The sequence below is a fragment of the Salmo salar genome, chromosome 06, assembly GCF_965601325.2.
Source record: "Salmo salar chromosome 06, fSalSal1, whole genome shotgun sequence".
Taxonomy (NCBI): domain Eukaryota; kingdom Metazoa; phylum Chordata; class Actinopteri; order Salmoniformes; family Salmonidae; genus Salmo; species Salmo salar.
Window position 1 is genome coordinate 18,083,772 of NC_138296.1, and position 72,089 is coordinate 18,155,860.

Here is a 72,089-nt window from a genome sequence, read left to right on the forward strand (position 1 = left end):
CATTCTGCCTGTCTGACCCCTGTTGAAGCCGAGGTACTACCTCTCCCATTCTGCCTGTCTGACCCCTGCTGAAGCCGAGGTACTACCTCTCCCATTCTGCCTGTCTGACTCCTGCTGAAGCCGAGGTACTACCTTCCATTCTGCCTGTCTGACCCCTGCTGAAGTCGAGGTACTACCTTCCATTCTGCCTGTCTGACCCCTGCTGAAGCCGAGGTACTACCTTCCATTCTGCCTGTCTGACCCCTGCTGAAGCCGAGGTACTACCTCTCCCATTCTGCCTGTCTGACCCCTGCTGAAGCCGAGGTACTACCTTCCATTCTGCCTGTCTGACCCCTGCTGAAGTCGAGGTACTACCTTCCATTCTGCCTGTCTGACCCCTGCTGAAGCCGAGGTACTACCTTCCATTCTGCCTGTCTGACCCCTGCTGAAGTCGAGGTACTACCTTCCATTCTGCCTGTCTGACTCTTGCTGAAGTCGAGGTACTACCTTCCATTCTGCCTGTCTGACCCCTGCTGAAGCTGAGGTACTACCTCTCCCATTCTGCCTGTCTGACCCCTGCTGAAGCCAAGGTACTACCTTCCATTCTGCCTGTCTGACCCCTGCTGAAGCCGAGGTACTACCTTCCATTCTGCCTGTCTGACCCCTGCTGAAGCCGAGGTACTACCTCTCCCATTCTGCCTGTCTGACCCCTGCTGAAGCCGAGGTACTACCTCACCCATTCTGCCTGTCTGACCCCTGCTGAAGCCGAGGTACTACCTCTCCCACTCTACCTGTGCTGCCTGCCTGCAGACACCTGTTCTGGATCTGTCAGCGGTGGAGATTACTGTAAAACATTATGTTTCCTCTGGTCGCTGGTGGACTTTAAAACACAGGGGCCTTTGGGAGGCCACCCACAGCCACAAAAACTCGTACAGACTGTAGCATGAGAGTAAATTAACCTGGAGAACGATCCTCCTCGGACCATGTGTGGCTCGGACTAGGATATAGGGTTCAGACGGGTGGGAAAACATGGCTGTGTCAGGGTTGACTGACGTCTCGTCTGTCTCACGATGGGCTGTTATGGCCTGGAACATACAGATACTATACTATACTGTAGGTATTCTGTTATGGCCTGGAACATACAGATACTATACTATACTGGAGATATTCTGTTATGACCTGGAACATACAGATACTATACTATACTGTAGGTATTCTGTTATGGCCTGGAACATACAGATACTATACTATACTGTAGGTATTATGTTATGACCTGGAACATACAGATACTATACTATACTGTAGATATTCTGTTATGGCCTGGAACATACAGATACTATACTATACTGGAGATATTCTGTTATGGCCTGGAACATACAGATACTATACTATACTGGAGATATTCTGTTATGGCCTGGAACATACAGATACTATACTATACTGTAGGTATTCTGTGATGATACTGTAGTATTTAATATCACTCCCACATGATTCTTCCCAAATGTAGGTGGCAGGTAGCCTTTTGTTTAGAGTGTTGGGCCAGTAACACGGTGAAAAATATGTTGTACAGTACATACCACAGTACAGTACTATGAATTGTACACTTGACCTCATTCGCACTGTTCTCACTGATCCAGTATCAATGATTCTGACCATGAAACTCATGGGCCGTGTTCCGTATATGTATGTTCCACGTCATAACAGAATATCTACAGTAGTATCTATATGTTCCAGGTCATAACATAATATCTACAGAAGTATCTGTATGTTCCACGTCATAACATAATATCTACAGTACTATCTGTATGTTCCAGGTCATAACAGAATGCACATGTGTATTAATACACATGTGAAATAGGACAAGTATAAGCAAAAGCAAGGATAGAGGATAGAGAGGGAGAGAGAGGGAGAAGAGAGAGAAGAGAGAGAGAGAGTGTGAGGAGAGAAGGAGGATAGAGGGAAGATAGAGGGAGAGAGAAGGGGAGAAGAGAGAGGAGAGGGAGGAGAGAGAGGAGAGAGAGGGAGAACAGAGGGAGATAAATAAATAGACTGATAAGGAGAATGAGAGATAATCAACTTCATGGCTGTTTATCTAATTGAGTGTGCACAGCGAGTCGACAGCTGGAGACGGAGAGACAGAGAGAGAGAGAGAAGAAATGAATCTGAGTGAGAGAGCCTGAACTGCCCTGATATCTGAACTAATTCATGGAGCAGCTCTGTTTTTGTTTCTCCAACACCTCCGTAATTAGGTATATGAATTACTCTGCTGATAGCCAGAGGAGGCCTTTATAAACCTCCAGGAAGACTGTCTCTGGCTGCTTGGCTGATATATTTATGAGAGCAAGCAAATGCTAACACTATTGATGTTTCCATAATCACCTTCTATGGGTTGAAGGGCTAGTCATGAGTGACTGCAAGGGAGTGTTAAGGTTGCATCCCAAATGGCACCCTATTCTCTATTTAGTGCACTACTTTGACCAGGGCCTGGCCAACAGTGATGGACTATATGAGAAATAGGGTGCCATTTGGGATGCAGCCTAATGTATCTAACAGATTGTGTAATGGAAGAATGTGGAGAATCTTAGTTGGATAGAGATCAGCCTTTGGCTTAAGTATGACAGTGTTGTAAATTCTCAGACATAAACACATGGACAGAGATGGAGATGTTTTCAACAGGATCTCACTGTTTTACCCAATTGTACTTAAGATTCTGACATTTATCCATTCTCCAAATGTCACATTTTGTGATGTTTTGGACACCCTGTGTTCCTTTTCCTGCGGCCACTCCTCCTTTATGCAAGCTCCTCCTGCATTCATTCTGAATGGTTAAATTAAGGGATAAGGTTTGGGATAGGGTTAAATAAATACATAGTTATATCACTGGGATTGAACACGCAATCCTCGGAGCCGGAGATAAACCCAAGCCAACTTGATTGTAGTCTCGTTCACCGTTGCCCCTAGTGGCTGGTTTTAAAGCCATCTTCCAACATCCTCAGGACACGAATTTCGAAGTGAATCTTGAGCAACCTTGCTGAACGTTTTAGGGGTAAGGTGGATTAATAACTGAGTTACAGTGGTTTTGTATGAGTGACTTCATTACCTAGTTTTACATGAGTGCCAATCAAGGTCAGTTTATTTACCCAGGGAAGGCAAATATACATACTGCTCCAGTAACTACTCAGGCTTTGTGTATTAGGGGTGTGTGTGTATGTGTGTGTGTATGTGTGTTGCAGGTGCCAAGGAGTATTCCCTCTGCAGTACTCCAGAGCAAAGCAAGCCAACATCAACTGTATTGAGAATGACAATCCTGACAGCATTGTAGCCGCATACTCATGAACCTACACACACACAAGCACACACAGAGTCTGTCAGTAAAACCCGCACACGTACACGCACGCACAGTCACACACAACCCTAATCTGCATCCCCAGGATTTGTCTCCTACTAGTCAATAGGCTGTGGTCTCTCTGTTTGTTGTCCGTTGCCAAGCATAGACTTTAAATAAACATGGCTTGATAAGCCAGGGGCCAGACCGTGACCTTTAGCCCCTCGAAGTTCCGATTGGGGTCCTGGGGCATGAGGTTTACCAGGTGATACTGTCTACATCCCAAATGCCCCCCTATTCCCTATACAGTATAGTGCACTAACTTTTGACCAGATTCCCATAGGGCTCCCATCAAAAGTAATGCACTATGTAGGGAATAGGAGGCCATTTGTGAGGAAGCCACAGGGATAGCCCCAAATTAATTAAGAACATTTCTGGGGATGGGGAGGTTGGTAAACATTTGGAGTGGATGAGGGGGTGTTGGAAGGAAATGTACTCTGTCCAGAGTGTCCTGACCTAGAGGTCACTAGGATAAGAGGGACATGGTGACCAAGAGGTGACTAGGTTAAGAGGGACATGGTGACCTAGAGGTGACTAGGTTAAGAGGGGACATGGTGACCGAGAGGTGACTAGGTTAAGAGGGACATGGTGACCGAGAGGTGACTAGGTTAAGAGGGACATGGTGACCTAGAGGTGACTAGGTTAAGAGGGACATGGTGACCTAGAGGTGACTAGGTTAAGAGGGACATGGTGACCTAGAGGTGACTAGGTTAAGAGGGACATGGTGACCGAGAGGTGACTAGGTTAAGAGGGACATGGTGACCTAGAGGTGACTAGGTTAAGAGGGACATGGTGACCGAGAGGTGACTAGGTTAAGAGGGACATGGTGACCTAGAGGTGACTAGGTTAAGAGGGACATGGTGACCGAGAGGTGACTAGGTTAAGAGGGACACGGTGACCTAGAGGTGACTAGGTTAAGAGGGACATGGTAAAGAGAGGATCAGCTCTTCAGATTTTCCCTCCCAGCGATGGATCACCATAGGATCCTTCTTTATGCTTGCATCACTGCATTTGTTTTCTTAATCTCACTTCTCTGCAATCTATGCAATATTTGACATTTAATTTAATATCTTTAAATCTATCAATTTTCTTTTTGTAGTTTGATTTCTTTATAAAGCAATAAATACTGAAGCTGTCATGATTTATTATATTTTTTCCCCATATTGTAACGACTTTAACCCAACAATAGCGACCTCGTCAAGAGGTTCAGACCTGGTGTAAAGGTTAAAGTTTTGGCAGTCACTGGACCTGGGCTTTATGTGCCGGTCTTGGCTACCTACAAAATTGCTACATTGGTGTCAGAAGTGGGATGGCGCCCGTGAGGCCATCAGAGAGGCGTGTACATGTGAGGGACTTGGTATAGAGAAGAATGGGGACAAGGGGGTAATGTAGGAACTTTAACCCAACACCTAGTGACCTTGTCAAGAGGTTTGTACTTCTTGGCATAATTGTTAAGGTGTTGGCTTGACAGTCTCTAGATGCTGCATCGAGTAGGGGTCTTGACTACCCCCTGAAATCTGTATAATATAGTTTGTCATACATTTACATTTTAGTAATTTAGTAGATGCTCTTATCCAGAGCGACTTAACGGCTGTTCTGCATCTATTGCAGCGGCAGCGGCTGGCCGTCACGTTCCTTCAGTTAAAAAACATGTAATACTAAAACACTGCTTGTTAAAAATTACTTCAGGGAAAACAGGAGAATGTCACCTTTAGCGTTACAGTGAAAAAAAGCATACATCAAGTTGTGATTTTGGATGGGAGCAGAATCTCCTAAAACAGCTGATTTCCTCATGAAAATTATCTACAATGTCCCCCTTACAGTATATCTCCTGTTTTTGTCAAGTCAAGGACAACCAAACATTTTGTAATTAAATATCAGTGGTGTATTTAGTCAAACTAGTGTTTTAAATCATTGTTTCAAGCCTTGGTTATTAAATTATCAAGGTAACATTAGCTAGCCAGTCGTTTTAATTGCAATCGTGGGAATATTAGCCATTAAAGACGATCAGCAACTAAACTCCCAGCAAACAGACATGTATAAAACCATGATAACTACAATACCTGTGGTTTTTGATGTTCAGTTTTTTCAGAAACGATTCTTCAGCAAGGAAAATGGCAACCTCAAGTGATCGATAACAATCGCTAACAGTAACTAGCTAGCATGATCTAGCTAGTTAGTTAGACTTGGGAAATGTTTTTATACACATAATATATAGCCTATACAATTATTTACTGAGTGATTGGTTAGTGTCAATATAGGTGTGAGTTGGAGCTCGGAAAATCATAAAGTTCACATCTTAGAAAAAATACTCACATACAAACTGTAAATGTCCGAACTCAGAATCAAATAGGCTTCCAAAAATAATATAGTCTCCGTGGTAGAACATTTATTTCGATTCACGAAGTGACAATGAGCCTGTTACGTTCCCCAGTTTCTGTGTTGTAGTTTGTATATTTGTTAGTGTGTTTCAGGTAATGGCTTCCTGAAGTTCTCCAAGCAGCTGATTGGTCGGCCCCATTGCTGATTGGAGAGCTGACCCCGCCCCCTCGTCAGGACGCAGCTGTCTCAATTAACAACCCCAATATAAGCCAGTGTGCTGTTGCTCAGGGAGAGGGGAGACAGAGATGATTGCTGAGAGACAAGGCTAATGGCTGAGGGTTATAGAATGTTGGTTGTTTCCAAGAATTTTGGTATGTACTGTGTCCGTTGTTGCTGAGGGAGCTGATTGGTTGTGTGTGTCAATAGGATGCAGTGTTTTGATTGACTTACATTTGTGTAATTCTGTTTCATTTGTTCCCAGGGGGGAAGGGGAAGGCACCTAGGGAGTGTTTAGGCAAGAGGCCCGCGGGCATACATATACCCGTAGTAGTTTGCTGTCTATGCACACTAGGAAAGACCTGGGCGGACCATCCCCTGTATTTTGGTTAGTGCACCAGGTGGTGCTAGTTAGGTAAGTAGTGGGTAGGCAGGTAAGGTAGGAGAGGGGGTTTTGATATTTAGTTTCTTTGCTTTGGTTCCGTCCAGCCCCTTTTCCCCAACCTTACCGCGTGAAGGAATAAATTCCCTGTTAACGGTATTCTCTGCCTTTGTGTCATCCTTGCTCACGCCTACACTTCCATACCTCTTTCACAACACGGAGAGTTAAGTTGTAGCAGGGTGTTGCGTTCCCTCTTTCTAGAGGCGTGCGTAACAGAGCCTGTAATCGAACCCACAAATGCTGATGCTCCAGATACTCAGCTAGTCTAAAGAAGGCCAGTTTTATTGCTTCTTTAATCAGGAACACAGTTGTCAGCTGTGCTAACATAATTGACAAAGGGTTTTCTAATGATCTAGAAGGCATTTTAAACTGGGATTTGTTAACACAAAGTTCCATTGGAACACAGGTGTGATGGTTGCTGATAATAAAAAAAATCTGCCATTTCCAGCTAAAATAGTCATTTACAACATTAACAATGTCTGCATTGTATTTCTGATCAATTTGATGTTATTTTAATGGGCAAAGAATGTGCTTTTCTTTCAAAAACAAGGGCATTTCTAAGTGACCCCAAACTTTTGTATGGTAGTGTATGTACATACACTATATATACAAAAGTATTTGGACACCCCTTTCAAATGAGTGGATTCGGTTATTTCAGCCACACCCATTGCTGACTGGTGTATTAAATTGAGCACACAGCCATGCAATCTCCACAGACTAACATTGGCAGTAGAATGGCCTTATTGAAGAGCTATATCAAATTCCCCTGACTGAAACAAATGCAGAGCTAAACAGGTGGAGGCTGAGGTGGTGGTGGGCTAACAAAATTAGACTGGCATAGCATGTAACGCATGCTACGGCAACAGCACATTAGCAAGAAGACCTAGTGCATAGCTTGCGCACGCCAGCCATCAGAGGACATACAGTATGTGGGGAAATGGTCAACTTAAATAGACCGCCATGTAAAGGTAGAGAGATGAATCTAATTGGTGCAATATCAGTTTATGACAACGCCTGACGCCAGATGAACACTCAGGTTTTCTGTCTGAACTGGCCTCGCTGTATTATTTAGAGGGAAGTAAGAAAAAAAAAGGTTGACAGTTTTTTTAAAGTGGCTAATTCAACTAATTCAGGGTGTTTCCCCAAATCCCCACCCCTTCCTTTTCACATGTTGTTTATGTAGTAAATGTGAAATGGCTAGATAGTTTGAGCTGTGCACTAGTACCATTCAATAGGTGACGTCACTCTGAGACCTAGTAGTAGTTGTTTCCTGCACCATGTTATTTGTATGCTTGTCATCAGCAATAACTCGGGGGTTTGTCAGGATCAAAATAAATATGAAAGGAACAAAGCCCAGGTAAGAAGTTGGAGGAAAACCCTCCTCAGTCTTCTGAAAACCTAAGCCTACTAGTTTTTATTTTTCAGTCAGACAATTACACAAATGTTAATGCCAAAGAGGACGACCACTGAGGATTACAGAGAATTAGAGAATTAGTGTAGGCGGAATTTGGCCTTAATTCAATCTGACTCCATTATCATGTGGATGCTAGAGGCCCATAAGCCTATCTGATGGTTCTAGTCAAGGTAGCGAGCCTTGCATCACCACTCTGGATACTATAAGTTGCACGTGTCAATGTTTACCGTTATGCCATTATTAAGAGGCTGAAAGACAAAGAGCTAATGTCTCGCAATCCATGTCCTAGCATTACATGATTGAGTTAACCTTAGCTCAGAGTTGCACAGTTAGAGGCCAAGCATATATGCTATGTGTAGCGTGAATAACATTTACCATTAGACCACACACCAATTAATAATTCAATGGATATTACTCAGAAATATGAGGACTACCATTCCTATCCATTTAAAAGTCTTAACGGCATACACCACTATCATACAAACGTACATCAGGAGATCAGTTTACCTGACTCCATGAGCAAAGTTTCAACACAGCTTCTTCCAGACCGTCAAATCCCAGTATCTCTCATCGTCTAATTAACATCACTTTGCATGGCACAAAACATTAAAGAAAAACCATACAATTTCTGTAATCTAATCACCACACCTCAAAACGTATTTTTCTAATGGTCCCATAGTCCATGTTCAGTCATATCTGTTTAGTAACAACATAGAAAAAGCTGTATTTTTGAACGTACCACTAATGCGGCGGCGTAGCTGGGTATCTATTCTATGATCCCAGGTAGTAGCAGTTGGTATTAGTTTTTTACAATTGCTTACATACCAAAATTGAACTTTTCCCACAATTAGCAAAACCTTACACTCAAGGAGCAAAACACAAGGCTAGATTTGCACAACTGTAAGCACATTGTCAGCTTCACACTATTTGCAAAACATTACACACAGTGATTTGCAAAACACTAAACACACTTGTATACATCAGACACAGAAGTATATCATGATGTCACTTCCTTGCAATTCCAAAGCACTGACTGTCAAATTACCACACCTATGAGCCAATCTGTTAAACACAGTCATCAGGTGCACAAACACATGATTGCTAAATTGTAGACACACCAATCAGGTTTAAGCACTATAAAAATGCAGCAGGTAGGTTCACCTGCCTTCAACCAAAATGGAAGGAGTCAGAAGAAGAGTGAGGGTGAGAGGAGGAGTACACAGAGGAGGAGAAGGAGGTAGAGGAAAAGGCTGAGCCAGAGGTCAAGGAAGACCTGAAGCAGGAGGAGAACGTGCACAAAGAGGAAGAGGACCAAACTTATCAAATGACATTCGTGCAACACTAGTGGACCATGTTGTGAACCACGGATTGACGCTGAGTGAGGCTGGACTGAGAGTTCAGCCAAATCTTAGCAGATATACAGTGGCATCTGTCATAAGGACTTTTCGACAGGAAAACAGGTAAAAGAAGATCTGTCTACAGTTACAGTAATCAGCCGCTTATTGTATGCACCATATCAGCACTTGTGATACCCCTTCCTGTGACATTGTACAGTAAGTTACATGTATTATTCTCTACATAGGATTGAGGGTCGGGAACGACAAGGAGGAAGGGGGCCCATATTCACGCAAGAACAAGAGAATAAACATGGTTTTGGCCAATAATGCTATCAGGCTCAGAGAACTACAAGCCAACATTATCGGTGACCATGCCATTTTCAATAATGTCCATCAGGTCTCTCAGTCAACACTGGCACGCATCCTGAAAAGACATCAGGTTCAAATGAAACAACTTTATCGAGTGCCTTTTGAGCGGAATTCAGAGAGGGTCAAACGGCTGCGGCATGAATATGTGGAGGTTTGTATTGTTCACTTTAGCAATGTGATGTTGCACACATGTTGCACACATGTTGCACACATGTTTTTACATTGACTGTATACTAGACCTATCCTGAACTACACAATCTTGTCTTTCACTGTATTTCAGGGAGTTTTGCAGATGGATGCTGAGGAAATCCTGCATGAATTCATATATATTGATGAGGCAGGGTTCAACCTCACAAAAGAAAGAAGGAGAGGCAGAAATATCATTGGCCACAGGGCTATAATCAATGTCCCAGGGCAATGTGGGAGTAACATCACCCTTTGCGCTGCCATTTCCCAGCATGGGGTTCTCCTCCGTCATGCCAAAATGGGTCCTTACAACACACCTCACATTCTCGCATTTTTGGTCCGATTGCACCACATCGTCACAGCAGGTAATGAAATGCACCAGATGCAATACACTGTCATCTGGGATAATGTGTCATTCCACCGCTCTGCTTTGGTCCAGAACTGGTTTCAACACCATTTTTCTCTGCATGGCGGTGGAAGGTTTACGATCTCCAGCCCCAGGCTCAGGTATCCCTCATTCAGGCCATGGAGGACGCCTGTGACCAAGTCGACGCCGCAGCAGTGCAAGGATGGATTCGACATTCAAGACGGTTTTTCCCGCGTTGTCTTGCTAATGTGGATATTGCTTGTGATGTTGATGAAATTCTCTGGCCAGATCCAGCTAGGCGAAGAGATAATGTATAGTATGTTTACTGTAGTATTTTCTGTACAATATTGTCAGTTTTTTTCAGATAATTTTTTATGTTTGTTGTTATTTACTGTAATTGTAACCTGTACTGGATACAGTATTTTACATTTGTCTGTTGTTTGCTGAGCTAAGAGTGTTATGCACACTACTGTAGTAGCATGAAAACTGGGACATGTTTTGTTGTGATTCTCCATGTTGACATGTTGACTGATGTGGGTATATGGAGAGAAATAAATGATATTTTCCTCAGTCTGCAGCATTGGTCTTGTGTAGTGTTTGTATAGTTGCACTTTCTCTGTGTACTTCATTTACAGTACTCCAATCACTGACAATTAGACTTGCTAAAAGTGTTTTAGGTTAGCAACAGCAGTGTAACTGGTTCAAAAAGATTGAAGTCATATGAAATGTGTGTGTTTCGTATGGTAACAAAATATTGTTTTTATGAAGTCGTGTATAGTTTTGACAAAAGTGTTCCAATTTACAAATTATCTGAAGTGTTGTGCTACTTTGGTGTAGGGTTGTGGTAATTGTGTCTAGTGTTTTGACAAACCGGGCCCTGTTTTCAAAATTGTGCTTAAACAATTGAAAAAAACTGTAAGCTCAGGTGGTCATGGTTAGCTTAGCGTAAACAACTGTTGCTGTTTGCTAGTGTATGCAGTGGATGATGTGTGGTCCAAGCATTGGTTTAAAAAGTGGTAGTTAAAGTTACTACTGTGTGTGTGTGTGTGTGTGTGCGTCATTTCTGCCGTACCCCTTAAGAAACAAGAGAAGTGCTCATGACTCTCTGCCTCTTACCCTACTTTAGCCTTCATTCCATTCTGATGTATTTATTTGTGTATCTCAAGTGTGTAAGTTAAGTATGTTACCGTCAGCCTACTCTAACGTATTCTTCCTCTCTCTCCAATTGGGTTTACACACAGTCTCACATAAAAATAGTTTCCAAGTGAGTGCCAAAGCAAATTCGGGAAAATAAAGTCAAAATATTTCCTTCTTTAAAGAAGAACGAAGGTCCTTGGCTTATTTGTAATGAAACTCGCTGGTTCCAGCCCGGGCTGGCCCTTCGCCCTTTCTGAGGTGTCTTTGTAGGCCGGGAAATGTCAGACGAAACCACAAATTATCATTGCAGCAAGGCAGGCCTCATGCCTCCCCAGGGTGGCCAAGGACGCCTCCCTGAAGGTTGGGATTTACTGCATCTGTCCAAATAAACATGTCAAAGCACTGCAGCAGAGAGAGAGAGAGAGAGAGAGAGAGCGCACACTTCATGTAGAGTAAGAGAGTCAGATCCTACACCTTTGTGTGTGTGTGTGTGTGTGTGTCTGTGGGAGAGAGTAATGCAGGGTTTCTGCTGCTGCCATGCTCTGGGATTAGGGATTCGGGAACATGCCCACACACCAGCAATTAGACTAGCTTTTTCAAATAAAGTATGTCCTGGTTAGAATGAACAGTTATAAATACATGCTTCTGGTCAGAATGAACAGTTATAAATACATGTTGCTGGTTAGAATGAACAGTTATAAATACATGTTGCTGGTTAGAATGAACAGTTATAAATACATGTTGCTGGTTAGAATGAACAGTTATAAATACATGCTGCTGGTTAGAATGAACAGTTATAAATACATGCTGCTGGTTAGAATGAACAGTTATAAATACTTGTTGCTGGTTAGAATGAACAGTTATAAATACATGTTGCTGGTTAGAATGAACCAGGTGAGTCCAATAATCGCTGATGCGCGTGATGGGGGGAAGGCAGGTGTGCGTAATGATGGTGGCAGGAGTGCATAATGCTGGGGAACCTGGCGCCTTCGAGCGCCAGGGAGGGAGCGGGAGCAGGGGTTACAAATACATGCATTTTGTTGCTGTATCTCCCTCTGATATCCCTTTAGCTCTCCCTCTCTCTCTGTATCTTAGATTCTCTCTTTCTTTGGATTGAGGTCCAAAGTCGCTGAATGTTTTCCTTTCTGTCCAGGAGTCATGCATAAGTGCACTTATAGTGGACATATCTCCATCACTTACATTCACCTTTTAGGGAGTGTTTGCTGCAATTTCTACATTGTGGCCTGAACATTATTTTGCAATGTAACTAATCTTCAGTTAGATACATGTAATTGTACCAGTATTCAAGTTTAAGTCAAGTCATGAACACATATAGTGCAAAGGTGCTAAAGCAATGTTTCTGTGGCTTATTATCAACAACAGGAATGATCTTGCCTTCACAATATCATAAGGCGGGGTTACGTGCAAGTCTACACTGTAGACATAAACCTGTGAGATCAATAGAAGAAGTGGAGGATTAGATAGAGATCATTTATTTGAATAAGCTGTGAACCAGTCATTAATTGTTCATATTTGTTTCTCTTTTTCTTGTATTCACATGTGTTGTCCAGTTCCTTGTCAGTGCAGGTCTGGAGTTGACCAAACGGTGGCTGCAGGAGCCTTTGCAAGAGGAATCATCAGGAGTCTGGAAGATTGAGGATTCTCCACTGGACTGTTGGAGAAAAGGTGAAAATCCATGCATGAAGGTGCCTCACACACACACACACACACACACACACACACACACACACACACACACACACACACACACACACACACACACACACACACACACACACACACAAAAGCAGACACATTATGCTTTACTTTATACATTTAAATGTAACACAATTCAAAGGTGTGGTCACTTTTGATAGTCCCTAAATAAGATCTGGTGCAAAGAGGCGACTCCAGGATGCTGGCCTTCTAGGCAGAGTTTTTTTGCAACTCTGCCTAGAAGGCCAGCATCCCATCTCTTCACTGTTGACTTTGAGACTGCAGTTTTGTGGGTACTATTTAACAAAGCCAGTTGAGGACTTGTGAGGCGTCTGTTTCTCAAACTAGACACTCTAATGTACTTGTCCTCTTGCTCAGTTGTGCACCGGGGCCTTCCACTCCTCTTTCTATTCTGGTTAGAGCCAGTTTGCGCTGTTCTGTGAAGGGAGTAGTACACAGAGTTGTACGAGATCTTCAGTTTCTTGGCAATTTCCCGCATGGAATAGCCTTCATTTCTCAGGAACAAGAATAGACTGTTTCAGAAGAAAGGTCTTTGTTTCTAGACATTTTGAGCCTGTAATCAAACCCACAATTGCTGATGCTCCAGATACTCAACTAGCCTAAAGAAGACCAGCTTTATTGCTTCTTTAATCAGAACAACAGTTTTTAGCTGTGCTAACATAATTGCAAAAGGGTTTTCTAATGATCAATTAGCCTTTTAAAATGATAAACTTGGATTAACTAACACAAAGTGCATTGGAACACAGGAGTGATGATTGCTGATAATGGGCCTCTGTACGCCTATGTAGATATTCCATAAAAAATCTGCCATTGTCAGATGGTGGGTGTAGCTGGTGCATGAAGTCAGGCGCAGGAGAGCAGAATGAGTGAGCAATGTACTTTACTCAAAATAAAGGCTCAAGGTAACAATACACTTGACCAACAATAAACGGTAATCAATTACGCACGGGTGAAAACAACACCCGTCGAAAACCAGCCATAACGTACCGAATGAACATAGAAACAATCACGCACAAAAACATGGGTGGAAACAGAAGGTTAAATACATGAACATGTAATTGGGGAAGGAAACCAGGTGTGTAGAAAACAAAGACGAAACAAATGGAAAATGAAAGGTGGATCGGCGATGGCTAGAAGACCGGTGACGTCGACCGCCGAACGTTGCCCGAACAAGGAGAGTGACCGACTTCGGCGGAAGTCGTGACAGTACCCGCCCCCTTGACGCGCGGCTCCAGCAGCGCGCCGACACCGGCCTCGGGGACGACCCAGAAGGCGAGGCGCAGGGTGATCCGGATGGAGACGATGGAACTCCCGCAGCATCGACGGGTCTAACACATCCTCCACCTGCACCCAGCATCTCTCCTCCGGACCGTACCCCTCCCACTCCACGAGGTACTGAAGGCCCCCCGCCCGGCGCCTCGAATCCAGTATGGATCGAACTGCATACGCCAGGGCCCCCTCAATGTCCAGAGGGGGCGGAGGAACCACCCGCACCTCAGACTCCTGGAGTGGACCAGCCACCACCGGCCTGAGGAGAGACACATGGAACGAGGGGTTAATAAGGTAATCGGGGGAGCTGTAACCTGTAACAAACCTTGCTCAGTCTCCTCAGGACTTTGAATGGCCCCACAAACCGTGGGCCCAGCTTCTGGCAGGACAGGCGGAGGGGCAGGTTTTGGGTCGAGAGCCAGACCCGGTCCCCCGGTGTGAACAGCGGGGCCTCACTGCGGTGGCGATCTGCGCTGGTTTTCTGGCGCCTCACGGCCCGCTAAAGGTGCACATGAATGGTGTCCCATGTCTCCTCAGTGCACCTAAACCAGTCGTCCACCGCAGGAGCTTCATTCTGGCTCTGATGCCAAGGCGCCAGAACCGGCTGGTATCCCAGTATGCACTGGAAGGGGGAGAGGTTAGAGGAGGAGTGGCGGAGCGAGTTCTGGGCCATCTCTGCCCAGGGCACGAACGCCGCCCACTCCCCCGGCCGGTCCTGGCAATAAGACCACAGAAACCTACCCACATCCTGGTTCACTCTCTCCACCTGCCCGTTACTCTCGGGGTGAAAAAACGAGGTAAGGCTGACCGAGACCCCCAGACGTTCCATGAACGCCCTCCAGACCCTTGACGTGAAATGGGGTGCCAGAAGACGTGTGTAAACAGGGCCTCCGCAGTCTATAAAGCCGTAGGGAGACCGGGCAAAGGGAGGACTTAGATAACCGATCCACAACGACCAGGATCGTTGTGTTACCCTGTGAGGGAGGAAGATCCGTTAGGAAATCCACCGACAGGTGCGACCAAGGCTGTTGTGGAACGGGTAAGGGTTGTAACTTCCCTCTGGGCAACCGCCTAGGAGCCTTACACTGGGCGCACACTGAGCAGGAGGAAACATAAACCCTCACGTCCTTAGCCAAAGTGGACCACCAGTACTTCCCACTAAGACAGCGCACTATCCGACCGATGCTCGGATGACCAGAGGAGGGTGGCGTGTGGGCCCAATAGATCAAACGGTCGCGGACAGCAGACGGAACATACAGACGCCCAGCTGGACATTGGAGGGAAGTGGGCTCTGTACGTGACGCACGCTCGATGTCCGCGTCCAGCTCCCACACTACCGGTGCCACCAGGCAAGAGGCCGGAAGTATGGGGGTGTGATCCATGGGCCGCTCCTCTGTGTCATACATCCGGGACAGTGCGTCTGCCTTTGCGTTCTGGGAACCTGGTCTGTAGGAAAGGTTGAAAACAAAATGGGTAAAAAACATGGCCCACCTTGCCTGGCGAGGGTTCAGTCTCCTCGCCGCCCGAATGTACTCCAGATTGCGGTCAGTCCAGATGAGAAAGGGTGTTTAGCCCCCTAAAGCCAATGTCTCCACGCCTTCAAGGCCTTGACGACAGCCAACAGCTCCCAGTCCCCCACGTCATAGTTTCGCTCGCCGGGCTGAGCTTCTTCGAAAAGAAGGCACAGGGGCGGAGTTTGGTGGCGTGCCCGAGCGCTGAGAGAGCACGGCTCCTTTTCCAGCCTCGGACACGTCCACCTCCACTATGAACGCCAAAGAGGGATCCAGATGAGCCAGCACGGGAGCCGAGGTAAACAGAGCCCTCAGCTGACCAAATGCCCTGTCCGCCTCAGCCGACCACTGCAAACGCACCGGTCCCCCCTTCAGCAGTGAGGTAATGGGAGCCGCTACCTGACCAAAGCCCCGGATAAACCTCCAGTAGTAGTTGGCAAACCCTAGAAACCGCTGCACTTCCTTTACCGTGGTGGGAGTCGGCCAATTACGCACGGCTGAAATGCGGTCACTCTCTGCCGAAATTATTGCAACCCCTATTACTAGCCTGTTCAACCTCTCTTTCGTGTCGTCTGAGATTCCCATAGATTGGAAAGCAGCTGCTGTCATCCCCCTTTCAAAGGAGGGGACACTCTTGACCCAAATTGCTACAGACCTATATCCATCCTACCCTGCCTTTCTAAGGTCTTCGAAAGCCAAGTCAACAAACAGATTAATGACCATTTCGAATCCCACCGCACCTTCTCCGCTATGCAATCTGGTTTCAGAGCTGGTCATGGGAGCACCTCAGCTACGCGCAAGGTCCTAAATGATATCGTAACTGCCATCGATAAGAAACAATACTGTGCTGCCGTATTCATTGACCTGGCCAAAGCTTTCGACTCTGTCAATCACCACATCCTCATCGGCAGACTCAATAGCCTTGGTTTCTCAAATGATTGCATCGCCTGGTTCACCAACTACTTCTCTGATAGAGTTCAGTGTGTCAAATCGGAGGGCCTGTTGTCCGGTCCTTATGCAGTCTCTATGGGGGTGCCACAGGGTTCAATTCTTGGGCCAACTCTTTTCTCTGTATACATGAATGATGTCGCTCTTGCTGCTGGTAAGTCTTTGATCCACCTCTAAGCAGATGACACCATTCTGTATACTTCTGGCCCTTCTTTGGACACTGTGTTAACCTCCCTGGGCAAGGTGGGATGTTTGCATCCCACCTAGTCAACAGCCAGTGGAATCGCGTGGCGTGAAATACAAATACCTCAAAATGCTGTCCGATTTCAAAAAGGCTTTACAACGAAAGCAAAACATTAGATTATGTCAGCAGAGTACCCAGCCAGAAATAATCAGACACCCATTTTTCAAGCTAGCATATAATGTCACATAAACCCAAACCACAGCTAAATGCAGCACTAACCTTTGATGATCTTCATTAGATGACAACCCTAGGACATTATGTTATACAATACATGCATGTTTTGTTCAATCAAGTTCATATTTATATCAAAAACCAGCTTTTTACATTAGCATGTGACTAGCATGTGACTAGCATTCCCACCGAACACTGCCGGTGAATTTACTAAATTACTCACGATAAACGTTCACAAAAAACATAACAATTATTTTAAGAATGATAGATACAGAACTCCTCTATGCGCTCGATATGTCCGATTTTAAAATAGCTTTTCGGTGAAAGCACATTTTGCAATATTCTCAGTAGATAGCCCGGCATCACAGGGCTAGCTATTTAGACACCCAGCAAGTTTAGCACTCACCAAAGTCAGATTTACTATAAGAAAAATGTTATTACCTTTGCTGTTCTTCGTCAGAATGCACTCCCAGGACTTCTACTTCAATAACAAATGTTGGTTTGGTCCCAAATAGTCCATTGTTATATCCAAATAGCGGCGTTTTGTTCGTGCGTTCAAGACACTATCCGAAAGGGTAAATAAGGGTGACGAGCATGGCGCATTTCGTGACAAAAAATGTCTAAATATTCCATTACCGTACTTCGAAGCATGTCAACCGCTGTTTAAAATCAATTTTTATGCCATTTTTCTCGTAAAAAAGCGATAATATTCCGACCGGGAATCTGCGTTTAGGTAAACAGACAAAAGAAAATAAAGCATTCGGTCGACTCGTGCACGCGCCTAAGCCGATAGTACTCTGATCGGCCACTTGCCAAACGCGATAATATGTTTCAGCCAGAGGCTGCCTCGATATCATTCAGCTTTTTCCCGTGCTCTGAGAGCCTATGGGAGCCGTAGGAAGTGTCACGTTATAGCAAAGATCCTCAGTCTTCAATAAAAAGAGCCAAGATGAACAACAACTTGTCAGACAGGCCACTTCCTGCATGGAATCTTCTCAGGTTTTGGCCTGCCATATGAGTTCTGTTATACTCACAGACACCATTCAAACAGTTTTAGAAACTTTAGGGTGTTTTCTATCCAAAGCCAATAATTATATGCATATTCTAGTTACTGGGCAGGAGTAGTAACCAGATTAAATTGGGTACGTTTTTTATCCAGCCTTGTCAATACTGCCCCCTAGCCCTAACAGGTTATAAACTTATGATATACAAGCATGTCAACTAAAGAGTATAAATGTAGGAGTCTACAGAGGTGATCCCCTAACCTTGAAACAGTCATAGTTACCAGGCTATAGGTAAAAGTCTACAGAGGTGATCCCCTAACCTTGAAACAGTCATAGTTACCAGGCTATAGGTAAGAGTCTACAGAGGTGATCCCCTAACCTTGAAACAGTCATAGTTACCAGGCTATAGGTAAGAGTCTACAGAGGTGATCCCCTAACCTTGAAACAGTCATAGTTACCAGGTTATATGTGGTCAGTGTGAATGACATTGTGGAAACGGACACTACTATGTCAAACACACTCACAGACAGATGACATCAGAGACACACAACCAGTAGCTGAAAAAGGTAAAATTCCAAGTCAGCTACTTGAGGATACAGATCTATCTGTAACAAGGTTGTGTTCAGTCCAGTAGCATCAATGTTGTGTCTTTCTTAACATTAAATCAAATCAAATGTTATTGCTCACATGCGCCAAATACAACAGGTGTAAACCTTGTTTTCGTTCAAAGACGAAAGAATAAAAACATGGGGTCGCCTCGTGCACGCGCCTCCAGTCTCTGTTCTCTGATCGACCACTATCAAAATGCGCTAATGTTTCTCAGCCAGGGCCTGCAAATGCCACCATTCAGCTTTTTGCCGCCTTCTGAGAGGCTATGGGAGCCATAGGAAGTGTCACGTTACAGCAGAGATCCCCTGTTTTGGATAGAGATGATCAAGAAGGCCAAGAAATGGTCAGACAGGGTACTTCCTGTACAGAATCTTCTCAGGTTTTGGCCTGCCAAATGAGTTCTGTTATACTCACAGACACCATTCAAACAGTTTTAGAAACTTTGGAGTGTTTTCTATCCAAAGCTAATAATTATATGCATATTCTAGTTTCTGGGCAGGAGTAATAATCAGATTAAATCGGGTACGTTTTTTATCCAGCCGTGAAAATACTGCCCCCTATCCATAACAGGTTAAGCACCAGCTGTCAGAGCAGCTCACAGATCACTGCACCTGTACATAGCCCATCTATAATTTAGCCCAAACAACTACCTCTTCCCCTACTGTATTTATTTATTTTATTTATTTTGCTCCTTTGCACCCCATTATTTATTTCTACTTTGCACTTTCTTCTACTACAAATCTACCATTCCAGTGTTTTACGTGCTATATTGTATTTACTTTGCCACCATGGCCTTTTTTTGCCTTTACCTCCCTTAACTCACCTCATTTGCTCACATTGTATATAGACTTATTTTTCTACTGTATTATTGACTGTATGTTTGTTTTTCTCCATGTGTAACTCTGTGTTGTTGTATGTTGTCGAACTGCTTTGCTTTATCTTGGCCAGGTCGCAATTGTAAATGAGAACTTTTTCTCAACTTGCCTACCTGGTTAAATAAAGGTTAAATAAATAAATAAATAAAAAACTCTCCATCTCCACCCCTGAAGTGGAAATGAGGTACCCTAGGAAGGAGACGGACTGTTGAAAGAACAGACATTTCTCAGCCTTGACATACAGGTCATGCTCCAACAGTCGACCAAGCACCCTGCGCACCAGGGACACATGCTCGGTGCGTGTAGCGGAGTATATCAGGATGTCATCAATATACACCACTACACCCTGCCCATGCAGGTCCCTGAAAATCTCGTCAGCAAAGGCCTGGAAGACTGATGGAGCATTCATCAACCCATACGGCATGACGAGGTACTCATAGTGCTCTGAGGTGGTACTGAAAGCCGTCTTCCACTCGTCTCCCTCCTGGATACGCACCAGGTTGTAAGCACTCCTGAGATCCAATTTGATGAAGAAGCCGCGCCAACGGAAACCCCTACACACCTCCCCGAGCACTTTCGTGACCACCCGGTGAGAGCCCTCTGTTGCCACGAAATAGTGGGGTCATGACAGGCCAACCAGGGTAGGCCCAGCACCACGAGAAACGCAGGAGAATCAATAAGGAAGAGATTGATTCTCTCCTTGTGACCCTCCTGCGTCACCATGCCCAGTGGAGCGGTGGCCTCCCTAATTAGCCCTGTCCCTAATTAGCCCTGACCCTAATCCACTGGAACAATAGGGATCCTTAAACTATGGGCAAATGATCTGTCAATAAAGTTCCCAGCTGCGCCTGAATCTACGAGCGCCTTATGCTGGGAATGCGGGGAAAACTCAGGAAAATTAATATACAAAAACATGTGTGCAACAGAGGGCTCTGGGTGAGCCTGGTGCCAACTCACCTGGGGTGACACGAGAGTGCCCTGCCTGCTGCCTCGACTCCCAAAAATCGGCCAATGCCTTTTTGAAATCGGACAATGTGGTTACATTAAGGAGACGTGTACCTTTAAAATCGTGTAATATAGTGCTTTGTTTGAGAACTTTGAATTATGACATTTTGTGGTTTTGAATTTGGCGCTCTGATTTTTCACTGGCTGTTGCTAGCGTCCCACCTGCCCAAGAGAGGTTAATGTAACCACATTGTCCGATTTCAAAAAGGCTTTATGGCAGAAGCATAAAGTTAGATTATGTTAGGACAGTTCCAACACAAGAAAAAGCACACAGCCATTTTCATAGCAAGGACAGGTGTCACAAAAACCCGAAAACCAGCTAAAATTATGCACTAACCTTTGACGATCTTCATCAGATGACACTCCTAGGACATCATGTTACGCAATACATGCATTTTTTGTTCGATAAAGTTCATATTTATATCCATAAACCCCATTTTACATTGGCGCGTGATGTTCACAAAATATTTTGCCTCCAATACCTCCGGTGAATCAGCACAACAATTTACAAAAATACTCACCATAAACGTTGATAAAATATTAAACTGTTATTCAAAGAATTATAGATGAACATCTCCTTTATGCAAACGCTGTGACAGATTTCAAAAAAGCTTCACGAGGAAAGCACAATTTGCAATAATCTGAGTACTGCACTCAGAAAAATACACTAGGCAATACAGATACCCGCCATTTTGGAGTCATCTAAAATCATAAATAGCATTAGAAATATTCACTTACCTTTGATGATCTTCATCAGAAGGCACTTCCAGGAATCCCAGGTCCACAATAAATGTTGCTTTGTTCGATAAAGTTCATAATTTATGTCCAAATAGCTCCTTGTTGTTAGCGAGTTCAGTTAGCTACTCCAAGTGTAGGAAGCGTGCGGAAAATGTCACAACGAAAAGTAAAAAAAGTTCTATTTACGTTCGTTCAAACATGTCAAATGTTGTATAGCATCAATCTTTAGGTCCTTTTTCACTTAGAACTTCAATAATATTCCAACCGGACGATTGCAATGTCTTGAAAAACGTTATGGAACACAGCTAACTCTCACGTGAACACGCGCCAATGAACGCCAGTACCTTCCTGAGTCAACAACTTCCTACTTCTCTGTTCGCTCTCTGTTCATCATAGAAGCCTCAAACAACTTTCTAAAGACTGTTGACATCTCGTGGAAGCCTTAGGAAGTGCAAAATGAACCCTAAGTCACTGTGTGTTCGATAGGCAATGACTTGAAAGGACTACAATCACCAGAATTCTCACTTCCTGGTTAGATTTTGCCTGCCATATGAGTTCTGTTATACTCACAGACATCATTCAAACAGTTTTAGAAACATCAGTGTGTTTTCTATCCAAATCGACTAATAATATGCATATTTTAGTTCCTGGGTCCGAGTAGTAGGCCGTTTAATTTGGGTACGTTTTTCATCCAGACGTGAAAATACTGCCCCCTACCCTAGAGAGGTTAACAATGTCTACACTGTATTTCTGATAAATGTTGTATTATTTTGATGGACAAAAAACGTGCTTTTCTTTCAAAAACAAGGACATTTCTAAGTGACCCCAAACTTTTGAACAGTGGTGTATGTACGGTCACTGTGGGGACGACGTCGTCAATGCACTTATTAATGAAGCCAGTGACTGAGGTGGTATACTACTCAATGCCATTGGATGAATCCCGGAACATATTCCAGTCTGTGCTAGCAAAACAGTCCTGTAGCGTATCATCCGCGTATTGAGTGTAGCATCTCCGTATTGAGCGAGCCACTGGTACTTCCTGCTTTAGCAAGAATCAGGAGCAAGAATCAGGAGGATAGAATTATAGTCAGATTTTCCAAATAGAGAATGAGGGAAAGCTTTTTTAATCGTCTCTGTGTGTGGAGTAAAGGTGGTCAAGAGTTTTTTCCCTCTGGTTGCACATGTGACATGCTGGTAGAAATGAGATAAAAAGGATTTAAGTTTGCCTGCATTAAAGTCCCCGGCCACTAGGAGCGCCACCTCTGGATGAGCATTTTCTTGTTTGCTTATGGCCTTATACAGCTCATTGAGAGAGGTCTTAGTGCTAGCAGTACATCTCTGATTTTGTCAATATCAGATTTTTTGAAAAGTTACTGTGAAGTAAAATCATAATAGTCATCATCAAAGTAGTACGTTCTAGTATATATCATACTTTATATGGTTCTACTTTACAAACTTACATTTTCATTATGTAGTTCTCAAAATCTGTAGTGGACAAACCAGTTTAAAATCTATAGGTTTACCAAATGGTTAAGTGATTATCAATTTAGAGCAGTCGGATTAAGTAATAGTAAATTCTGTTTTTACAAATGAAAAGACAATCATATCAAAATAAATGTGAGCATTGCTTTGTGGAAAGCAAATACTTTATATAAACATCTATTGCAATGTGAAACGTATTTCTAGATGAAACCCTGATTAAAGTGTCCTCCCTAATCTTTACGTGGTGTAATCTACTAACATGTAAATCAGGAGTGTCCTGTAAGATCTCAGAGCAGTCCTCAGGGTGTATTATGACAGATTCTCTACCCCCACTGACCTTTCTCCCTCAGCTCCTCTGTCAACAGTCTGCTGGATTGACTAATCTGTTGCTTCCATTACGGTACAGAAAGAGTCTCCAGTGGCCCATAGTTGAGGAATCTTCAGTCCTCCTCTCTTTGTGTGTGTGTTTGTTCATGTGTGTGTGTGTTCGTGTGTGTGTTTATGCGTGTGTGTGTACTATCATCACATGAGTATGTGGGTGCATATATATTCTTCAGGGAGACAATTTTTAAAGCACAATATATACTTTTATCATCCGTGCCTTGGTTATATTTGACCTTAATAAAATCTGGTGTTTTCAGCACCAGATTGAAGTCCTGTACCTGGTTCATAAAACAGTGAAGGAGCTAAACCATATATTTTTATGTTGAGCATAAAATCGATTTCTTGTACATAAAACCTGGTTGACTGTGAAAACGGCAAAATAAGTTAAATATATTTCCTGTCATTTCAGCTCTATTGGCGTAAATTTTGAGATTACAGGTTAAGCCTATACTCTATCCCCCCCCCCCCACACACACACACACACACACACACACACACACACACACACACACACACACACACACACACACACACACACACACACACTTCACTGTACGGATTCATACTAATAAAGTAGCTGGGCCGTTGGATAAATGTGCACATTATTTTATTACTGGCCCAAAGAGGCTAAACTGTTCCACTAATAATGAGAATGATTGATAGTGGTAATTCACCCTGCATTGTAACTACAGTAGTACACCTTTGTAACCTCACATTCAGTAGTTCATATTGGAGGAGAGAGAGCAAGGCCATTTACTCTACATGTATTCTACCACTGATAAAGTTACTTATGAACAGAACAAATATACAGTATTATTAATGAGTGTACTGTATCTACTGTATTCATCATATTGTCTTTATTGTTGTGTTATTAACTCTTAATTACAGTCTGACCATTTTTATATTATGTATTTGTCATGATGTTTAAGTACAATCTTCATAGAGATACAATACATTACATCTAAACATGCGGAGAGTTTAGTTCTTGTTGTTTGTACTCGCTACTGTTGAAATGGTAGTCCATCAACTTGGAGCTGTCATTGGAGGAAAAAATCAATTTGACAGTGAAGTTGAAAAATGTAACACCTTTTGTCAATCTCTCTGCAGTTATTCCACCTGATTGACTGACAAACACGCACGCACACACACACACACACACACACACACACACACACACACACACACACACACACACACACACACACCACACACACACACACACACACACACACACACACACACACACACACACACACACACACACAGGGTTGAGCAGAGTGGGCAGACCTGGTAGCGCCATGCATTGCAATCGAACAATTGTTTCCCTGAAAGATTCCCCCTGCACTGCCACTAGAATAACAGTCACTCTGTGTCAGTGAGTTCAAGTAAAACAAATTAGACCCATGATTAATGAATGGGAATAACAGCTCAACACACTGACAGACCAGGCCACAGTGATGGGAGTCCCAGACGGAGATCCCCTTCAGTCCCCTTCTGCCCTCAGAGCTGACATTAACCCATTTAGTATCAACACCAGGTCTCCCCGAGCTCCCATCACTAGGCTGCTGCTGCCCATATAACTCACTCTCACTATGAGCACCTTACAGGGCCCTAGGAGCCCCTCTCTCTAAACCAGGCCAACCTATGACACACAGTCAGTCAATCAGAGACTCATGTATATCATAGCAGTGTTAGTTGACTTATGAAAGTCTATGACAGTCTATGCACACACACACCTCTCTGTGTGAAATGGCTAGGATATTGAAATACTGGAAAAAAAAGGTTCAGCACGGCTAATTAATTTCCATAATGTTAAATGCAAACACGTTTCCGAGCAGGCTCCTTTGTCAGAGCAGTATTGCGTCTCAGTGGAAAATATAACATGTTTGAAACGAGGGTTAGAGTGCCTGCACAATACAACTATCTAGATAAGTAATATGTTGGAACATGGCACTTGCATAGCATCTTCAAAAGTAGAATGTATGTTGAATGATATTTACATTTTTTTTATACAATTCATAAAAACATTTTCAATTCTTTTTTCTAACGAAAGCTGATATCTGGCTACCAAAATACTTGTTATCTGGCTAATATAATACCTTTTTTTCTGGCTAACATGATAACTGTTATCGGGCTAACATTATACCTGTTATCTGGCTAACATAATACCTGTTATCTGGCTAACATACTACCTGTTATCTGACTAACATAATACATGTTGTCTGGCTAACATAATACCTGTTATCTGGCTAAGATAATACATGTTATCTGGCTGACATAATACCTTTTTTTCTGGCTAATATTATACCTGTTATCTGGCTAATGTAATACCTTTTTTTCTGGCTAACATAATACCTGTTATCTGGCTAACATAATACCTGTTAATACCTGTTATCTGGCTAACATAATACCTGTTAATACCTGTTATCTGGCTAACATAATACCTGTTATCTGGCTAACAAAATAACTGTTATCTGGCTAACATAATACCTGTTATCTGGCTAACATAATAACTGATCTGGCTAACATTAAACCTGCTATCTTGCTAACATAATACCTGTACTTTGGCTAACATAATACATGCTATCTGGGTAACAAAATACCTGTTTTCTGGCTAACATAATACTTATTATCTGGCTAATATACTGTAATGGCTGTACCTTTTCCAGGGAACGTTGCATTGCCAGATATTCCATAATGGGGATGAACGCACACACAAACCTCCTTTGCAAGAGTCTGTGTACAAACCCTTTGCATTTATTTGATTAATCTCCCTAGAGGTAGTATGCATTAAACAGTGCTCACAAAATGCAATCAATCTCAGAGTTTGTGTCAATGCCGCTGTGTAGAAAGACTTATGTGTGCGAATAATGGATAATAGCAGTGGGGTGAATGGGAGCTCAGTAGACTACGAGACAAAGCCGTACAAAGATGTTGGGACTGGAGCAGACCAGTTGGTCAGCAAGTCCAGAAACTGCCATTTGGCGTTGACAGCCATGTTGGAGATGACAGACACGACGTGTCAGCACCCTGAGTGCCCTGCGAGAGTGTTACCGGTGGCCTTCACAAGGATGTCTTTCTGCAAACCGATCGCTGCGCAAATATACAATACCCTGGCAAGCATGGAGTCCACCGCCCTCGAGTCTCTGTGGATCCCTAGGTTAGAGAACATAATGACTAACCTAAAGAGGTCTTTGTCGTTAAATGCCAATCGTTCAAATACACCCTGTAACCTCCCCTCCCTGCATTCTATATCTCCTGTTTACTGTTCGACTGTTAGAGAGCACCTCTCCTCATTCACTACTTCAAGCTGACAAGGAAGTGGAGAGGTGAGAAAATCAATGCAACTGACATTCTACTTCCCAGAATGCCACTGGTGTAAATATGACACTGACCCTGGCAGGCACACCTGTTTTAAATCAATAGCTGACTAACCAAAGTTTGTCAGTATTTAAAAACAGTGTTTTGAAGCAGCGTTAGACATGGTGTGGCACATCACAAAACACATAAACAAGTTGGTTTTAACATAATTTAAATGACAAACTCTACAATAACCACTGCTATACTCAAAAAGGCTGCAAACAGAAAATGCAGAACATGCAGAAAGAGTGAGCTCCTCCACCTGACTGTACCCTCTAACTAAGCTACAGCAGTCTCCGGACCATGTGGCAAAACCCAGACAGGTATGACAAGTGTGTGAGCTATTGACCCTGTTTATGAACTTCCCTGGGGGGCCTTAGAGGGACAGACTGTTTGTAAATGGAATAAGATGTTCACCCTGTGAATTGATTTCGTTCGACACCACCAAGGTCTTGACAAAGAAGGACTACTTTCTCTAGACCTCCCTCGGCTACTGAACTGTTAATTTGGTCATTTGTAACTAAGGGCCCTCGAAATACTGTGACTGCAGGCAAGTAGACATGCAGGGACAGGTTGGGATGTTTGGTAACTGAAGGGGAAAAGTACAATCAGAGAGAGAGGAGGGGAGAGAGGGAGAGCAAGAGAAGATAGATTATCCCGCAAGTTCAAGGTTAAGAAAAGTAGATCTGTCTAGAATAACAAATTGAGAGAATCAATCAACCTGTAATTTTGGCAACTGGTCTATTCAAATGCAACATAAATTACTGACATTTAAGATTCCATTTGTCTGCCTTTTCTATTTCAGGTCATGTGCCTTTCAACATGTCCTTGTTTGTCAACTGAATATTGCCATACGATACTTCCAGACACCTCAGAACTTATCCTCCAAAACTGAGCTGTAGTATTACAGTTAGAACATTTGGTTTAAGGTAGAGGTTTAGGTAGAGAATGACTTAAAGGTAGAGGTTTAGGTAGGGAATGACTTAAAGGTAGAGCTTTAGGTAGAGAATGACTTAAAGGTAGAGGTTTAGTTAGGGAATGACTTAAAGGTAGAGGTTTAGGTAGAGAATGACTTAAAGGTAGAGGTTTAGGTAGAGAATGACTTAAAGGTAGAGGTTTAGGTAGGGAATGACTTAAAGGTAGAGCTTTAGGTAGAGAATGACTTAAAGGTAGAGCTTTAGTTAGGGAATGACTTAAAGGTAGAGGTTTAGGTAGAGAATGATTTAAAGGTAGAGGTTTAGGTAGATAATGACTTAAAGGTAGAGGTTTAGGTAGGAAATCACTTAAAGGTAGAGGTTTAGTTAGGGAATGACTTAAAGGTAGAGCTTTAGGTAGAGAATGACTTAAAGGTAGAGGTTTAGGTAGAGAATGACTTAAAGGTAGAGGTTTAGGTAGAGAATGGGAGCTGGGGGAGAAGATCTGAGCCAAGGTCAATGGTAGATTTTTTTTCTGAAACAGTAGGATGCTTTTAAAGAGGCCAGGAATTCCCTGCAAGCTTACAGTCGCAAATTAACATATCTGGTTTATCAGTTATGTCTAGGGTTCTAGCCTGAAATCCATATAATATGTCCAATATACACAATGTACCTTATACTGTAGTTACATCTCCTTTACAGTGTCCATATTAGGACAGTCTCAGTGTCAGCAGGACTTGTATCAGTCCTCTTCAAAAGATGAATGATACTCACATGCACATAGTCTGAACCAGAGCTAGTTGGCTGTCTTCCAGTACACGGAGAGAGGAGACGGCAATACATCTGCCGGAGTCTACTACCAGACTAAAACTTTCAACACTCAAAGCTCAGATTTGATACCTCTGTTTCAGCCTGGAGAAAAGTGTTAGACATCAACTGCTCTAGTAGAAGTGGAGCTTTTTTTCTGGAATGACTGTATGACTTGCAGGGGAATAGTGTACTGTCTCTCCTGTTAAGTTAATAATGACGTTCTGAGTGTTGAACAAATGCACCGACCTAGGAGTTAGACCAAAGACAAATGTGTTGTAGGAGTAGGGTGAGTTCAGGGAATAAGAGTCATGCCCCATCCATCAGGGAGTGTGTACATGCTCACATGCATACGCACGTACACACACGCATGCACACGCACACACGCATGCACACACCTCTCACAGTGATTAGACTCTCTCAGGAAACCTCTCCCCTTCAACTGGCAGGAAATGACAGAGTGAAATTATTGTAGAGAAAAAAAGCTATTTGATTTTCCAAAGTTATTTTTTATTAAGGAAATGAGTCTGAGGCGTCTTGTACTCAGGAGTGTTACAGTAGGACCTGGCCAAGCAATGGCCTGCAGTCATTCAGTAAAATCAACATGTGAGAAAGACTATGTCTGAAAAAGAGAAGAGATTCATCTGATATTAGAGGTACTGACAGGCAGCTAGTGGCAAGTAAGTTACTGTAAAATTTACAGTAATCTCTTTACAGTACAAATGTACAGGTTGTTCTGAAATAAGTAATTCATCTGGAGAAACAATTAGCAACCACATCCCCCTTTCTTTTTGAGTTATTAAACAATTCAAACAAATATACAATAGCTTGAAGAGTTACAATATTGACACAATACCGTCAAATATGTTACAAGGGTACTATTTTATTTAAATATGAATCATATCACTAGGAGTAAAACATATATGCGTAGAACCTCTTCACTACAGAGGCGAAGGGTTGTGTAAAAGCAAGGAGAGAGAGAGAGAGGAGAAAGTGAAAGAGCTCATTGTTTTAGTTCGTAAAAACCAGTAGCAGATAAGGGCCACATGTCTCTATGGAAACCAGAACCACCTGGAGCCAGAGTCCAATTATGGAAACCACAACGTCAACAGGAACGCGTGCTACGGTAGGGAGTGAGAGTAGAGGAAGAAAAGAGCCCCTGATTATGCAAACTATAATCAGAAGGCTAAATATTTAAACTAAAAGGTTGTGTGGACACTGCGCTACATCACAGTTCAATTCCATCAGGCCAGGTAAGCTATCACTCAAGGCCACAGGCCTCAGCCCGATGACACATTTACAGCGCTTATAATGTGAGAGACTGTCACTAGTCCAGAAACCATATCCTTTTATTTTTATAGGGTGAATGCTGAATACTGTAACGGTTACGTGCTTCCTTAAAACGTGTCTAAATCACCCACATCCCATTGAGGGGAGACATTAAGCTAATATCTCCCCTAATAGCCCCTAGCATGTCTGAGGTATAGGGAGTGAAGGGTACTCTATGATTAGTACTGGATACAGTAAGACTGCTGTTGTGAACAGGCCATTATGAGAGAAGACTTGGTAATTTTTTTTTATTTATTTTTTATTTCACATGAGAACAATTTCTCATTTACAACTGCGACCTGGCCAAGATAAAGCAAAGCAGTGCGACACAAACAACAACACAGAGTTACACATGGAATAAACAAACATACAGTCAATAATACAATAGAGAAAGTCTATATACAGTGTGTTCAAATGAGGTAGGATAAGGGGGGTGAGGCAATAAATAGGCCATAGTGGCAAAATTATTACAGTATGGCAAATTAAACACGGGGTGATAGATGTGCAGAAAATGAGTGTGCAAGTAGCAGTACTGGGGTGCAAATGAACAAAATAAATCAAATAAATAACAATATGGTGATGAGGTAGTTGGATGGAGTCACGACTTCCGCCGAAGTCAGTCCCTCTCCTAGTTTGGGCGACGTTTGGCGGTCGACGTCACCGGCCTTCTAACCATCGCCGATCCACCTTTCATTTTCCATTGGTTTTGTCTTGCCTTCCCTCACACCTGGTTTCAATTCCATCAATTACATGTTGTGTATTTAACCCTCTGTTCCCCCCATGTCCTTGTCTGGAATTGGTGATTGTAAGAGTTTGTGCACGTTATGTCTGGCGAGCAAAGGGTTTCGTCCCATTGTATATATTTATTGTTTTTGTTCACTGTGATTTTTATTATTAAACTGCACCGTTGTAACTCAGTCTTTGCTCTCCTGCGCCTGACTTCTCTGCCGCCAGTACGCACGCATTACAGATGGGCTATTTACAGATTGGCTATGTACAGGTGCAGTGATCTGTGAGCTGCTCTGACAGCTGGTGCTTAAAGTTGGGAGGGAGATATGAGTCTCCAGCTTCAGTGATTTTTGCAGTTCGTTCAAGTCATTTGCAGCAGAGAACTGGAAGGACAGGCGGCCAAAGTTGGAATTGGCTGGAGCGCGTGCTGCGGGTGGGTGCTGCTATGGTGACCAGTGAGCTGAGATAAGGCGGGGCTTTCCCTAGCAACAACTTATAGATGACCTGGAGCCAGTGGGTTTGGTGACGGATATGAAGCGAGGGCCAGCCAACGTGTGCATACAGGTCGAAGTGGTGGGAAGTATATGGGGCTTTGGTGACAAAACGGATGGCACTGTGATAGACTGCATCCAATTTGCTGAGTAGAGTGTTGGAGGCTATTTTGTAAATGACATCGTCGAAGTCAAGGATTGGTAGAATAGTCAGTTTTACGATGGTATGTTTGGCAACATGAGTGAAGGAAGCTTTGTTGTGAAATAGGAAGCCGATTCTAGATTTAATTTTGGATTGGAGATGCTTAATGTGAGTCTGGAAGGAGAGTTTACAGTCTAATCAGACACCTAGGTATTTGTAGTTGTCCACATATTCAAATTCAGAACCGCCCAGAGTAGTGATGCTGGACGGGTGGGTAGGTGTGGGCAGCAATCGGTTGAAGAGCATGCATTTAGTTTTGCTTGCATTTAAGAGCAGATGGAGGCCATGGAAGGAGAGTTGTATGGCATTGAAGCTCATCTGGAGGTTAGTTAACACAGTGTCCAAAGAAGGGCCAGAAGCATACAGAATGATGTCGTCTGTGTAGAGGTGGATCAGAGAATCACCAGCAGCAAGAGCGACATCACTGATGTATACAGAGAAAAGAGTCGGCCCGAGGATTGAACCCTGTGGCACCACCATAGACACTGCCAGAGGTCCGGACAACAGGCCCTCCGATTTCACACACTGAACTCTGTCTGAGAAGTAGTTGGTGAACCAGGCTAGGCAGTCATTTGAGAAACCAAGGCTGTTTAGTCTGCCGATTAGAATATGTTGATTGACAAAGTTGAAAGCCTTGGCCAGGTCGATGAATACAGCTGCACAGTATTGTCTCTTATCGATGGCGGTTATGATATCGTTTAGGACCTTGAGCGTGGCTGAGGTGCACCCATGACCAGCTCGGAAACCAGATTGCATAGCAGAGAAGGTACGGTGGGATTCGAAATGGTCAGTGATCTGTTTGTTAACTTGGCTTTCGAAGACCTTAGAAAGGCAGGGTAGGATAGATATAGGTCTGTAGCAGTTTGGGTCTAGAGTGTCTCCCCTTTGAAGAGGGGGATGACCGCGGCAGCTTTCCAATCTTTGGAGATCTCAGACGATACAAAATAGAGGTTGAACAAGCTAGTAATAGGGGTTGCAACAATTTTGGTGGATAATTTTAGGAAGAGAGGGTCCAGATTGTCTAGCCCAGCTGATTTGTAGGGGTCCAGATTTTGCAGCTCTTTCAGAACATCAGCTATCTGGATTTGGGTGAAGGAGAAATGTGGGAGGCTTGGGCAAGTTGCAGTGAGGGGTGCAGGGCTGTTGACCGGGATCGGGGTGGCCAGGTGGAAAGTCATTCATTGGCTCTGAAGTTTAGTGTCAGAGAGAGACATGGTCAGCTTGGCTAGAATCCCTTAAATGTCTTAAGACAATCATTCAAACTACAGTATGACTATAAAATAGAAATAGAAACTAAAACATTTGTATGTAATGAGAGGTGAGCAGTGCAGTTGGCGCTGTCTCAGTTTAATATGCTCTTCTATTTTTGTTTGTAATTTAGCATGTGACCATACAATATGGTGCCTTGGATTGTCACGGCTGTCTTCGTCTTCTGACGATATAGCGAAATCGTCGTCTGAAAATGTAGACCAATACGCAGCGGATGTCATGTTCATCTTTGAATTTAATTAATCGCTCACATGAACACTATACAAAAAACAATAAACAATGACAGTGCAACAGTTTTTCAGGCTAACAATCTCCCACAAAAGACAAACACAAACACACCCTCATATATGGGACTCTCAATCAAAGGCAAATAGACAACACCTGCCTTCAATTGAGAGTCCCAACCCCAATGAACCCAAACATAGAAACAGACACACTAGACTCAACATAGAATACATGAAAATCAAACAGTGCCCAAAAACCCCGGAATACTTAAATCAAATGCCCTTTTTAGAAAAACACCACCCCTAACCACATAAAACAAATACCCTCTGCCACGTCCTGACCAAACTACAATACCAATTAACCCTTATACTGGCCAGGACGTGACATGGATGTAAAGCCTTACAAACTCTAAGTTCATTGTATTCATTTTAATGGATACATTGATCTAAGCCGAAAAGTGTGCTTTTCACGGATGAGTCCTGGTTTCAACTCTACCGGGCAGATGGCAGACAGTGTGTATGGCTTCGTGAGAGTGAGTGGTTTGCTGATGTCAACATTGTGAATAGAGTGCCCCATGGTGGCAGTGGGGTTATGGGATGGACAGACATAAGCTAAGGACAACAAACACAATTGCATTTTATTGATGGCAATTTCAATGCAAGGAGATACCATGACAAAATCCTGAGGCCCATTGTCATGCAATTCATCCACCGCCATCACCTCATGTTTCAGCATCATAATGGACAGCCCCATGTCACAAGGATCTGTACAGAATTCCTGGAAGCTGAAACTGTACCAGTTCTTCCATGGCCTGCATACTTACCAGACATGTCACACTTTTAGTATGTTTGTGATGCTCTGGATCGAAGTGTATGACAGCGTGTTCCAGTTCCCGCCAATATCCAACAAATTCGCAAAGCCATTGAAGAGGAGTGGGACAACATTCCACAGGCCACAATCAACAGCCTGATCAACTCTATGCAAAGGAGATGTGTCGTGCTGCATGAGGCAAATAGTGGTCACACCAGATACTGACTGGTTTTCTGATCCACACCCCTACTTGTTTTGAAGGTGTCTGTATTCCCAGTCATGTGAAATAGATTAGGGCCTAATTTATTTATGTATATTGACTGATTTACTTACATAATTTGTAACTCAGTAAAATGGTATAAATTGTTGCACTTTGCGTTTATATTTTTGTTCAGTATAATCTCATGCTTCTTCCATAGCAGCTTCCCTCGCCTAACAATAAAATGTCCATATAACTGTAGTATAACAATATCATATCATGCTTGACTTCACACGGAGTCTGTTTGGACAATTGAATCAGCGGTGGCTGCAGTTGTAACTCTGATCAGAGGGGTTGGGTTAAATGCGGAAGACACATTTCAGTTGAATGCGTTCAGTTGTACAGCTGACTAGGTTTCCCCCTTTCCCTTCCCTTTATGTTTTCATTCTCAGCCTCTGATTGCGAGAGGCAGTCAGGCGGAGTCGGCACTAGCTGCTGTCATTGCTCAGGCCACACTCGGTGGCCAAATTACACCCAACAAGGACTCAACGAGCCATAGGTCTAAGGGAGAGCAGTTAGGCTAAAATGAACACAAGCCAAAGTGATTTCATAGGTCAGATCACCGCATGTCGTATGCAATGGTAATTACACGCTAACAAATTCAGCACACGCCTCCAGTATAACATGGCTTTTCCGGCCTGTCGGTCAGTTTGCCTGTTTGCTGCTAGGTCTGTCAGAACAAATTGGTCAGCATGGAGAACATCACCACAGATGGAGGAGGTGAGATGTACACAAGACAAAGTGGGGTACTATGAGGTTCTGGTGGTAGGTGAACTGAGGTAGAGTATATAAAACCCTTGTAAAGACAGAATGGGGTACTATGATGTTCTGGAGGTAGGTGAATTGAGGTAGAGTAGATAAAACCCTTGTAAAGACAGAGGGAAGTAACTCCTAGATATAAAACTTATTGCCAGCTTTTGTGTTGTGAACAGCAAATATTTGTAATTTGTATATGACTTTGTGGTGTGTTGCTGTAATGTATGTAACGCCATACAATGGACTGTGGGGCTGTTTACGATACAGTTAGGATCAATGAGTTGCAAGAGGCATTGGATTGTTATACAATCTGTCAAAAAAGTCAACAAATGTCACATAAAAGCAGACACACCTTCATGGTAGGCCAACGGAATACTGTACAAGTAAGGGCAAGTGTCATTAATGTACATTTTGTCTTAATTCTGATCCAAGGACATTGTATTACAAGTTCACTACACACCTCAATCAGAAACATGTGCTCCAGGTTATTAATGGGTTTAAAATATGCTGTAGTATGGTGTCCATATTGGGAAACCTGAACATTCACAAAGAGTTGACAAGTTCTAATGACTCTAACTCAAACTCCTTGTGACTCTGAGGCTGTCCTAATATGAATAACGTACCATGAGAAACTTCACCGGGGTTACGACTCCAGTCGTAGGAGTGGGTCAACACAGTGTGAAATATTCCACCATTTTAGCTCCTCTCTCAATCATTGCTGCCCTAAAAGCCAGGTTCAAACCAACATTCTGTTCAGGCTGAATACCGCAGTAAGACATGGTAATGTCATTATCCAGGAGGACACACGAATGGAGGGAGTGAGGACATTTTCTTTCTTGACATTGAAAAATTAACAAGTGTTACTAAACTGAGATTATTGGATTATTTACACCTAGAATATACAGTAGCTACATGATAATATATACTGTATAAACCTCTGTGGTCTGTACATATAAAGACAAAAAAAAAATACATTTTGAAAGCTGAGGTATCAGCAAATCTATCCTCAACACTCAGTGCTATTCCACAGTCTAGCCACATAGTAAGACGTGTTGATGCTATTCCACCGTCTAGACAGATAAGAAGAGGTTTTGTGAATATTTTAATTTAAACTATACTGTCTACACTACAGGACATTTACACATCATAAATGTGTTGAAAATACATATTATATTTGTTGCAATGTAATCTAAACACACTGTCTAGATTAACACTGATAGATATTGCTACTGTGCTGAAAAGAGTACCTCCCTACCCTTAGCCCCCAACCTGTTCCTTATCGGACAGACAGGGGAAGTGGCTGTTCCTCTCCCCACTGACCCTAACTTGCCTCTGCATGCCTGTTATAGGCTAGATCAACTACCTGTTAGAATTGGGCTAGCGTCCTCTGGGCAGATCAATATAACTGATAGCATTGGGCTAACTTCCTCTGGGCAGAGCAATATATTTGTTAGCATTGGGCTAGCTTCCTCAGGGTAGATCAATATAACTGTTAGCGTTGGGCTGGCTTCCTCTGGGCAGGTTAACATGCCTGTTTGCATTTGGCCAGATCAACATACCTGTTAGCATTGAGCTAGATTCTTCTGGACAGATACCTGTTAGCATTGGGCTAGATCAACATGCATGTTACCATTGGGGTAGCTTCCTTTGGGCAGATACCTGTTAACATTTGGCTAGCTTCCTCTCTTGTCACTGGGTTGACGGCATAGAACTTGACGTATGGGTCACAGCCCGGTGACCAAACCTGCAATTATTACTTGTCACAACTGACTGTAAATTAGGTTTTTGTGACATCAGTCCAGTGAAATATCCTTATTTTACATTAGCCGGTTTAAGCATGTCGGGTGATCCCCCCCCCCCCCCCCGGTCGCCACTGGAGTGGTGTACCCGTCCAAAAATAACTTGTCTGAGGTGTTTAGAGCGCTGGCTCTGACACAGTGATTATAGGGGGTGCTCTAGGTGAGGAAAGCTGTGGTTTCATGCTGAATATCTGAGAAATCCATTGTGAGTTTCACCTTTTGGAGCACTAGTACTTCACTGAGTTATTTACCATGGGGAGGAAGTCGGTGAGTTAATCCCAGGGCCGTTATAAAGAGCTACATGTCAGCCTTTCTAGAATATGAAGGGGCCTGAGCGTTGCCCCGAGGGACATGAGATTTCTAGGGACACACATTCATATTTACGGATATAATGTCTAAAACGTGTTCATATTTTTTACGGCATGTATTAGATTCAGAACTAGTCTGGAAGGTGACAATATGTTTATTAAAAATGTTGTTCTGACAGGTTAGTCTGAGGTTTTGAAGTCAGGGAAAGGATGAGAAGGTGCCGGGTGATGGACAACTCACCCTGTCACCCGCTCTACTTTAAACCCAATGGACCCTGAGTGAGGGGGAAGAAAAAGCTTAACCTCCTCTCCAACCCTTCATAACCCTCCAATAGATCCATTGTGTAGACTTATAGGCAGCACTTACCTCATTGGTACCACGTACTCATTCCACCCACAATGCTAAGCTCTCGTACAAGGGAGAGGAGGTTGAGGTATGGTAAAGGGAGGGTACAGGGTTGGTTGGAAACAGTAACAGTATATCTTTCTACCAGCAGAGTCAATATATTTTGTGGTTATTTTTCCACGCCATGACATGTTGCTGCAGTCTCGGACAAAACCATACCTTGATATGGAACGCTCTTTTACGGGAGAGTTTGGATGAGAAGGCGTGGATAACATGCATGTGGTGTTTGTGTTTTGGGGAGAAAGCCGTAAGCATGATGCTGGGATTGTCATGACGAGGTTCACACCCGCTCAGTGCACACATACTAAAGTGTATCAGCCACCCAATAAATCGTGCTGGAGGGAAAACACAACACATGATATATTGCTGTCTAATGAACACGAGCAGAGGTGGTGGAGCGGGGTATGTGTGTGTGTCTGTTTATGGTAGGGGGTGGTTGCTTTTCAGGGTGTGTGTGTACACGTGTGTTTGAGTGTGTGCGCACGCACCTGTGTGTGCACCTTTGTGTGTTAGTGTGTGTGTGTGTGTGTGTGTGTGTGTGTCTGTGTGTGTGTGTGTGTGTGTGTGTTCAGGGGCTGGGTGCAGTTTGGGGAGAACCAGGCTACTTCGCTATTCCTGTGGTGTATTGGACACAAGGCTTATAGTCACAAGAGGTTAATTGTAGGCATTTAAGTGTTAAAGGCAGGGCTGGAAGGTAGAATGACTTTCTATTTATACATGGTCAGAGGTAATGAGGTGAAATGATTCTGTCTGACAGCGATGGGATCTGACCACAGTGGTGGATGGAGAGGCTCCTGACCTGGCCCAGGCTTCAGGGAATGTTTTCACTCCAAACAAGAGAAGCTGAAACATAACCAGACTAATTAATTCCCATTTACATACGCCCTTGGTCTACATCCCAAATGGCTCCGTATTCCCTATGTAGTGCACTACTTCTGACCAGGGCCAATAGAACTCTGGTCAAAAGTAGTGCACTGTACAGGGAATATGGTGTTACTTGGGACGTAGATTCTGTTTCCATTCAGTTCCATTCATACAGCCATCCATTTGTCAGCATTGCGACGATTGATTGACTAATCAATTAATCCCCAGGTGCTCCAATTAAATGGATATTAACCTAATAGGCTGTGAGATGGTGTTATGCTTCCTTTCACTGTTCTGTTTCTTAAACATGTAACATACACTCATACACACACACACACACACACACACACACACACACACACACACACACACACACACACACACACACACACACACACACACACACACACACACACACACTGCGACTGCAATTTCAATGTTCTTCTTTCTGTGGCGCAAAGACAATTTTGTTAAGAAGATTAGACACATTTCCTGGAATGTAAATCAAGAAGGGTTTGGGTTAGGATTATGAGGTGTCTGTTGATTGTCTTCACACAATCATGTGACTGAACAGGCAGTTCCTTCACTCTGTCTTCATACAATCATGTGACTAAACAGGCAGTTCCTTCACTCTGTCTTCATACAATCATGTGACTGAACAGGCAGTCCCTTCACTCTGTCTTCATACAATCATGTGACTGAACAGGCAGTCCCTTCACTCTGTCTTCATACAATCATGTGACTGAACAGGCAGTTCCTTCACTCTGTCTTCATACAATCATGTGTGAAGGGATACATACAGTGCATTCGGAAAGTATTCAGACCCCTTCCCTTTTTCCATATTTTGCTACATTACAGCCCTATTCTAAAATTGATTAAATCATTTTTTATCCTCATCAATCTACACACAATACTCATAATGACAAAGTGAAAACAGGTCTTCAGAAATTGAGAATTGAGGCCATTGTGTTCTTCAATGCTTCAGACATTTTTTGGTACCCTTCCCCAGATCTGTGCATCGACACAACCCTTTCTCGGAGCTCTATGGACAATTGCTTTGACCTCATGACTTGGTTTTTGCTCTGACATGCACTGTCAACTGTGAGACCTTATATAGACAGGTGTGTGCCTTTCCAAATCATGTCCAACCAATTGAATTTACCACAGGTGGACTCCAATCAAGTTGCAGAAACATTTCAAGGATGATCAATGGAAACAGGATGCACCTGATCTCAATTTCGAGTATCATAGCAAAGTGTCTGAATATTTATATAAATAAGGTCTTATATAAATAAGAATCTGTTTTTTTAATCTTTAATACATTTGCAAATTTTTCTAAAAACCTGTTTTCGCTTTGTCATTATGGGGTATTGTGTGTAGATTTATGAAGAAAATGTTTTATTTCATCCATTTTAGAATAAGGCTGTAACGTAGCAAAATGTGTAAAAGGTCAAATTGTCTGAATACTTTCTGAATGCTCTGTATAATAACTCCACCCCACCTAAAACTAAACCAGGGCATTTGTTTAGATAGGGATTGTTGGTTAAGGGCTTGTAAGTAAGCATTTCATGGTAAGGTCTACACCTGTTCTATTCGGCACATGTGCCAAATAACATTTGATTTGATTTGATCAGGGTTATTCTACAGTTTCCAATACTAATGATAACTTCAGGGGTCTTTCTTTGGCTCTTTTCCTTACAGGATATATAGCCTGAAATATAGTAAACCATCATGTCACCTATGTTCAATACGAACCTACAGATCTAGGATCTTCATTTTAGCCAGTTTGCTACAGCAGGAAAAATAATCCTGCAGCAACAAGAAATGAGAATTATTATGTGGATTATAATTAATGTACAGTTTTTGGTAAGGTTTGACACATTTTCCATTTAGGCAAATCATGCCTGACATTTTAAAGTGTAAATTACAAACTTTAGAAGCCTTTTTAAACAAAGAATACACTAAAAGTTTGCATTTTCTTCTGGGCAGGAATATTCATGGCAACAAAAGAGTGATCAAATTAGATCCTACATCTGTACATCAAGTCCATTTATTTTTTAATTTCTAAAGAATTACAGAGCTTCAACAATATGTTGTTAGCTGGCAGGCGTTACCAATAATAAGCAGTGTATTCTGGTACCAGTGATACTGTTAGTGTGATTACAGTAACTTACAGAGGGAGATTGAGTATCCTCCCATCTGTCTCAAAATGTACACACAATAATACTGTGGAATCAAATCATTTGATTGTGGATTATGTATAAAACAATATTGGTCATATTCAGGTCGTTGGGTCATTGTTGTTTATGATTGAAAAAAACAATGTATTCCTAATAACTTACTAAGTTTAATACAGGTAATTAATACACTGAAATAACTAATTAGACAAATTCACAAGATATATGTTATGAATGTGGTTGATGGCTATGCAATTCCACTGTTCTAAACTTGGGAAAAAAGGTGCTATTTACAACATAAAAGGGTTATTCGGCTGTCCCTATAGGATAACCAATTGGAGCACCCATTTTGGTTCCAGATAGAACCTTTTGGGTTCCAGGTAGAACCATTTTAGGTTCCATGTAGAACTCTTTTCACAGAGGGTTCTACATGGAACCCAAAAGGGTTCTACCTGAAACCAAAACCGGTTCTACCTGGAACCAAAAAGGGTTATCCTATGAGAACAGCCGAAGAACCCTTTTGGAACCCTTTTTTCTAAGAGTGTAACCCAGGACTGAGTGTTATTCTCAAGCACACTACCTGCTCTATCTCAAGCACACTACCTGGTCTATCTCAAGCACACTACCTGGTCTATCTCAAGCACACTACCTGGTCTATCTCAAGCACACTACCTGGTCTATCTCAAGCACACTACCTGGTCTATCTCAAGCACACTACCTGGTCTATCTCAAGCCCACTACCTGTTCTATTTCCACTAGAGGGAGCTCAACACCTTAGGGATCAGATAGGATTATGTGGTATTGTATTATAACAGAAGAGGTCACTGATCATCACTTAACTCTATCTATCTACAGGATATTATTGTCAAAGATGGCATCTATCTGATAATACTGTACGTAACCCTAGGTCGTGTCAAGTCAATTAAATCATACTGATCACTCTGTACCAATCCATTCATGACTTCACAGCAGCTCAATTCCTTCTTAATAACTATGGTTTCCATATTAGTAGGAAAATACTTAACCATTGGTGACAAAATTGGGAAAGAAAACTGACAAACACTGTTTGACCAGAAAAAAGTGATTTACTCTTCAGGGATTGTTATAAGAATGTCAATTCTGCTCTCTCTTCTTGGACACTGAAAATTTGACTTGATCACCATGCTATTCTTCCCTCCATGTTGTTATGTTCTAAGTTACAATTTGCTTACATTTTGTAATAACATTGCTGACATGCAAAACATCTTGGGACTATGTCAACAACAGAGTAATGACACAAATACCAAAAGATAATTTTCCTTTAATAAACTATTATGTAAGTTTCATTATTTGTAAATGTTTATAAACATTTATAATTACAATGCATGAGCATTCATAACACGTATGATCGCTAATAAGCATTTGTAATGGCTTATTTGTTAAAGTTATTATGAAGTCTGTCCGACATTCATGTTTGTTAAAATTCATATCCTCCGGTTTTAATGTTGCAAGATGTTGATGTCTCTTGCTTTCTGTAATGTGTTGGTATGATATACAGCACAAGGTGTTTCTATAAAGTAAATACAATACACTCTCAAACATGACAAGATTTCACTTTTGAATTTAAAATAATTTGGGAGACGCCCCATACACGTAATTTGGATCTGTGTCCCTTGTTTGTTCAGATTAAAGCCATTTGTACCATAGTCATAGTTCCCCCCATTACCAAGGGCCAGTAGTAGTGTGGGTAGTAAGGTGTGGTCCTGGGGCTGAGCCCTGATCCCTGATCCCCTGACTCGTTCTCGGGGTGAGATCTGGAGGACGGCTAGGTGGGACTGGGACAGGACCTACATTCGTTGATCATTTGGTAGGCGCCTGCAACCATACCCCAAAAGAAAACGTGCCAAAAATATCACACGATTTTGAGCTGCTTATTTTAATTATTATCAAAACACCAAGGGAATCCCAATCTCCTTCCTTGGGTTGATCGTTTTTCGTCAATTACTGCCTGACTTCCTTAATAACTGTTAGGCAAAATGATTAATTTCCTTTTTACTGTATATATGCACATATATTATACAGTACACTCTGAGAATATTGTAAAGCATAGAAAGAGAACAAAGATAGAGGGATAGAAAGGAGGGGAAGGAGTAAAGAGAGATAGAGAGGAAGGAGTAAAGAGAGAGATATAGAGAGGAGGGAGGAGTAAAGAGAGATAGAGAGGAGGAAGGAGTAGAGAACGATAGAGGAGGAAAGAGAGAGATATAGAGAGGAGGAAGGAGTAAAGAGAGAGATGTAGAGAGAGGAGGAAGGAGTAGAGAGAGAGAGATAGAGATGAGGAAGGAGTAAAGAGAGAAATAGAGAGGAGGAATGAGTAAAGAGAGAGATATAGAGAGGAGGGAGGAGTAAAGAGAGATAGAGAGGAGGAAGGAGTAGAGAACGATAGAGAGGAGGAAGGAGTAAAGAAAGAGATAGAGAGGAGGAAGGAGTAGAGAGGAGGAAGGAGTAAAGAGAGAGATATAGAGAAGAGGAAGGAGTAAAGAGAGAGATGTAGAGAGAGGAGGAAGGAGTAGAGAGAGAGAGATAGAGATGAGGAAGGAGTAAAGAGAGAAATAGAGAAGATGAAGAAGTAAAGAGAGAGAGATAGAGAGGAGGAAGGAGTAAAGAGAGAGATATAGAGAGGAGGAAGGAGTAAAGAGAGAGATGTAGAGAGAGGAGGAAGGAGTAAAGAGAGAGATATAGAGAGGAGGAAGGAGTAAAGAGAGATATAGAGAGGAGGAAGGAGTAAAGAGAGAGATGTAGAGAGAGGAGGAAGGAGTGAAGAGAGATGTAGAGAGGATGAAGGAGTAAAGAGAGAGATGTAGAGAGAGGAGGAAGGAGTAAAGAGAGATGTAGAGAGGAGGAAGGAGTAGAGAGAGATGTAGAGAGAGGAGGAAGGAGTAAAGAGAGAAATACAGAAGAGGAAGGAGTATAGAGAGAGATGAGGAGGAAGGAGTAAAGAGAGAAATAGAGAAGAGGAAGGAGTATAGAGAGAGAGAGGAGGAAGAAGGAATAAGGGGAGACATAAAGAAGGAAAGACGAAAGTGCACTCAGGTAGTGATTAACCAACCAATGGGCGCAGCAATGAAATGTCTGTCATTCAAAGTGCCCTTTCCCCCTAGCGCTCATGTTACACAGGCTGAAACACAGTTTGTTTGTTCGCCTCGGAGTAGGCTCTGCTTTTTCCCTTCCTGTCTGCGAGCCGGCGGGGATAGGGGCTAGGGCAGCTATGGCATGACAAGGCGGTCAGTCCGTGGCACCCGTCCCACATTTCCATTGGCGCCTCATGAGAGAGCCTGAAAAAGGTGAGACGGTTGATTAATATGCTCTCCGTCACACTCAAGGCTATCAAAAATAAGTCAGAGGCCATCTTTGCATTATGGAATGCTACCGTGAATTTTGTTTAACATATCGAGAGAAAGAGTTGCCACATATTTTGTTCATTCCATCATATAGAGATAGTACAGATCTATGTATTCATGTCAGGCTTTAGCAAAAATGTGGATAACCTTGCATGGCAAAGGTAGATTGTGCTTTCGGAAACACAGTACTCGACTTAATCAAATAAGAAGGTGCTTTGGAGCTTACAGATATGATATAGAGTCTGCCACTGTCACACCGTAGCAGAAGAGAATAATTGCAGCTAATCAACAGCAGCTGACATCCTGGCACTTGGCTCACTCACTGCCGATAGTTAAACCGTCACAGCTTCGATACGTATTTCATTACGTGCGTTTTTGATTTAAGCGTCTTGGAGAGATTACTACAGGCAAAACCAACACAAAACAGTGATTCACTGTCTTAATGTAAATATTCTTCTTGGCTCCTTGTCTTCTCTCTTCGTCTACCCAGTATGACTTTTCCAGAGTCGGAGGGTGACCTGCCTGCCGTGGTCGTGCAGCACCGGGCCGGAGCAGACTGGGCCTTCCTCGCTTCATTAATTCAATTCAGCCTCGCAGAAAAACAGCCACTTCTCTCTCATAGAGCGCCCTTGTCTACGGAGGCTAACCTACTGCTCAGATAGAGCAACGTCATCGCATGCTGCCTGGTAGCCCGCTACACTGTGTCAACCAAACGCTAACGCTAGTAGAGTTTTATCTTCAGCAGTGTTGTAAAGTGGTCACAGGTTTGCTAGATGGGAGGTCATTTTAAGACCTCGCCACACTGTGTTTATGCTTTCTTTAGATTTTATTATATTTATTTTAACTTGACACCTCACTGGCCCGTGGTTCTAAATGAGATTAGATTTGTAAAATAATTATATAGGATGTATAACTATAAGTCATTTATTGATAGTTAGTAATTAATATATATGCAATAAACAGTTATAAAGCACATTGATTGATTGTTTGTTTGTAATTTAGCAGTTTAACTTGTAAACCCGTAATACATCCCACGGAACTATACCTTAATATGTTACCAAAATATTTTCGGGCCGACGTATTTTTTTATGTTCTTCGCTAATCCTTCTCATCCTGTTGCTCTCCGTCTCTCAGAGGAGATGAAGCACACCTATTTAAGTATTGTGTGGTTTAGTAACTTACCTCACAAAGGGACACCTGATATGCTTTGCTTGTTTTTTTTCATGTGTTTAATGACTGTGTACAGGATTTAGTCTGGTTTGCTTCCTGATGCTATATTAATGTACTCTTGGCTGTAGTACAACAAAACAGGTCACACTATACTATGTACAGTTGAAGTCGGAAGTTTACATACACTTAGGTTGGAGTCATTAAAACTGATTTTTTACCACTCCACAAATGTCTTGTTAACAAACTATAGTTTTGGCAAGTCAGTTGGGATATCTACCTTGTGCATGACAGAAGTAATTTTTCCAGCAATTGTTTACAGACAGATTATTTCACTTATAATTCACTGTATCACAATTCCAGTGGGTTAGAAGTTTACATACGCTAAGTTGACTGTGCCTTTAAAGAGCTTGGACAATTCCAGAAAATGATGTCATGGCTTTAGAAGCTTCTGATAGGCTAATTGACATCATTTGAGTCAATTGAAAGTGTATCTGTGGATGTATTTCAAGGCCTACCTTCAAACTCAGTGCCTCTTTGCTTGACGTCACGGGAAAATAAAAAGAAATCAGCCAAGACCTCAGAAAAAAATGTAGACCTCCACAAGTCTGTTTCATCCTTGGGAGCAATTTCCAAACGTCTGAAGGTACCACGTTCATCTCTACAAACAATAGTACGCAAATATAAACACCATGGGACAATGCAGCCGTCATACCGCTCAGGAAGGTCTCCTAGAGATCAACGTACTTTGGTGCGAAAAGTGCAAATCAATCCCAGAACAACAGCAAAGGACTTGTGAAGATGCTGGAGGAAACAGGTACAATAGTATCTATATCCACAGTAAAACAAGTCCTATATTGACATAACCTGAAAGGCCGCTCAGCAAGGAAGAAGCCACTGCTCCAAAACCACCATAAAAAAGCCAGACTACGGTTTGCAACTGCACATGGGGACAAAGATCGTACTTTTTGGAGAGATGTCCTCTGGTCTGATGAAACTGTTTGGCCATAATGACCATCGTTATGTTTGGAGGAAAAAGGGTGAGGCTTGCAAGCCGAAGAACACCATCCCAACCGTGAAGCACGGGGGTGGCGGCATCATGTTGTGGGGGTGCTTTGCTGCAGGAGGGACGGGTCACTTCACAAAATAGATGGCATCATGAGAGAGGAAATTTACGTGGATATATTGAAGCAACATCTCAAGACATCAGTCAGGAAGTTAAAGCTTGGTCGCAAATGGGTCTTCCAAATGGACAATGACCCCAAGCATACTTCAAAAGTTGAGCCAAAATGGCTTAAGGATAACAAAGTCAAGGTATTGGAGTGGCCATCACAACGCCCTGACCTCAATTCTATCGGAAATTTGTGGGCAGAACAGAAAAAGCGTGTATGAACAAGGAGGCCTTCCAACCTGACTCAGTTACACCAGCTCTGTCAGGAGGAATGGGCCAAAATTCACCCAACTTATTGTGGGAAGCTTGTGGAAGGCTACCCGAAACTTTTGACCCAAGTTAAACTATTTAAAGGCAATGCTACCAAATACTAATTGAGTGTATGTAAGCTTCTGACCCACTGGGAATATGATGAAAGTAATAAAAGCTGAAATAAATCATTCTCTCTACTATTATTCTGACATTTCACATTCTTAAAATAAAGTGGTGATCCTAACTGACCTAAGACAGAGAATTTTTACTAAGATTAAATGTCAGAAATTGTGAATAACTGAGTTTAAAAGTGTTTGGCTAAGGTGTATGCAAACTTCCGACTTCAACTGTATCTATTTCCCACAGGCTTGTACCGTTTGTCATTTGTACGGCGTCCATATTAGGACAACTTCAGTTCTGCTGAGATTGAGGCTATCCTAATATAGACACTGTATACCTGGCAGTGTCACGTTATGATCACATGTACTGCACATCATTTGAGTACATAAATTGGTGACACTTTGTAATCACTGTCTTGAGTAAGCCATTATAAATGCTTATTCATGCTGATAAATGCTTTATAAATGCTTTATAAATTTGTATTTGAATAGAATTTATTGTATATCGTTCAAGTACATGAATTGGTCATACTTTATAATACCTTTCTTGAATAAGCACGCTTACCAATGAAATACATGTCTTAATAGTAATAGTTTATACCTAATAGTATCAACATATTATTACACTTAATATTGCAACTTCATAGTAAATAATTTATAAATAGTTGATGAATGCTTTTAACCATGAATAGATATGTTTAATTACTGAAATCATCTCTGCACACTTGTGTTGACCTGAAATGATTTCCTAATCATTTCTTGTGGTCTTACATGATATCCCTGAACGCGTGAACCCCCTCAGTGAAATGCACAGTTGGTGTAAAGCACAGACTGAAGTCTAGGCCAACAAAGTTCATAACCACACTACTCTTGGCAGGAGTGTGTGGTTCTCTCTCAAAACCAAACAAGCAATCAAAAGGGTGAATTGATATGAAAGCCTCTGAGTACCCCGGTATGTCAAATGCACTTCAGGCCAGTTTTCGTCATATTATACTCCTGGGGAGGAGTGAATCTTTACTCATCAGAAACGTTGCTTACATATTGGGCATGAACACAAATGCAATCCTTTAACTTGGAAGTTTGGCTGTAAATGTGATCCTGTGAGTGAAGGAGGGAGAGAGAAAGAGAGAGAGATAAAGAGCGAGAGAGAAAGAGAAAGAGCAAGAAAGAGGTCTGTATCATTCATGTCGTGTTCAGAGCGCACTTTGATAGAGACGGATGGAAGCATTTACATTTTATGGTTGGCTTTTTACGTTTGTTTTTTCACAGATGAGCAATTTTGCCCTGAACAAATAACTCAACCCGATTGCTGATAATTGAGAAAGATGGCAGCCATATTGGCCTAGTTCATAGGTCAGAGGCCCTGGCTGATTGCCAGCTGTGACTGGGTCACTACAAATGTGTCATTAATACCTGTGGACTGTCAGGCGCAATGACTCTCAGGATTAGGATTCTCTACAGCTAAAACAACCACTAAGCTCCTGACATTATAATGCTGTAATATGGAGCAGAAAGGTCTATATTTAGCCATTGTAACATTTCAACGATCTTACGCTACCTTGGTGGTGGTAATACAACCTCCATGACAAAATGACCACATGACCAAACTCCTGATCAGTCTGACAGTCCAAAGGTAAGATGATAACGTCCCCCAGGACTATCTGAACACACTGCTGACATAATGACCCCTTGACCCTCGTTCTGAAGCACGTTAACATGGACATGGCTAACAGCGACTCTTCAACATGGACATGGCTAACAGCGACTCTTCAACATGGATATGGCTAACAGCAACTCTTCAACATGGACATGGCTAACAGCGACTCTTCAACATGGACATGGCTAACAGCGACTCTTCAACATGGACATGGCTAACAGCGACTCTTCAACATGGACATGGCTAACAACGACTCTTCAACATGGACATGGCTAACAGCGACTCTTCAACATGGACATGGCTAACAGCGACTCTTCAACATGGACATGGCTAACAGCGACTCTTCAACATGGACATGGCTAACAGCGACTTTTCAACATGGACATGGCTAACAACGACTCTTCAACATGGACATGGCTAACAACAACTCTTCAACATGGACATGGCTAACAACGACTCTTCAACATGGACATGGCTAACAATGACTCTTCAACATGGACATGGCTAACAACGACTCTTCAACATGGACATGGCTAACATTGACTCCTCGGCAACTGTGATGCCAAGGGTTCATTCATGGAGTGTAGCCTCAAGTTTGAACCCAGCCTGAACCCCACAATGCCTCAAAACACCAGTTTGACACATGCACTTGTTCATATCCACCCAATTCCCAAGGGCCTAGCTAGCTGCTAGCAGAGACAAAACTCATCAACCTGTCCCTCAATTAGGCCATATTTCCTCAACACCAGTCCCAATAGAGCCTGTATACGACTGTGGTTGCAGGGCCCCCTGCTCTTTTGTTTTGGAGACCCCACAGTGGCCCTTTGATTGGATTTGCAGGTTGGCCCTGGCTGCATTGGCAGCTGCTAGAGAGATCACTCCCTCCCTCCATCCCTCCCTCCAGTTTGCATGGCACACGCTGAGAGACAGTGCACCAGGGGAAAGAAGGAACGCTTCCAGGTAATTTCCATAAATATGAGCTATGGGCCTCTTTTCCACTTTGGTGAGGGTCCCTGAGGGAGAGCTTTAGCCTGGGATGCATACACCAGAAGGACATCCACAGAGCAATAATTTCCCCGCAAAAACGCTTCTGGATTTACAGATACCCCACTGATTGCCATTTAATGGTAGAGACCAAAGAGTTGAGGTCAAAATCACCTCACCAACAGCTTCTTTTGAACTTTTGAATCATCGAAATCATAAAGAACCTACTACACATACAGTACTGTATGAGTGAGTTGTGGATACGTTATCTCTCACTTATGTGATTAGGTAATGATTTGTACGATTTATGATGGAGACATCCTTAAACTAATGAGGATCCTAAGACTTAAAGGTGTTGAGTATCAGGGGATTGTGACAAGAAAGAAAAGAACATTGAATTATACTGACGCTTTTGAAAAGGGTTGCAGGGTTGACACAAACATTTTGTAAATTCAATGCAAGGTATTGACTTAGGCGTCAACAACCGTGTTGCAAATATTTTCACAAAATCTTCACAATGTGATGCTTAGCAATGATACCATGTTGGAAATATCAATAGTCTTGGAATACCCATTTACGTCAATACTGTATGTATTTTCATCTATAAATCATCACATAACTCTTCATGAGATTATGTGTTTTCAGCTTGATGGATTACAAATAGATTAAAAACTCATACATGAGCTTCTTACTTCAGAATCCGCAGAGGTTAAAGATGTCATTATAAAAATGAATTGCAACCGGACTCAATGCTACAAATAAAAGCCAAGAATCAAATGCCCAAACGTTCAAGAACTCCGCAAAGCTCACCTAGCATCTCATTTGTTGTGTTTCCAGCATTGCAAGCAGCCATTTTTATTTTCTTTAAACGGCAATAAAATAGATACTCTAAATCGCTGTGTCACAGTCCATTACACTTTAGGCCGTTCGCTCCATGTCATCTCTACTGTCTTGGCAGAGATATCCCAGAATCCTTTACCTGGCTTTAGGCACAATTAACTCTGTGAGGAAAAGGCCTGCGCGGGTCACGAGCCCACTCGTCCCAAAATCAAAAGAAGCCTTTCTATAAAAACCAATGTTCCTGCCAACATGTGGACTGAGGTAGTGACGGAGAAGGATGGTAATGGCTTTCCTTCATTGAATGAACAGAGCAGGAACACTTATATTTACCTTTGAGTGAGAGCAAAGAGACAGACAGAGAAAAGTGGAAAGAGCATAAAAACAGTAACAAGGGCTCTTAAAGTCACTTGGCGTAGCTCGATGCTGAAATCTGACTTATTTTAGGGTATGATTTCAGGGTCGTATTGGAGATGTAGGTTACTACTGTATTTTACCAAGGGGAGGCCAGAATGGTGATAAAACAAAATGAACTTGTTTTAAGGACGAGAAACTCCCTTTAGTCAACCACTTTATAGCCACCTGCTCTGTGAACGAATCTGAGAGGATCAGGACAAGTTGCCATTAACGAGACAGTTATATGGGCTCTGGCTCTAAATGACATATACTGTAACAATGACATTTAAACTAATGGTTAAAAACACTATCCCGCAGTATCTACACAGTTTGATTGGATACTGTATGGCTCCTTAACCAAAGGAGGGTGTAGTCTCCAGAAAGCAGAGCCTCATTCACTTCCTTGTGCCAAATCCTGACTTGGACTTTTGCATAAATTCTGCATTGTTGTCAAAGGTTAGACCTGGATCTAAATGTGCATGTGGACCAGTTACCACTAGGAATTATAAGGTCCATAAGTGGGCTGCATCTACCTTGCTGGACAAAGTCAGGCTTTTTCATGGCAAAGATCTGGCTTAGTTATGGCAACCAAACCTGGTTGACTTCTGGACCGTATTTCCAAATGGTAACCTGGCCACATCAGCTATTGGTTCCGGATGGATTTGGGCCTTAATAATTTTGCTGAGAATTCAGCACAAGGTGTGAGGACAGTTCTAAATGTATGTCAAGGCAGTCCATAACACATCTACAGAATTAAAGTTAGAGGAAAAATCCATGGATAAACGTTGGATAGAAGGGACCGAGATCACTAGTGCTTACTCTAGAGGTTGACCAGGTCTGAATAATATTTGTGTCACTGCTCACTCTAAGCCCCTTCTCTTCCTCTCCTCCACTAGCTCCTAGCCCTCTTTGTAAGAGGTTGAACTCTACCTCGCTCGGACAGTAAATCAACCTTCTCTGGGGAAGCCATTTATAAAATGCATGACATCTGGTTTCCTCTTTCTGATTGCTGATTACACCTCAGAGTTTTTTAATGCGGCCTGGCCAAGCACCGCCCTGCAGTCACAGGACGAGCTAAAGAAACCTCAGAGCTGTAAATTAACAACATATATTATCCTCGACCGCCATATACGTTCCACTTATCACCTCAGTCTCATAGCATGACATTGTAAAAAATCCCCCCTTTCTGTGGTTGATAAAAGAGAGGCGAGGAGAGGAGAGGAGAGGAGAGGAGAGGAGAGGCGAGGAGAGGAGAGGCGAGGAGAGAAGCCCCTAATGGTTTTACCAGTGTGTTGTATCCCTGCTCTTGTCTAATATTAAATCACTGGTTATATTTGTTGCTGCTGACTTAGCGTTGAATGGCAGAACAGACAGTAGTCACAAAGTGGTGTCTAACAAAATATGGATTGTCTCCCAGTGAAACCAAAGTGAAAGTCAACATTGAGCAGAGGAGTGGGACCTGAATGGACCTATTACAGTAAGGGTGTTGTGTATGCCCCCGGTGTGTGTTATGTTGAGGATTAAACAACATATCACATGCCAAGGTCACACACATTTCACTTTTATGCAATGGTCTGTTCCCGAAGTCGGCTTTAAAGTGTGACGCAGAGAGAACAAACAAATAAAAGTCCCTGCTGATGGTTTAAGAATTAGGATTTGTAAATGAAGTGCATCGATAACATTGTTAATCAATCTGATTGAATTTTAATGGCGGGATATCTTTTTATTTTTTGGGGTCAAAACCTCTAAATGGCAAATCCACATGCTCAAATGACACTTTACATTAAGCCAGTTAATATGCTACTGTACATGTCTCAGACAAGAAGCACTGTACGGGATGATGGATCAAATATAACCGTCACATTATTCCAAAACTCCAAAACAACTGCAAGGTTTCAAGGCCTGGAAGAGAATCAATCTGTCTCTGTAGCAGCCATAAACGGATCCTGTCATCTCACCTCATACTCTGATGAAGGCTTCGCTCCAAAACACTGTGCTTTTAACAAACAATCTGTGTTGTTGAAGCAAACGTTCATTGTCCTACCAATAGTTACTGAGTATCTTGTCATCTTCAGTTATCCTTCCACTGAGCTATCCTCATAGCAGAGTATGGACAATTAAGGTACAAGAAACCACACACTTTACAGTAGATATCATACCTTTAGAGCAAGAGAGAAGAGGGATCCATGTTTCCATCGGGTTGACTTTATCAAGCGGTGGTGGTGATGGTGGTAGTGGCTGTTTCCTCTAAAGTGAGGGGGAAGGGGTAATGGGTGTGATCACATTGACTTAACAGTACATTTACTATACTTTACAGTTCAGAATAAGCTAACAGTGCAACCTTGGCGTACAATACACAACACTTACTCTAGCTGTAGTGAGGCGTGATCTGTTTTTACATGTACCTTTCCACTGTTACAAGCTGTGATGAGTCAAGCTGACAGAAGCGATAGGCCACTCGCGACTGTGTTTGCGCAGTACAGGTTTCTGCAGAGCTTCTGAGCATGGAACAAATAACGCCTCCAGCTCATTCTTACACAGCCTCTGTGATTTTAACCATGGTCTCATCCACACTCCACACTGTCATCCTACAGTAAGGAGTGTAAAAAAAGAGAAAAAAGTTCAAGGCCCTAAATGGCTTCTTTCATCAGTAATTGATATGTGCTTGTTTTAGTTGAGCGGCCCAATGCCTCTCTTGCAATGTTGTGTTAGGGATACATAAGGGCTACGGCAGAATATAGAGGTGCAGGTTGGGGTGGAAACGTGTCATGGCCGGGGAGAGTGGCAGGCCTACAAGCCCAGGCTGTCAGGATGACTAATAGCCCGAGGCAGCAGGTCTCACTGTGGGGTGTTAACAATCAGGCAGGGTGCAGGGCATTCGTTTGACAGGGCCTTAGGTAAGACTGACTCCTGGCTGCACCAGTCAGCATACAGAAAGGCCTATCCCTAGAGGTTTGTGTTGCTGTGCTGCTGTTTGCTTGTGTGTACTGATTTGTTGGAAATTCAATACAATTATTCAAACATTACACTGTAATAAGCTAATACAATCTAACTAATACGGAAATCAACATATGGGATTTTACATTTTCATTGAAAGGCCGATCACTAGGAGCTTTGTGACTGTAATACATCCATTGTATGATACTAAAACAAGTATAATTGCTCAAACTAAAATCAACCAAAGATAGAAACAGAAGGGTATATTGTCCCATATCAACACTAAAACAAATCATATTGTACACGATCCGCTTACACCTAGGGCTCTGTGTGTAAAGGAATGAAATTGAGAATCTTTATTTGACAAGTCACCTCAGACCTCCATTCATCAACTCAACCTGACATTTACACACTCACTCACCCTTAGGAAGGTAAAATAGAAAACTAGATGTTCCATTTTTCAATAAAATGACATTTTGGAAGCCGATGGAAAAAGCCCTGCAAGACAGCTAATTAAGAGGCATTAGCACTCATCGGTTAGTAATATCTTCAATTAGAAGTTGTGAGGTGAGCACATAGGACCCCAGCGGCTACAGATTTGCTATCTTAATTTGACCAGTTTCTAACAGCAGGAAAATAATCATTCAGCAAAAGGAAATGTTCATTATTATGTGTGTTATAATGAATGGATATTTTTGTAGGCGTTGATCAACTTTTCGGTAGGTTAAATCAAGTCTGAAATGTTAAAGTGGCAATTACAAACGTTATAAGCCTTTTTAAAACCTGAATACACTACAAGTTCGCATTTCCTTGCCACAACAGAGTGGTCAAATTAAGAGAGAACACCTGTACGTCCTTTACTCTGTGCAAGGCCTGCGTTTATTGCACCTTAGGTTTGGTAAATATGTTTCAAAACAGCCTGTTTGCTTTCAGATTTTTATTTAATTCATCATCGCTTGTGAGGTGTTTTCCTTTTAGGGTCTTAATACGTTGAACAGTATGTTCTAGTTAGCAGGCAGTATGTTCTAGTTAGCAGGCATAATGTTCTAGTTAGCAGACAGTATGTTCTAGTTAGCAGACAGTATGTTCTAGTTAGCAGACAGTATGTTCTAGTTAGCAGACAGTATGTTCTAGTTAGCAGACAGTATGTTCTAGTTAGCAGACAGTATGTTCTAGTTAGCAGACAGTATGTTCTAGTTAGCAGACAGTATGTTCTAGTTAGCAGGCAGAATGTTCTAGTTAGCAGGCAGTATGTTCTAGTTAGAAGACAGTATGTTCTAGTTAGCAGACAGTATGTTCTAGTTAGAAGACAGTATGTTCTAGTTAGAAGACAGTATGTTCTAGTTAGCAGGCAGTATGTTCTAGTTAGCAGGCAGTATGTTCTAGTTAGCAGGCAGTATGTTCTAGTTAGAAGACAGTATGTTCTAGGTAGCAGACAGTATGTTCTAGGTAGCAGACAGTATGTTCTAGTTAGAAGACAGTATGTTCTAGTTAGCAGACAGTATGTTCTAGTTAGCAGACAGTATGTTCTAGTTAGCAGACAGTATGTTCTAGTTAGCAGGCAGTATGTTCTAGTTAGCAGACAGTATGTTCTAGGTAGCAGACAGTATGTTCTAGTTAGAAGACAGTATGTTCTAGTTAGCAGACAGTATGTTCTAGTTAGCAGACAGTATGTTCTAGTTAGCAGACAGTATGTTCTAGTTAGCAGGCAGAATGTTCTAGTTAGCAGACAGTATGTTCTAGTTAGCAGACAGTATGTTCTAGTTAGCAGACAGTATGGTCTAGTTAGCAGACAGTATGTTCTAGTTAGCAGACAGTATGTTCTAGTTAGCAGACAGTATGGTCTAGTTAGCAGACAGTATGTTCTAGTTAGCAGACAGTATGTTCTAGTTAGCAGACAGGATGTTCTAGTTAGCAGACAGTATGTTCTAGTTAGCAGACAGTATGTTCTAGTTAGAAGACAGTATGTTCTAGTTAGCAGACAGTATGTTCTAGTTAGCAGACAGTATGTTCTAGTTAGCAGACAGTATGTTCTAGTTAGCAGACAGTATGTTCTAGTTAGAAGACAGTATGTTCTAGTTAGCAGACAGTATGTTCTAGTTAGAAGGCAGTATGTTCTAGTTAGCAGGCAGTATGTTCTAGTTAGCAGGCAGTATGTTCTAGTTAGCAGGCAGTATGTTCTAGGTAGCAGACAGTATGTTCTAGTTAGAAGGCAGTATGTTCTAGTTAGCAGACAGTATGTTCTAGTTAGCAGACAGTATGTTCTAGTTAGCAGACAGTATGTTCTAGTTAGCAGACAGTATGTTCTAGTTAGCAGACAGTATGTTCTAGTTAGAAGACAGTATGTTCTAGTTAGAAGACAGTATGTTCTAGTTAGCAGACAGTATGTTCTAGTTAGCAGACAGTATGTTCTAGTTAGAAGGCAGTATGTTCTAGTTAGCAGACAGTATGTTCTAGTTAGAAGCCAGTGTGTTCTAGTTAGCAGGCAGTGTGTTCTAGTCAGCAGGCAGTATGTTCTAGTCAGCAGACAGTATGTTCTAGTTAGCAGACAGTATGTTCTAGTTGGAAGGCAGTATGTTCTAGTTAGCAGACAGTATGTTCTAGTTAGCAGACAGTATGTTCTAGTTAGCAGGCAGTATGTTCTAGTTAGAAGGCAGTATGTTCTAGTTAGCAGACAGTATGTTCTAGTTAGAAGGCAGTATGTTCTAGTTAGAAGGCAGTATGTTCTAGTTAGAAGGCAGTATGTTCTAGTTAGCAGACAGTATGTTCTAGTTAGCAGACAGTATGTTCTAGTTAGCAGACAGTATGTTCTAGTTAGAAGGCAGTATGTTCTAGTTAGAAGGAAGTATGTTCTAGTTAGCATGCAGTATGTTCTAGTTAGCAGACAGTATGTTCTAGTTAGAAGGCAGTATGTTCTAGTTAGCAGGCAGTATGTTCTAGTTAGCAGACAGTATGTTCTAGTTAGCAGACAGTATGTTCTAGTTAGCAGACAGTATGTTCTAGTTAGCAGACAGGATGTTCTAGTTAGCAGACAGTATGTTCTAGTTAGAAGACAGTATGTTCTAGTTAGCAGACAGTATGTTCTAGTTAGCAGACAGTATGTTCTAGTTAGAAGACAGTATGTTCTAGTTAGCAGACAGTATGTTCTAGTTAGCAGACAGTATGTTCTAGTTAGCAGACAGTATGTTCTAGTTAGCAGGCAGAATGTTCTAGTTTGCAGGCAGTATGTTCTAGTTTGCAGACAGTATGTTCTAGTTAGCAGACAGTATGGTCTAGTTAGCAGACAGTATGTTCTAGTTAGCAGAAAGTCTGTTCTAGTTAGCAGGCAGTCTGTTCTAGTTAGCAGACAGTATGGTCTAGTTAGCAGACAGTATGTTCTAGTTAGCAGACAGTATGTTCTAGTTAGCAGACAGTATGTTCTAGTTAGAAGGCATAATGGTCTAGTTAGCAGACAGTATGTTCTAGTTAACAGACAGTATGACCTAGTTAGCAGACAGTATGTTCTAGTTAGCAGACAGTATGTTCTAGTTAGAAGACAGTATGTTCTAGTTAGAAGACAGTATGTTCTAGTTAGCAGACAGTATGTTCTAGTTAGCAGACAGTATGTTCTAGTTAGCAGACAGTATGTTCTAGTTAGCAGACAGTATGTTCTAGTTAGAAGGCAGTATGTTCTAGTTAGCAGGCAGTATGTTCTAGTTAGAAGGCAGTATGTTCTAGTTAGCAGGCAGTATGTTCTAGTTAGAAGGCAGTATGTTCTAGTTAGAAGGCAGTATGTTCTAGTTAGCAGACAGTATGTTCTAGTTAGCAGACAGTATGTTCTAGTTAGCAGACAGTATGTTCTAGTTAGAAGGAAGTATGTTCTAGTTAGCAGGCAGTATGTTCTAGTTAGCAGACAGTATGTTCTAGTTAGAAGGCAGTATGTTCCAGTTAGCAGACAGTATGTTCTAGTTAGAAGGCAGTATGTTCTAGTTAGCAGGCAGTATTTTCTAGTTAGCAGGCAGTATGTTCTAGTTAGCAGGCAGTATGTTCTAGTTAGCAGGCAGTATGTTCTAGTTAGCAGACAGTATGTTCTAGTTAGAAGACAGTATGTTCTAGTTAGCAGACAGTATGTTCTAGTTAGCAGACAGTATGTTCTAGTTCGAAGGCAGCATGTTCTAGTTAGCAGACAGTATGTTCTAGTTAGCAGACAGTATGTTCTAGTTAGAAGGCAGTATGTTCTAGTTAGAAGGCAGTATGTTCTAGTTAGCAGGCAGTATGTTCTAGTTAGAAGGCAGTATGTTCTAGTTAGAAGGCAGTATGTTCTAGTTAGCAGGCAGTATGTTCTAGTTAGAAGGCAGTATGTTCCAGTTAGAAGGCAGTATGTTCTAGTTAGCAGACAGTATGTTCTAGTTAGCAGACAGTATGTTCTAGTTAGTAGACAGTATGTTCTAGTTAGCAGGCAGTATGTTCTAGTTAGCAGGCAGTATGTTCTAGTTAGCAGGCAGTATGTTCTAGTTAGCAGACAGTATGTTCTAGTTAGAAGGCAGTATGTTCTAGTTAGCAGACAGTATGTTCTAGTTAGCAGACAGTATGTTCTAGTTAGAAGACAGTATGTTCTAGTTAGAAGACAGTATGTTCTAGTTAGCAGACAGTATGTTCTAGTTAGCAGACAGTATGTTCTAGTTAGCAGACAGTATGTTCTAGTTAGTAGACAGTATGTTCTAGTTAGCAGACAGTATGTTCTAGTTAGAAGGCAGTATGTTCTAGTTAGCAGGCAGTATGTTCTAGTTAGAAGGCAGTATGTTCTAGTTAGCAGGCAGTATGTTCTAGTTAGAAGGCAGTATGTTCTAGTTAGAAGGAAGTATGTTCTAGTTAGCATGCAGTATGTTCTAGTTAGCAGACAGTATGTTCTAGTTAGAAGGCAGTATGTTCTAGTTAGCAGGCAGTATGTTCTAGTTAGCAGACAGTATGTTCTAGTTAGCAGACAGTATGTTCTAGTTAGCAGACAGTATGTTCTAGTTAGCAGACAGGATGTTCTAGTTAGCAGACAGTATGTTCTAGTTAGAAGACAGTATGTTCTAGTTAGCAGACAGTATGTTCTAGTTAGCAGACAGTATGTTCTAGTTAGCAGGCAGAATGTTCTAGTTTGCAGGCAGTATGTTCTAGTTTGCAGACAGTATGTTCTAGTTAGCAGACAGTATGGTCTAGTTAGCAGACAGTATGTTCTAGTTAGCAGAAAGTCTGTTCTAGTTAGCAGGCAGTCTGTTCTAGTTAGCAGACAGTATGGTCTAGTTAGCAGACAGTATGTTCTAGTTAGCAGACAGTATGTTCTAGTTAGCAGACAGTATGTTCTAGTTAGAAGGCATAATGGTCTAGTTAGCAGACAGTATGTTCTAGTTAACAGACAGTATGACCTAGTTAGCAGACAGTATGTTCTAGTTAGCAGACAGTATGTTCTAGTTAGAAGACAGTATGTTCTAGTTAGAAGACAGTATGTTCTAGTTAGCAGACAGTATGTTCTAGTTAGCAGACAGTATGTTCTAGTTAGCAGACAGTATGTTCTAGTTAGCAGACAGTATGTTCTAGTTAGAAGGCAGTATGTTCTAGTTAGCAGGCAGTATGTTCTAGTTAGAAGGCAGTATGTTCTAGTTAGCAGGCAGTATGTTCTAGTTAGAAGGCAGTATGTTCTAGTTAGAAGGCAGTATGTTCTAGTTAGCAGACAGTATGTTCTAGTTAGCAGACAGTATGTTCTAGTTAGCAGACAGTATGTTCTAGTTAGAAGGAAGTATGTTCTAGTTAGCAGGCAGTATGTTCTAGTTAGCAGACAGTATGTTCTAGTTAGAAGGCAGTATGTTCCAGTTAGCAGACAGTATGTTCTAGTTAGAAGGCAGTATGTTCTAGTTAGCAGGCAGTATTTTCTAGTTAGCAGGCAGTATGTTCTAGTTAGCAGGCAGTATGTTCTAGTTAGCAGGCAGTATGTTCTAGTTAGCAGACAGTATGTTCTAGTTAGAAGACAGTATGTTCTAGTTAGCAGACAGTATGTTCTAGTTAGCAGACAGTATGTTCTAGTTCGAAGGCAGCATGTTCTAGTTAGCAGACAGTATGTTCTAGTTAGCAGACAGTATGTTCTAGTTAGAAGGCAGTATGTTCTAGTTAGAAGGCAGTATGTTCTAGTTAGCAGGCAGTATGTTCTAGTTAGAAGGCAGTATGTTCTAGTTAGAAGGCAGTATGTTCTAGTTAGCAGGCAGTATGTTCTAGTTAGAAGGCAGTATGTTCCAGTTAGAAGGCAGTATGTTCTAGTTAGCAGACAGTATGTTCTAGTTAGCAGACAGTATGTTCTAGTTAGTAGACAGTATGTTCTAGTTAGCAGGCAGTATGTTCTAGTTAGCAGGCAGTATGTTCTAGTTAGCAGGCAGTATGTTCTAGTTAGCAGACAGTATGTTCTAGTTAGAAGGCAGTATGTTCTAGTTAGCAGACAGTATGTTCTAGTTAGCAGACAGTATGTTCTAGTTAGAAGACAGTATGTTCTAGTTAGAAGACAGTATGTTCTAGTTAGCAGACAGTATGTTCTAGTTAGCAGACAGTATGTTCTAGTTAGCAGACAGTATGTTCTAGTTAGTAGACAGTATGTTCTAGTTAGCAGACAGTATGTTCTAGTTAGAAGGCAGTATGTTCTAGTTAGCAGGCAGTATGTTCTAGTTAGAAGGCAGTATGTTCTAGTTAGCAGGCAGTATGTTCTAGTTAGAAGGCAGTATGTTCTAGTTAGAAGGCAGTATGTTCTAGTTAGCAGACAGTATGTTCTAGTTAGCAGACAGTATGTTCTAGTTAGCAGACAGTATGTTCTAGTTAGAAGGCAGTATGTTCTAGTTAGAAGGAAGTATGTTCTAGTTAGCAGGCAGTATGTTCTAGTTAGCAGACAGTATGTTCTAGTTAGAAGGCAGTATGTTCTACTTAGAAGGCAGTATGTTCTAGTTAGCAGGCAGTATGTTCTAGTTAGCAGGCAGTATGTTCTAGTTAGCAGGCAGTATGTTCTAGTTAGCAGGCAGTATGTTCTAGTTAGCAGACAGTATGTTCTAGTTAGCAGACAGTATGTTCTAGTTAGAAGACAGTATGTTCTAGTTAGCAGACAGTATGTTCTAGTTAGCAGACAGTATGTTCTAGTTAGCAGACAGTATGTTCTAGTTAGAAGGCAGTATGTTCTAGTTAGCAGACAGTATGTTCTAGTTAGAAGGCAGAATGTTCTAGTTAGAAGGCAGTATGTTCTAGTCAGCAGGCAGTATGTTCTAGTCAGCAGGCAGTATGTTCTAGTCAGCAGGCAGTATGTTCTAGTTAGCAGACAGTATGTTCTAGTTAGCAGACAGTATGTTCTAGTTAGCAGACAGTAAGTTCTAGTTAGAAGGCAGTATGTTCTAGTTAGAAGGCAGTATGTTCTAGTTAGCAGGCAGTATGTTCTAGTTAGCAGGCAGTATGTTCTAGTTAGCAGACAGTATGTTCTAGTTAGCAGACAGTATGTTCTAGTTAGCAGACAGTATGTTCTAGTTAGAAGACAGTATGTTCTAGTTAGAAGACAGTATGTTCTAGTTAGCAGACAGAATGTTCTAATTAGAAGACAGTATGTTCTAGTTAGAAGAGAGTATGTTCTAGTTAGCAGACAGTATGTTCTATTTAGCAGACAGTATGTTCTAGTTAGAAAACAGTATGTTCTAGTTAGCAGACAGTATGTTCTAGTTAGAAGATAGTATGTTCTAGTTAGCAGGCAGTATGTTCTAGGTAGAAGACAGTATGTTCTAGTTAGAAGACATTATGTTCTAGTTAGCAGGCAGTATGTTCTAGTTAGCAGACACTATGTTCTAGTTAGCAGACAGTATGTTCTAGTTAGAAGACAGTATGTTCTAGTTAGCAGACAGTATGTTCTAGTTAGCAGGCAGTATGTTCTAGTTAGCAGGCATTATGTTCTAGTTAGCAGGCAGTATGTTCTAGTTAGCAGACAGTATGTTCTAGTTAGCAGACAGTATGTTCTAGTTAGTAGGCATAATGTTCTAGTTAGCAGACAGTATGTTCTAGTTAGCAGGCAGTATGTTCTAGTTAGCAGGCAGTATGTTCTAGTTAGAAGGCAGTATGTTCTAGTTAGAAGGAAGTATGTTCTAGTTAGCAGGCAGTATGTTCTAGTTAGCAGACAGTATGTTCTAGTTAGAAGGCAGTATGTTCTAGTTAGCAGACAGTATGCTCTAGTTAGAAGGCAGTATGTTCTAGTTAGCAGACAGTATGCTCTAGTTAGAAGGCAGTATGTTCTAGTTAGCAGGCAGTATGTTCTAGTTAGCAGGCAGTATGTTCTAGTTGGAAGGCAGTATGTTCTAGTTAGCAGGCAGTATGTTCTAGTTAGCAGGCAGTATGTTCTAGTTAGCAGGCAGTATGTTCTAGGTAGCAGACAGTATGTTCTAGTTAGCAGGCAGTATGTTCTAGTTAGCAGACAGTATGTTCTAGTTAGCAGACAGTATGTTCTAGTTAGCAGACAGTATGTTCTAGTTAGCAGACAGTATGTTCTAGTTAGCAGACAGTATGTTCTAGTTAGAAGACAGTATGTTCTAGTTAGAAGACAGTATGTTCTAGTTAGCAGACAGTATGTTCTAGTTAGCAGACAGTATGTTCTAGTTAGAAGGCAGTATGTTCTAGTTAGCAGACAGTGTGTTCTAGTTAGAAGCCAGTGTGTTCTAGTTAGCAGGCAGTGTGTTCTAGTCAGCAGGCAGTGTGTTCTAGTCAGCAGACAGTATGTTCTAGTTAGCAGACAGTATGTTCTAGTTGGAAGGCAGTATGTTCTAGTTAGCAGACAGTATGTTCTAGTTAGCAGACAGTATGTTCTAGTTAGCAGGCAGTATGTTCTAGTTAGAAGGCAGTATGTTCTAGTTAGCAGACAGTATGTTCTAGTTAGAAGGCAGTATGTTCTAGTTAGAAGGCAGTATGTTCTAGTTAGAAGGCAGTATGTTCTAGTTAGAAGGCAGTATGTTCTAGTTAGCAGACAGTATGTTCTAGTTAGCAGACAGTATGTTCTAGTTAGCAGACAGTATGTTCTAGTTAGAAGGCAGTATGTTCTAGTTAGAAGGAAGTATGTTCTAGTTAGCATGCAGTATGTTCTAGTTAGCAGACAGTATGTTCTAGTTAGAAGGCAGTATGTTCTAGTTAGCAGGCAGTATGTTCTAGTTAGCAGGCAGTATGTTCTAGTTAGCAGACAGTATGTTCTAGTTAGCAGACAGTATGTTCTAGTTAGAAGACAGTATGTTCTAGTTAGCAGACAGTATGTTCTAGTTAGCAGACAGTATGTTCTAGTTAGAAGACAGTATGTTCTAGTTAGCAGACAGTATGTTCTAGTTAGAAGACAGTATGTTCTAGTTAGCAGACAGTATGTTCTAGTTAGCAGACAGTATGTTCTAGTTAGCAGACAGTATGTTCTAGTTAGCAGACAGTATGTTCTAGTTAGCAGACAGTATGTTCTAGTTAGAAGACAGTATGTTCTAGTTAGAAGACAGTATGTTCTAGTTAGCAGACAGTATGTTCTAGTTAGCAGACAGTATGTTCTAGTTAGAAGACAGTATGTTCTAGTTAGCAGACAGTATGTTCTAGTTAGCAGACAGTATGTTCTAGTTAGCAGACAGTATGTTCTAGTTAGCAGGCAGAATGTTCTAGTTTGCAGGCAGTATGTTCTAGTTTGCAGACAGTATGTTCTAGTTAGCAGACAGTATGGTCTAGTTAGCAGACAGTATGTTCTAGTTAGCAGGCAGTCTGTTCTAGTTAGCAGGCAGTCTGTTCTAGTTAGCAGACAGTATGGTCTAGTTAGCAGACAGTATGTTCTAGTTAGCAGACAGTATGTTCTAGTTAGCAGACAGTATGTTCTAGTTAGAAGACAGTATGTTCTAGTTAGCAGACAGTATGTTCTAGTTAACAGACAGTATGACCTAGTTAGCAGACAGTATGTTCTAGTTAGCAGACAGTCTGTTCTAGTTAGCAGACAGTATGTTCTAGTTAGAAGACAGTATGTTCTAGTTAGCAGACAGTATGTTCTAGTTAGCAGACAGTATGTTCTAGTTAGCAGACAGTATGTTCTAGTTAGCAGACAGTATGTTCTAGTTAGAAGACAGTATGTTCTAGTTAGCAGGCATTATGTTCTAGTTAGCAGGCAGTATGTTCTAGTTAGCAGGCATAATGTTCTAGTTAGCAGGCAGTATGTTCTAGTTAGCAGGCATAATGTTCTAGTTAGCAGGCAGTATGTTCTAGTTAGCAGACAGTATGTTCTAGTTAGCAGGCATAATGGTCTAGTTAGCAGACAGTATGTTCTAGTTAGCAGACAGTATGTTCTAGTTAGAAGACAGTATGTTCTAGTTAGCAGACAGTATGTTCTAGTTAGAAGACAGTATGTTCTAGTTAGAAGACAGTATGTTCTAGTTAGCAGACAGTATGTTCTAGTTAGCAGACAGTATGTTCTAGTTAGCAGGCAGTATGTTCTAGTTAGAAGACAGTATGTTCTAGTTAGCAGGCAGTATGTTCTAGTTAGAAGACAGTATGTTCTAGTTAGAAGACAGTATGTTCTAGTTAGCAGACAGTATGTTCTAGTTAGCAGACAGTATGTTCTAGTTAGCAGGCAGTATGTTCTAGTTAGCAGGCAGTATGTTCTAGTTAGCAGGCATAATGTTCTAGTTAGCAGACAGTTTGTTCTAGTTAGCAGACAGTATGTTCTAGTTAGCAGACAGTATGTTCTACTTAGCAGACAGTATGTTCTAGTTAGAAGACAGTATGTTCTAGTTAGCAGACAGTATGTTCTACTTAGCAGACAGTATGTTCTAGTTAGAAGACAGTATGTTCTACTTAGCAGACAGTATGTTCTAGTTAGAAGACAGTATGTTCTAGTTAGCAGACAGTATGTTCTAGTTAGAAGACAGTATGTTCTAGTTAGCAGGCAGTTTGTTCTAGGTAGAAGACAGTATGTTCTAGTTAGAAGATAATTTTCTAGTTAGCAGGCAGTATGTTCTATTTAGCAGACAGTATGTACTAGTTAGCAGACAGTATGTTCTAGTTAGAAGACAGTATGTTCTAGTTAGCAGACGGTATGTTCTAGTTAGCAGGCGGTATGTTCTAGTTAGCAGACAGTATGTTCTTGTTAGCAGGCATAATGGTCTAGTTAGCAGACAGTATGTTCTAGTTAGCAGGCAATATGTTCTAGTTAGCAGGCATAATGTTCTAGTTAGCAGACAGTATGTTCTAGTTAGCAGACAGTATGTTCTAGTTAGCAGACAGTATGTTCTAGTTAGCAGACAGTATGTTCTAGTTAGAAGACAGTATGTTCTAGTTAGCAGACAGTATGTTCTAGTTAGCAGACAGTATGTACTAGTTAGCAGACAGTATGTTCTAGTTAGCAGACAGTATGTTCTAGTTAGCAGACAGTATGTTCTAGTTAGCAGGCATAATGTTCTAGTTAGCAGGCATAATGTTCTAGTTAGCAGGCAGTATGTTCTAGTTAGCAGACAGTATGTTCTAGTTAGCAGACAGTATGTTCTAGTTAGCAGACAGTATGTTCTAGTTAGCAGACAGTATGTTCTAGTTAGCAGACAGTATGTTCTAGTTAGCAGACAGTATGTTCTAGTTAGAAGACAGTATGTACTAGTTAGAAGGCAGTATGTTCTAGTTAGCAGACAGTATGTTCTAGTTAGCAGACAGTATGTTCTAGTTAGAAGACAGTATGTTCTAGTTAGCAGACAGTATGCTCTAGTTAGCAGGCAGTATGTTCTAGTTAGAAGACAGTATGTTCTAGTTAGAAGACAGTATGTTCTAGTTAGCAGACAGTATGTTCTAGTTAGCAGACAGTATGTTCTAGTTAGCAGGCATAATTGTCTAGTTAGCAGACAGTATGTTCTAGTTAGCACGCAATATGTTCTAGTTAGCAGGCATAATGTTCTAGTTAGCAGGCAGTATGTTCTAGTTAGCAGGCATAATGTTCTAGTTAGCAGACAGTATGTTCTAGTTAGCAGGCAATATGTTCTAGTTAGCAGGCAGTATGATCTAGTTAGCAGACAGTATGTTCTAGTTAGCAGGCATAATGTTCTAGTTAGCAGACAGTTTGTTCTAGTTAGCAGGCAGTATGTTCTAGTTAGCAGGCATAATGTTCTAGTTAGCAGGCAGTATGTTCTAGTTAGCAGACAGTATGTTCTAGTTAGCAGACAGTATGTTCTAGTTAGCAGACAGTATGTTCTAGTTAGCAGACAGTATGCTCTAGTTAGCAGACAGTATGCTCTAGTTAGCAGGCAGTATGTTCTAGTTAGAAGACAGTATGTACTAGTTAGAAGACAGTATGTACTAGTTAGAAGACAGTATGTTCTAGATAGCAGACAGTATGTTCTAGTTAGCAGACAGTATGTTCTAGTTAGAAGACAGTATGTTCTAGTTAGCAGACAGTATGTTCTAGTTAGCAGACAGTATGCTCTAGTTAGCAGGCAGTATGTTCTAGTTAGAAGACAGTATGTTCTAGTTAGAAGACAGTATGTTCTAGTTAGCAGGCAGTATGTTCTAGTTAGCAGACAGTATGTTCTAGTTAGCAGACAGTATGTTCTAGTTAGCAGACAGTATGTTCTAGTTAGAAGACAGTATGTTCTAGTTAGCAGACAGTATGTTCTAGTTAGCAGACAGTATGTTCTAGTTAGAAGACAGTATGTTCTAGTTAGCAGACAGTATGTTCTAGTTAGCAGACAGTATGTTCTAGTTAGCAGACATTATGTTCTAGTTAGAAGGCAGTATGTTCTAGTTAGCAGACAGTATGTTCTAGTTAGCAGACAGTATGTTCTAGTTAGCAGACAGTATGTTCTAGTTAGCAGGCAGTATGTTCTAGTTAGCAGACAGTATGTTCTAGTTAGCAGACAGTATGTTCTAGTTAGAAGACAGTATGTTCTAGTTAGCAGACAGTATGTTCTAGTTAGAAGACAGTATGTTCTAGTTAGAAGACAATATGTTCTAGTTAGCAGACAGTATGTTCTAGTTAGCAGACAGTATGTTCTAGTTAGAAGACAGTATGTTCTAGTTAGCAGACAGTATGTTATAGTTAGCAGACAGTATGTTCTAGTTAGCAGGCAGTATGTTCTAGTTAGAAGACAGTATGTTCTAGTTAGCAGGCAGTATGTTCTAGTTAGAAGACAGTATGTTCTAGTTAGAAGACAGTATGTTCTAGTTAGCAGGCAGTATGTTCTAGTTAGCAGACAGTATGTTCTAGTTAGCAGACAGTATGTTCTAGTTAGAAGACAGTATGTTCTAGTTAGCAGACAGTATGTTCTAGTTAGCAGGCAGTATGTTCTAGTTAGCAGGCATTATGTTCTAGTTAGCAGGCAGTATGTTCTAGTTAGCAGGCATAATGTTCTAGATAGCAGGCAGTATGTTCTAGTTATCAGACAGTATGTTCTAGTTAGCAGGCATAATGTTCTAGTTAGCAGACAGTATGTTCTAGTTAGCAGGCAGTATGTTCTAGTTAGCAGGCAGTATGTTCTAGTTAACAGGCAGTATGTTCTAGTTAGCAGGCATAATGTTCTAGTTAGCAGACAGTTTGTTCTAGTTAGAAGGCATAATGGTCTAGTTAGCAGACAGTATGTTCTAGTTAGCAGACAGTATGTTCTAGTTAGCAGACAGTATGTTCTAGTTAGCAGACAGTATTTTCTAGTTAGAAGACAGTATGTTCTAGTTAGCAGGCAGTATGTTCTAGTTAGCAGGCAGTATGTTCTAGTTAGCAGGCAGTATGTTCTAGTTAGCAGGCATAATGTTCTAGTTAGCAGACAGTTTGTTCTAGTTAGCAGGCATAATGGTCTAGTTAGCAGACAGTATGTTCTAGTTAGCAGACAGTATGTTCTAGTTAGCAGACAGTATGTTCTAGTTAGAAGACAGTATGTTCTAGTTAGCAGACAGTATGTTCTAGTTAGCAGACAGTATGTTCTAGTTACTAGACAGTATGTTCTAGTTAGCAGACAGTATGTTCTAGTTAGCAGACAGTATGTTCTAGTTAGAAGGCAGTATGTTCTAGTTAGCAGACAGTATTTTCTAGTTAGAAGGCAGTATGTTCTAGTTAGCAGGCAGTATGTTCTAGTTAGCAGGCAGTATGTTCTAGTTAGCAGACCTTATGTTCTAGTTAGCAGGCAGTATGTTCTAGTTAGAAGGCAGTATGTTCTAGTTAGCAGACAGTATGTTCTAGGTAGAAGACAGTATGTTCTAGTTAGAAGATAGTTTTCTAGTTAGCAGGCAGTATGTTCTAGTTAGCAGACAGTATGTACTAGTTAGCAGACAGTATGTTCTAGTTAGAAGACAGTATGTTCTAGTTAGCAGACAGTATGTTCTAGTTAGCAGGCAGTATGTTCTAGTTAGCAGACAGTATGTTCTTGTTAGCAGGCATAATGGTCTAGTTAGCAGACAGTATGTTCTAGTTAGCAGGCATAATGTTCTAGTTAGCAGACAGTATGTTCTAGTTAGCAGACAGTATGTTCTAGTTAGCAGACAGTATGTTCTAGTTAGCAGACAGTATGTTCTAGTTAGAAGACAGTATGTTCTAGTTAGCAGACAGTATGTTCTAGTTAGCAGACAGTATGTACTAGTTAGCAGACAGTATGTTCTAGTTAGCAGACAGTATGTTCTAGTTAGCAGACAGTATGTTCTAGTTAGCAGGCATAATGTTCTAGTTAGCAGGCATAATGTTCTAGTTAGCAGGCAGTATGTTCTAGTTAGCAGACAGTATGTTCTAGTTAGCAGACAGTATGTTCTAGTTAGCAGACAGTATGTTCTAGTTAGCAGACAGTATGTTCTAGTTAGAAGACAGTATGTACTAGTTAGAAGACAGTATGTTCTAGTTAGCAGACAGTATGTTCTAGTTAGCAGACAGTATGTTCTAGTTAGCAGACAGTATGTTCTAGTTAGCAGACAGTATGTTCTAGTTAGCAGACAGTGTGCTCTAGTTAGCAGTCAGTATGTTCTAGTTAGAAGACAGTATGTTCTAGTTAGAAGACAGTATGTTCTAGTTAGAAGACAGTATGTTCTAGTTAGCAGGCAGTATGTTCTAGTTAGCAGACAGTATGTTCTAGTTAGCAGACAGTATGTTCTAGTTAGCAGGCAGTATGTTCTAGTTAGCAGGCATTATGTTCTAGTTAGCAGGCAGTATGTTCTAGTTAGCAGGCATAATGGTCTAGTTAGCAGGCAGTATGTTCTAGTTAGCAGACAGTATGTTCTAGTTAGCAGGCATAATGTTCTAGTTAGCAGACAGTATGTTCTAGTTAGCAGGCAGTATGTTCTAGTTAGCAGGCAGTATGTTCTAGTTAGCAGGCAGTATGTTCTAGTTAGCAGGCAGTATGTTCTAGTTAGCAGACAGTATGTTCTAGTTAGCAGGCATAATGGTCTAGTTAGCAGACAGTATGTTCTAGTTAGCACGCAATATGTTCTAGTTAGCAGGCATAATGTTCTAGTTAGCAGGCATAATGTTCTAGTTAGCAGGCAGTATGTTCTAGTTAGCAGACAGTATGTTCTAGTTAGCAGGCATAATGTTCTAGTTAGCAGACAGTATGTTCTAGTTAGCAGGCAATATGTTCTAGTTAGCAGGCAGTATGATCTAGTTAGCAGACAGTATGTTCTAGTTAGCAGGCATAATGTTCTAGTTAGCAGACAGTTTGTTCTAGTTAGCAGGCAGTATGTTCTAGTTAGAAGACAGTATGTTCTAGTTAGAAGACAGTATGTTCTAGTTAGCAGGCAGTATGTTCTAGTTAGCAGACAGTATGTTCTAGTTAGCAGGCATAATGGTCTAGTTAGCAGACAGTCTGTTCTAGTTAGCACGCAATATGTTCTAGTTAGCAGGCATAATGTTCTAGTTAGCAGGCAGTATGTTCTAGTTAGCAGACAGTATGTTCTAGTTAGCAGGCATAATGTTCTAGTTAGCAGACAGTATGTTCTAGTTAGCAGGCAATATGTTCTAGTTAGCAGGCAGTATGATCTAGTTAGCAGACAGTATGTTCTAGTTAGCGGGCATAATGTTCTAGTTAGCAGACAGTTTGTTCTAGTTAGCAGGCAGTATGTTCTAGTTAGCAGGCAGTATGTTCTAGTTAGCAGGCATAATGTTCTAGTTAGCAGGCAGTATGTTCTAGTTAGCAGACAGTATGTTCTAGTTAGCAGACAGTATGTTCTAGTTAGCAGACAGTATGTTCTAGTTAGAAGACAGTATGTTCTAGTTAGCAGACAGTATGTTCTAGTTAGCAGGCAGTATGTTCTAGTTAGCAGACAGTATGTTCTAGTTAGCAGACAGTATGTTCTAGTTAGAAGACAGTATGTTCTAGTTAGCAGGCAGTATGTTCTAGTTAGCAGACAGTATGTTCTAGTTAGCAGACAGTATGTTCTAGTTAGCAGGCAGTATAGACAGTATGTTCTAGTTAGCAGACAGTATGTTCTAGTTAGCAGGCAGTAAGTTCTAGTTAGCAGGCATTATGTTCTAGTTAGCAGGCAGTATGTTCTAGTTAGCAGGCATAATGGTCTAGTTAGCAGGCAGTATGTTCTAGTTAGCAGACAGTATGTTCTAGTTAGCAGGCATAATGTTATAGTTAGCAGACAGTATGTTCTAGTTAGCAGGCAGTATGTTCTAGTTAGCAGGCAGTATGTTCTAGTTAGCAGGCATAATGTTCTAGTTAGCAGGCAGTATGTTCTAGTTAGCAGACAGTATGTTCTAGTTAGCAGGCATAATGGTCTAGTTAGCAGACAGTATGTTCTAGTTAGCACGCAATATGTTCTAGTTAGCAGGCATAATGTTCTAGTTAGCAGTCATAATGTTCTAGTTAGCAGGCAGTATGTTCTAGTTAGCAGACAGTATGTTCTAGTTAGCAGGCATAATGTTCTAGTTAGCAGACAGTATGTTCTAGTTAGCAGGCATAATGTTCTAGTTAGCAGACAGTATGTTCTAGTTAGCAGGCAGTATGTTCTAGTTAGCAGGCAGTATGTTCTAGTTAGCAGGCATAATGTTCTAGTTAGCAGGCAGTATGTTCTAGTTAGCAGACAGTATGTTCTAGTTAGCAGGCATAATGTTCTAGTTAGCAGACAGTATGTTCTAGTTAGCAGGCAATATGTTCTAGTTAGCAGGCAGTATGATCTAGTTAGCAGACAGTATGTTCTAGTTAGCAGGCATAATGTTCTAGTTAGCAGACAGTTTGTTCTAGTTAGCAGGCAGTACGTTCTAGTTAGAAGACAGTATGTTCTAGTTAGAAGACAGTATGTTCTAGTGCGGCGTAGCGAGCGCAGTATGTTCTAGTTAGCAGCAGTTCTAGTTAGCAGGCATAATGTTCTAGTTAGCAGGCAGTATGTTCTAGTTAGCAGACAGTATGTTCTAGTTAGCAGGCATAATGTTCTAGTTAGCAGACAGTATGTTCTAGTTAGCAGGCAATATGTTCTAGTTAGCAGGCAGTATGATCTACTTAGCAGACAGTATGTTCTAGTTAGCAGGCATAATGTTCTAGTTAGCAGACAGTTTGTTCTAGTTAGCAGGCAGTATGTTCTAGTTAGCAGGCATAATGGTCTAGTTAGCAGACAGTATGTTCTAGTTAGCACGCAATATGTTCTAGTTAGCAGGCATAATGTTCTAGTTAGCAGGCAGTATGTTCTAGTTAGCAGACAGTATGTTCTAGTTAGCAGGCATAATGTTCTAGTTAGCAGACAGTATGTTCTAGTTAGCAGGCAATATGTTCTAGTTAGCAGGCAGTATGATCTACTTAGCAGACAGTATGTTCTAGTTAGCAGGCATAATGTTCTAGTTAGCAGACAGTTTGTTCTAGTTAGCAGGCAGTATGTTCTAGTTAGCAGGCAGTATGTTCTAGTTAGCAGGCATAATGTTCTAGTTAGCAGGCAGTATGTTCTAGTTAGCAGACAGTATGTTCTAGTTAGCAGACAGTATGTTCTAGTTAGCAGACAGTATGTTCTAGTTAGCAGGCAGTATGTTCTAGTTAGCAGACAGTATGTTCTAGTTAGCAGACAGTATGTTCTAGTTAGCAGACAGTATGTTCTAGTTAGAAGACAGTATGTTCTAGTTAGCAGACAGTATGTTCTAGTTAGCAGGCAGTAAGTTCTAGTTAGCAGGCATTATGTTCTAGTTAGCAGGCAGTATGTTCTAGTTAGCAGGCATAATGGTCTAGTTAGCAGGCAGTATGTTCTAGTTAGCAGACAGTATGTTCTAGTTAGCAGACAGTATGTTCTAGTTAGCAGGCAGTATGTTCTAGTTAGCAGGCAGTATGTTCTAGTTAGCAGGCAGTATGTTCTAGTTAGCAGGCATAATGTTCTAGTTAGCAGGCAGTATGTTCTAGTTAGCAGGCATAATGGTCTAGTTAGCAGACAGTATGTTCTAGTTAGCACGCAATATGTTCTAGTTAGCAGGCATAATGTTCTAGTTAGCAGGCATAATGTTCTAGTTAGCAGGCAGTATGTTCTAGTTAGCAGACAGTATGTTCTAGTTAGCAGGCATAATGTTCTAGTTAGCAGACAGTATGTTCTAGTAAGCAGGCATAATGTTCTAGTTAGCAGACAGTATGTTCTAGTTAGCAGGCAGTATGTTCTAGTTAGCAGGCAGTATGTTCTAGTTAGCAGGCATTATGTTCTAGTTAGCAGGCATAATGTTCTAGTTAGCAGGCAGTATGTTCTAGTTAGCAGACAGTATGTTCTAGTTAGCAGGCATAATGTTCTAGTTAGCAGACAGTATGTTCTAGTTAGCAGGCAATATGTTCTAGTTAGCAGGCAGTATGATCTAGTTAGCAGACAGTATGTTCTAGTTAGCAGGCATAATGTTCTAGTTAGCAGACAGTTTGTTCGAGTTAGCAGGCAGTATGTTCTAGTTAGAAGACAGTATGTTCTAGTTAGAAGACAGTATGTTCTAGTTAGCAGGCAGTATGTTCTAGTTAGCAGACAGTATGTTCTAGTTAGCAGGCATAATGGTCTAGTTAGCAGACAGTACGTTCTAGTTAGCACGCAATATGTTCTAGTTAGCAGGCATAATGTTCTAGTTAGCAGGCAGTATGTTCTAGTTAGCAGACAGTATGTTCTAGTTAGCAGGCATAATGTTCTAGTTAGCAGACAGTATGTTCTAGTTAGCAGTCAATATGTTCTAGTTAGCAGGCAGTATGATCTAGTTAGCAGACAGTATGTTCTAGTTAGCAGGCATAATGTTCTAGTTAGCAGACAGTTTGTTCTAGTTAGCAGGCAGTATGTTCTAGTTAGCAGGCAGTATGTTCTAGTTAGCAGGCAGTATGTTCTAGTTAGCAGACAGTATGTTCTAGTTAGCAGACAGTATGTTCTAGTTAGAAGACAGTATGTTCTAGTTAGCAGACAGTATGTTCTAGTTAG